Genomic DNA, 72,089 nt, shown 5'->3' with positions numbered 1-72,089 from the left:
TTGATTTACATCTGTTAAATAATGTTCGCATCCTTGAAAACTAATCAACTTAATTATATACATAATGTTTTTAATGTGTTCTTGAATTGATTTTCTAATAGTGTATTGAAAATTTTTTCATCTTTGTTTATCAAAGATATTGTTATAGAGTTTTCTTTCCTTGAACTGTCATTATCCAGTTTTAGTATCAGAGTGATATAGGCTTCATAGAATGAGTTTAGAACGATTATTTGCTTTCAATTTTATGGGATAATTTTAGGAGTGTTGGTATTAGTTAGTCTTCAAATATACAATAAAATTAAGTATGAATCAATCTGATCCTGAAATTTTCTTTACTGGAAAGATTTTTATTATTGCTTCAATCATTTGATATTAGTCTGTTTAGGTTTTCTAAATCTTCTAGGTTCAAGTGAGCCTAGATATAGATACATTTCTTCTAAATTTTCCAATTTATTTAAATGTATGTTTTCAAAACAATCCCTGGTGATCCTTTGCATTTCAGTTGTGTCTGCTGTAACATCTGCTGTAACAAAAATAATTATTTTATTCTTCAATTTTATTAGTTTGGAATTTCTTTGCCTTTCTTTTGATTAGTTTTATGAAGAGTTTATCAATCTCAACAACTTTTTTTGTTGGTCTTTGTATTATTCTTTACTCTCTATTTTGTTAATTTCAGTTCTACTGTTTATTATTTCTTTCTTTCTCCTGTTTTTAGAGTGAGCTTGTTCATATTTCTTAAGGGATTTGAGATGGGTCATTAAGTTTACCATTTGAGAAATCTGTTTCTTTTTTTTATGTAGACACTCATAGCTATATTCTTCCTTCTTAGCACTTCTTTAACTGTATCACAGATTCTAGTATATTTTGGCTCTATTTTCATTTAATTCTAAGAATTTTTAAGTTTAACCCTTAATTTCTTCAATGACCCACTCATTATTAAAAGTGTACTGTATAATTTTCATGTATTTGAACAGTTTGTATTGGTTTCTAATTTCATAACATTGTGAATGTATGGACTAAAATGTGATCTATTTTTGAGAAAGTTCCATGAGATGTCTAAACAAAAGTGTATTTGATTGTTGTTGGATAGATATTTGGTAGATTTCTGTTAAATTCAATTTATCTGGGGCTGAGGCTGTAGCTCAGTGGTAGAGCGTTTACCTTGCACACGTGAGGCCCTGTATTGGATCCCCAGCACCATATAAAAATAAATAAATAAATAAAAAGAAGATATTGTGTCCATGTACAACTAATTTTTTTTAAGTTCAGTTTATCTATAGTAAAGTGTAAATCCAATGTATCTTTCTTGATTTTTTTGTTTGGGTGATCTGTCAGTGAGTTAGATATATTGAAGTCCCCCATTTTTTTTTTCATGGTATGAGTTCATGTATTAATCACATAATTTCTTTAACATAAGATTATTTTTAAGACTCGTTTATATAACAACCTCTGGTTTAATTTGAAAGACGTGACTTGAAATCTAGTGAGATCGTTAGGTCAATGCACATGTATGTCATTTACCTGACTTAATTTTTACTGGCTGGGGAGAGTTAATTCCCACTGTCCACTGGATGAATGACTTAAATATTAATAAATACACTACAGTATTTACAAGCATTCTCACATACTCTGACACTGACTGGAAAGTCAAGCCACAGGAGGGAAGATTTCCTGACAACGTGACCCCATGGCAAATGGGACAAAAGGAAGCAGCACTCAGGGATGAGAGGAGGATGAGACGAGGGTGACCGTTCAGATGTGCACAGTGTTCAAAACTCGCTGGATGACACTGAGGCCAGCATGCTTCTTGTTGGCGTGGAAGTCAGAGGGGCCCACTGGGCAGTCAGGACAGAGGAAGGTGCAGAGGGAGGGCATGCCAGGAGACTAGGGGTAAGAGTCAGCCTGAGGAAGTTACCTCCTGCAGCCTGCAGGGGGCGGCACACATCCCAGGGCTAATTCAGAATCCTTCTTGGCAGCCCAGGCGATGCCTATTGGTTTTGGTGGTTTCAACCACATGCCATCCATCTGACCTCTGTGCACTTGGCCAAACCCATCCCTGCTGCTGAAGAATCTACACCCTCACAGCCTGCTAAGGGGTGACCGTGATGCCCAGTCATCCCATATGAGGAAGTGAAGGGACAAGGGGTTTAACCAGGTCACTGCTTTGTGAACACGAGTAAAATCCTCGTCCTGGGCTTTGTTTCTTGTGTTGCACACACAGTAACTAGTCACCGCCCTGCATGCGAGTGCACACCAAAGCAGGTGGCCTCACCTAACTGTCTGGGATGTGAAGTTCAGAGTCTCTTGGAAAATTGCATAAGCAAGCTTCCCTGGCGTGATTTCTAAAGCTCTTTAAAAAAAGACTTGAATATGGCTGAAGCAGCCAGCAGCATATTCTGGGGACCCGCTTTCACAAGCAGCACAGACCAACTGTTAACATGTATTATTTAGTCAACTGTTAAAGTTTATTTCATAAGTATCAGTAATTTAAAGCCATTTACTAAATTGTAAATTTCAATCCTTTAAAAACTACTACCAGAGCAGTTCTGAGGTATTACTGTTAACTTAATATGGAAATGTGGCTAGAAATGTGACTGCCGTGCCCGAAGCTCCCTAGGCTGTTGGGGTGTGACCACAGACACGATCTACAGCTTTCAGGAAATTACTGTGCACGTGCATTAAGTGACTTTCTGAACGTTAATGCTGATTTGGTTGGCTGGTCACTTCTAAGCATACCAAAATAATAAAGGCTGGCCCACAGAAGGGCCCCTGGAACTGGGAAACTGCCCTCCAGGCCTCCTTCATCTGAAACCCAGCTAACACTCAAGTTATCTACCAGGAAATCAGTGCAAAAAGCATCCAAAAATCTTGCCTATCAGCAGGTTAATTTTCATATAATTTTAAAAGAGCTAGACATTTTTCTTTCAAAATTCATTTATAAAAATAAATTTCAGTTTGAGACCTTAGTGCTGCGCCCCTCCCCTGACTCAGGCAATGGCAAGGCCCTACTGAGGTGGATGGCGCAAGGCGTCCATCCTCTGGAGGAGCGCAGTATGTTTCTGGGAATGGGCTGATTTGTTTTTATATTCCTTTAATAAGTATAGTTGTGATTTCTCATATGACCATTAAGTATGAAGGAAAAATCATGACTTTCCCAATTAATGCAACTACTTCTAAAGCATAGATCTGTTTGCTCTAAATGCAATGATTCAGCTGTGGAGTGTAAATTGTTAATGTCTAAAGAAAAACTCCCTGTATTCCTGTCAAGGAAGTTTTTGAGAAATTAAATTAAAATCTAGAGAAGAAAAATTAATGTTAAGAAGATAGATTAGTGCTTAGTACTGGGCAACTTGTTCTTGTTCCTGTGCACAATGGTTTGTGCTCTTACTTTTGTTTGATGAAAAGTAATAACAAATCAACCACTTGCTGTAACCATGGCACTGGTTCCAGTCAGTAAGTCAAGAAAAAATAGTCAAGGTATAGGCCAATAGTTTGGGACATTTGTAACTATTATTAAAAGTTAACTAAGCAGAAACAGCTCAAAACAAAACTCGAACTGAAAGTACAAATGCTTGCTTATGCATAAGCCAAGATACATTCTTCTATTCTAATTGTAGCTAGGTAATATTTTGTTTCTTTGAATAATGATTCCTGTTTTGTAACCACAATATACTGTGAGCCTGCCAAAATGAAAAGTATATATGATCAACTTCACAAGTAAAGATTGGGATCAACACCTTCACTTTGGTGTCTGTGTTGTTTCTCCACCCCCTCTTTCGCCGACTCCTCACCATCCGTTCGTCTCCTGAGACCCCCTGTTGGAGCTGGTCTCCGACACCTTAGGTACCAAATTGTAGCTTAATTTAGTCATGATGGCTGCACTATAAAGTCATGAAAAATGCAGCTGAAAATGCTGAGCCCCAGCTCCTCCTCCCGGCACCCTCTGTGGTCACAGCCACTCTAGGGCTGACCAAATACCCTCAGCTGCTTGAGAACAGTTTAGCCTTCCTCTGTCCTGAAACTCCCACAGAACTGTCATTCTCAGATCCTCATGATGACACCCAGTAACTGAAATACCCTCGTGATGGGGAAGGAGGCCTGTCACAGGCTCAGCAACACCGATGCAGGCACCAAGACAACATGGCCATCTCGAGGCCCCGCTCCCTCAGATGCTCTGCACTACAGTGCCGGCACAAACCTGAACCTTGGAACAATGACGATTTCAGTCAGCTGGTCGGCATCAGCAAGTCCCTCAGGTGTTGTGCTGAGACGATGGACAGCCTGGCCCGCCATCACCAGGCACCCTGGACAGGCACACTGTCAGGTGGAACTGCCAACGTGCCTTCCTGCGCACAGCCCTGCTGCCATCGACATCTCTGTTGGACTGACTACTTGCGGGAGCAGCTTCTGCCTCAGCCAGGATCACTGGAGGGGCGGCAAGGAACTGGACTCAGCAAGGTTCCAGCCACCACATCCACACACACAAAGCAAATTCCAGAGTACTGTCCTCTCAGGGCCAACGAGCAGGTGGCTGGCCTTTCCTATTACCAGTCGAGGAAACTCAGGGTAGAGCCTGTGGGACAAGGTGATGCAGCAGGATTCTGGTCCACTTCAAACTTAAGCCTGTTTAGTCAAACCACGGAAAGGAGCGGCCTGGTCAGCATCCTCGGACATGGCTGCCCCAACTCTGCACACTGAAGCCAGTGGAAGGCACGGCTCAGATCTCACTGATAGTCCTCTCTGAAGGACAGTACTCCGAGGGGCCAGGAGAGGACACATAGAAGGACTGTGTTTTCCTTTTTAACCGGGCTCTTTTGTTGGCCAGCACCAGGCTGCGCAGGCTGGAGCTGACGATTTCCGAGATGAACTTCTTGCAGTCCACGCACACCTCCATGGTGCTCCAGTCCTCCATGAGCTCCTTGGGAGACTTTGAGGAGAACCTGGCGATGCTGCGCAGTGGCCACTGGTGGCTTGCTGGGGGCTTTTCTGACCTGGTAGTACTGTCCCCTCTTTGTAAGGTGGAAGGTCCCAGAGAAAAGATGGGTAGAGTGGAGTATGGCTTGGAGGGCAGCCGCATCTTTTTGCAGCACTGTGAGCACACGGGCCTCTTACAGAACTGGCAGGTGTAAGACCAGGTGAAGAAGGAAAACCTCCGGGTTCGGCAACGTAAGCAGAGCTTTCCTTTCTTCAGGGCAGTGTAGATGTCCTTGTACTGCTGGTACTTCTCCAGCTCTGCCTTCACCAGCACCTGGTGGATGTGCATCACCTCTTCCACCGTCAGAGCGAGGCATTCCACGGGGAAGCAGAACTCCTCCAGGGAGCGGGAGCTCTGCCGGGTCAGGGGCAGGAACTGCCTCACATTGGTGGGCGTCTCCTTCTCGGTGGAGTGCCGTCGCTGGGGCGGCTGCCGCCGCTCGGGCTGAGGGGTGGACGACATGGGCAGGAACTCTTGGGGCTTCTTCCTCTCGCACGTGGCCTCCAGCGCTGGGTTCTCGAGGAAGGAGGGAGACGCGCTGCTGTCGCTGGACGACCTGGGCAGAGTCTCCTCCTCCGAATCAGAGCTGTCCAGCTCGGCCAGCATGGGGGCCTTGAGGAGCTTCTTGCGCTGTGCAGGTGCTTGCTGGGCAGCAGGGGTCCCCCCAATCTCTGTCTGCGATGTCAGGCCTCCATTCAGCATAGATGGCTCCCCAACATTCTTTGGAGATTCTGGGGTAGTCACATCCAATCGGCTCCGTCTAATCTCCTCTGGGGACACATTCGCAGCTTTCTTTCTCCTTTAATTTCTTCTAATATTCTTTCATGCAGGCTCCGAGGCCGTGGTGGGGTTGGTTTCAGTTTTCTGGCTGAAGCGGGGTTTAAAGGAGGTCTTGACCTGATGAAGTCCAGGATGATCTCATGAGCGCTCTTCTTTAACCGAGGAGGAATGTCACCATTCACCATCACTTTCCGCAGGGTGTACCTTCTGCACCGGATGTCATCCATCAGCATCTCATAGGGGGTCAGCTGGTACTCGATGGGCAGTGGGTTGTACTGCCGCTCCTGGACCTTCTTAAGTTTTACCCCATTTCGCAAATCCCTCATCACCTGGACCCAGAATCGGGCCCAGTCAGCGTTTTTCAGCTCATCTAGGTCTGTGCTGGAGTCATCACTCTTCTCCATTTCTTGAATCTTCTTAAGATTCTCCTTTGCACTCTTGATTTTAGTCAGGAACGTGTGGAGCTCCATGGTGTCTGCGAACAGTGCGCGACACACTGCCTCATAATGATTTGGTGCCTCTGACTCGGCTGGGAGAAGAGCAGCACACAGCTTCATGACGTCTCGGTAGGAGCGAATGGCAGAGAGGGCCCTCTTCTCATCTTCCTCCTCCTCCAGGCCCTCGTCTGCAGCCTCGTAGCCCGCGTCCTTGCTGCCATCGGCCTCCACCGTGTTGGCCATCCGGTCGATGAGCTGCTCCAGGGGAGGGCTTAGCTCCCGTTCCTCATTCTCCTTCCAGTGCTTTATAGATAATAATTCCCAAGGACTGGATAACCTCTGTTTCTGTACAACGTGAATTTCCCATTTTACCCGCGGCCGCCGGGCCCTCGTCTCCGGGCGCCAGCGTGACGACGGGGTCCCTGCAGACGCGGACCTGTGCGGCCTAGCGGCGCGGGCCGGCGGGGGGCCCGCAGCGAGCCGCAGCACTGGTAGCACACGGCCCACGCCTGCTCCTCGTTGATGGGTTGCCCGTAGAGCCGCAGGATCTCCTCCAGGCTCAGCGCCTCCGGCGGGCCCGCGGCGGCTGCGGGCTCGGCCGGGCCCTAGCAGCCAGCCGCCTGCGCCACCCCGTGGAGGGCGCCGCGCCGCTGCCGCGTCCGCTCAGCTCCGCGCGCCTCCGCCCGAGCCGCGCCCCACCGGCCGCGCGCGCCGCCTAGGCGCGGGACCCGAGGGCCGGGCGGCGTGGGCGAGCGAGGCGGCCCGCGCCGCTGCGGCTCCGAGAGGCGGGTCGGCCGCCCCCCAATTTTATTATAAAGAACTTTATCAGTACAATTGAGGTTAACTTTATATCATGTAACATTAGTTTTATAAAATGAGATGCACCAATATTTGTGCCAGTATTATTTATAATCCTACTATTTTCTTATTAAATTCTTCCCTTCATCTTCTTTGTCTCTTTGGACTAGTTTTGGTTTAGAGTGTGCTTTGACATGTGTTAGAGTGATTGTGCCTGCTTGTTTTTGGATTGTGTTTGCATCAAATATCATTTTTCATCCTTTCACTTTCAGTCTGTGAATGTCTTTGCCTGTGAGGCGTGTTGCTTGAAGACAATATAAAATTTATTTTTAAATACAGTAGGGCAGTCTGTATCTTTTAATTGAATAATTAAGATGATTTGCATTCTCTTTCATTATAAATATGTATAAATATGCATAGCTATATATTAACTTCTTCTTGTTCTTGTTTTTCATTTCTAAGTCTTGATTTATTTCTAATTCCCATTTGTCTGTGGACAATTCTAATGAGATTTCTTCTTTTCCATGCCCTCTTGGTTGTGTGTAGGATTTCTTTTATATCCTTCTGCAATGATAATTTAGTGGTCATGAATTCATTTTGTTCCCATTTATCATAGCAAGTTTTTATTCTCTAATCCTGAAGTATAGCTTTTCTGAATATAGGGACCTTGGTTGGCAGTTGTTTTCTTTCAGGACTTGAAATACAGTCTAAGCCCTCCTGACCCTTGATATTTTGCTTAGATATCTGCTGTTATTCTGATTTGACTTTATAATTGATTTATTATGTGTCTTTTGCAACTTGTATTCTTTGTACTTGACTTCTGACACTTTAACTGTAATACATTTTGGAGAGGTTCTTTTTTTAATCCTATCTTTTGGGGTTATAAATGCCTCTAGTCTATGAATGTCCATCTTCTTCCTGAGGTTTAGGGAATTTTATATTTACAGAATATCTTATGTCATTGACCTATACCTCTTATACTTCCTCAAGACCTACAATTCTTAAGTTAGTCTCTTATTGTTGTCCAAGGGTTCTTGTATATTCTAGTAAGAGCTTTGTATTTTTTTTATTTTATTGCTATGAATTTCCCAGTCTTGAAATTCTGTCTTCTATTTTTTAAAATTTATTGGTGAGACTTTAAAAAATACTTATTTTTTAGATATAGGTGAACATAATGTCTTTATTTTACTTTATACTGTGCTGAGGATCAAACCCAGTGCCTTGTGCATGCTAGGTGAGCGTTCTACCTCTGAGCCCTATTGGTGAGATGTTTAACTGGGTTTTGAAATGTGCTCCCCCCCCCCAGGATTTCTCTTTGATTCTTATTCAATATAGCTATCTCTTTATTGAATTTCTCATTCATATCCTGTACAGTCTTCCTTCATTCACTCAGTTGTCTGTTTGTGTCCTAGCACCCCTGGGACCCGGGTTCAATCCTCAGCACCACATAAAAATAAATGCATTGTATTGTGTCCATCTACACCTAAAATTAAATACATGTTTAAAAAGAAAAAAAAGAAAAAAAAGAAAGTGATGCAGCACAAGATAAGTGACATTTTGGACTTAGAGGTAATTAATACCAAAGGTTAGCATGTGTTTCCAATATATCTTTAATCTTTAAAACTACATAAGTTGAATAGGTCCAAGAACAAGACAAGACTTCTCAGCTGGTCCAGGTTATAAGGCATATCCTACCACTTGAGCCATATGAGCCAATACACAGATTCCCCTCTCATATTTCCCTATTATTTTATACAAAGTAAGTATTTATAGAATCTTTGTAGTTTAGTCTTACAATGTAGGGCATTAATGTGGTACTGAATGAGATAAAGAATTAGTGTTATCTCTAAGAAGCAGAAACTCCCATGGAAAAGAAAATGTGGACACACACAGCTAATGCTTTAGAATTTTAACACAAAATTAAACAAGAGAATATTTTTGGGGAAAGAAGCATCAAACACTCACAATCCTCTGAAATTTCATTATTCCTCAGAGAGACATGCTAAGCTGGATATAACCAGGATTCTAGTGAAAGGGACATCTCACTTTCATTGATGAACATATTTATAGAAACACAAATCAGGGAATTTTTTTTAATGTCTTCTGTAATCTTCTGCCAAAAGCAAATCAGAAAGAAAGATTTGAATAGAAATATTTTAATTTGTAAGTGATAAAAACAGTTACAGGAAAGATTGATTTAAAGTATATATTTTATGATCATTTTCAACTGTTGATATAGATTCATTAGCTTCTACCAGTTATTGGTTTTGAGGGGTTCCTAAGGTCACTAATTGCTTAACTTTTATAGTCTGCCATAGGTACAGGCTGATCTTGCTCTGACATCAACAAAAATCTGTTCAATGATGAACATGTGATTATAGTAGGAAAAAAATACTTGGTCTAAATAATGAAATACATGAAAAAGCAATGCAGATGGAAGCTCCAACAAGATCTTCTGAATTCTAGTCTACTGCTTACACAGTTTGGAACCACTCATTATGTTACTAATTTCCCACAGTCATGGATGGTCACAATGACTATAATGATACTTAAAAAAAGTAACGTTAAAAATTAAAGTCTACTAGACTATAACTTTTATCATTTATCTAAAGAAAATTTTCTGCACCTTCCATGGTCAAAGAGGAAAGCTGGAGAATTTACTTTCCATCAAGTTGCTGATCCGTTTCCTATTGAAATAATACCATCATGGAAACTCAAAGTTTGTCTCTGCTAATAGAAGAATTAGACCAACTTAATAGAAAGGAGAGTATTCACTTTGGCTCAGGAATATTCCACATACCTGAAACCATAACAACTTTGTTCATAGGACTATTCTATATGCACAGAGGTGACAAAGAATTCCACTCATGAATGAATCACTGTGTGTATGTGTGTGTAGTGATTTACTATCTCTTCTACAGAACCTGCTTTGCTGCTATGAGACACAAGAATTCTTATACTTGTGCTAAAGTCCATAGGTTCACAGTGTTTTCCAAGATTGTTCCAGTGATATTCCAATATCGCTACTTTGAGAACCAGACAAAAATTCAAGTCATTCATATGTGCCTCCAACCTTCCACATCATTCACATCTGCCTCTAACCATCCATTTTCAATATGCACACTATTTCATTGAGGGACTGTTAATGAAAACAAAAAATTTAACTTTAGTATCATTGAGCTGTCTAAACCTTGAATTTTGCTTTCTCTTTTCCATTTGTGTGTATATACAAACACACACACACACACACACACACACACACACACACACACACCTAATGAGGCAATAGAAATAGATGTGAGTTGAAGGACAGATGCCAACGCAAGAGATATGGTTGACATGGGCATCCTGGATTCTTTATTTGTAATATACTTGCACAATCTGAATGTACTGAGAGGTCAGCTTAGACTTAATGTAACACTGACATTAAGACAGCCCCATTTCTGATCTCATTCTAGGTTTTAACCACCTGTACTTTTTCTTAAAATTTCGTAAAAAAATAAACTTTAAAAAGATAAATTAGAGAAAGCAGTACTTTGTCTACTAAACTCTCTATATTAGCTATATAACATTAAAATTGACTCCAAATTCCTTAAAAGAGTCAACAATGGCGCTATCACAGTTGATTCCATCTTCTCTAATTTCCTACCTCCCTTATTTTAAATAGCTGCTGTCCAACCCTATTGCCTTATTTGCTGTTCTCTTGGGATATTTGAAGGGAAATTGTATTTTCATTTTAGACTGGCCTTGTAAATTTCATAAGCTGTTTTATGCCTAATTTCACAAAGATAGTTTAGAAGTATACTGTGAGGAATTTGAAAACCAGCTAGAAATGCGGAGAATGTGCAGATTGTACATGAACATTCTGTTGAATACATTTGCCTAAGTGTGAAATTTAACATTTATAATGATTTTTTTTCATGCTTGAAAATTCACAGATTTAACACCCATCTATAATTAGGAAATTGCTTTTTTTTCTTTTAAGTATTTTTTGTATCTCATTATAGTGTCCTATGATTTCATGTCACCTGATACCATGCATTCAACTTAAAATAGATACTGTGTAATGCATAATCAATAAAAATTTAGTATATACTCCAAGAACTTAGAAAACACCGAAGATAGGGCTCTTAGATCATGTTAATTTAGTTGTCAACTATTTGGTCAGTCTGCTATATAGATTATGTGTCAACAACAGGACCATCATGCAATATAGCAAATAACAAATTAGATATTTAAAAAATCAACCTAAAAATGCATGAGTTATAAATAATTCATTTTGTATTCTTATACTGGATTTATTACAAGCAACTTTTGGAGATCTAAAAATGTATGGAATGCTAAGTGTCTAGAAAAAATAATCAGGAGAAAAATTAATTTGCTAAAGTAGGGAAATGAATTAATTTGCTTTGCTTTGGAAATCCTGAGACAGTTGGAATAGTTCAGAAGGATTAAAAAAGAAAGTTAAAAAATGCTTATGAATTAACATATCTTTGACACTAATATGTTGTTTTTAATGATTCACTGGATAATAATAGCAAATTATAGTAAAATCTAATGAAAATAATGCCCTACTAGATAAGAAATGCCTCCTTTGAGCAGAGAGTCCAGATGTTTTTGAAAATATCTTACACTACTGTGTGAAGGGGTAGTGGGTAAAAGATGTTTTGTCATATAAATTAGTAAGAAATTCTTTTAGGCAATATCACAACAGATGTGTATTTGAGTTTTGATGGTAGCTACCAGCTGTGCTTCTCCACAATCACCAGAAATCATGTGCATGTATCATCCAGGGATAATATGGAATGAATGAAATTGGCAAAAAACTTCTTAGATATACCAGTAGAAACATTCCCTTTTTCTTTTCTTGGAAGATGCCAAGTCTCTTGCTCAAATGTGTGATATTTTTACATAAACAAATGTGATTACAATGATTTTGAGTTTATTGCATAAATTCAAAGCATATAAATATATTAATAAAATCAAGTTTTATCTATTGATCCATTTTTTTTGTTATTTAGCATGTTTATAAGCAGAAAAGTGTTTTAACATGTTAGAGGTTATTTCTCAGATGACATAAGGCATAATAAAAATTTCCTTCGGGAGTCCTCAGTGTACCTCGAAAAATCTGGCAATCTAGGAAACTCATTTTTCTAGGTATAAAATATGGGTCTAGATTACTTTTGTTCATGCAATATTTAGTACTTCCAGAAACATTTGTTGAAAAGAGTATATTTTTTGTTTAATTATCTTTGCTTATTTCCCATTTGCATGGGTCTATTTCTTATGGACCATTATGTATTTGTCTAGATCTGACAACATAAAAACATTAAGTCTTCCTATACATGAACATGAATATGTCTCTGCTTACACATTCTTTAATTTTTTCATCAGTTTTATAATTTTCCTAATATAGATTTTTATGTACTTTGTCAAATTTTTAACTAAGTATTTTAGTGCTAATGAAAGTGGTATTGTGTTTTAAATTTTGAATATGTATTTTTCATTGTTGATATGTAGAAAATCAATTGATTTTTATGTTAATAGCTTATGAAACTTTGCTGTTATAATTTCATACTAGCTCCAAGAGTTTTATTGTTGTCTTTGTTATTGATTCTTTGAAATTTTCCTCAGAAACGTATTATATTCAAAGGAGGATAATTCATTTTTTTCTTCAAATCAATATACATTTTCTTTTTGAATAGCACTAGATAGGACTTTCAGCATGATGAGGAAGTTTGTCTTGTTCTCAATCTTAGGGAGAAAGTATGTAATTTCTAATCATTAATATAATATGAACTATAGATTTTTGTTAAGTGTTCTTTAACAAGTTGAGAAAATTCATCCTTTAATTCTAGTTTCCGGATAGATTTTTCCATGAATATGTGTTGGATTCTATCAAATTATTGTGCATCCATTTGTATGGCCATATGTTTTTTTTGTTTTCCTTAGCCCATTGAAGATGCAACTTGCACCAATTGATGAATTTTCAAGGTTGCACTAGTTTTGTTTTAGCCAGTTTTTGTTGCCATCACATAGTACTATAAATTGATATCTAATAAAGAACAGGAATTTATTACTTACTGTTTTGGAGGCTTTAAAGTTGAATATCAAGGCACAAAGAGTGTCTAGTGAAGACACTGGTTCTGTTTAACAGATTATCCTTTCTAGCTATATCCTCAAATAGTGTAGGAGGCAGGACAGCTCTCTGGAAACTCTTTAATAGGGACACTGATATCATTCCCGAAGGTTCTGTCCTTGCGATCTAAATCCTCCTAACAGCCCCAACTTTTAATATAACAATGGTGCTTTCAAAATGAATTTAGGGAGTACATGAACGTTCTAATTATTAAATCTGAATGGATGGGATAGATTTTGCCTGATTATGATGTTCCATTATTTTTAAACAGTTTTGGATTCTTTTTGGCAGTATTTTTCAAGGGCTTTTGCATCTGTGTTCATGAGAGATACTGTTTTATATTTTTACTAAGACATCTATTTCTGACTTTGGATAATACTGGCTTCATAGAATTAGTTGAGATGAATGCAATCCGTTTCTAATTCTAGAAGAGATTATAAAAGCTTTATTTAATTTCTTGCCTAAGTGTCTAGTAGAACTAATTAATGAAATCAATTTGGGCTCAGTGATCTTGTTTTGAAGGATTACTATTAATTATTGATTCAATTTCTTTAATAGATAAAAACATGTTCTGATTTTCTATTTCTTCTTGACTATGTTTGAGAAAATTATCTCCTTCAAGAAATTGGTTCAATTCATCTAAATTAAAAACATTTGGCCATAGAGTTGTTCATAATATTCTTTTGTTGTTGTTGTTCTAATTTGTTATACAAAACAGTAGAATGCATTTTGATACATCATATGAAAATGGACCATAACTTCTCATTCTTCTGACTGTACATGATGTAGAATCATACCAATCATGTAGTCATATATCTACATAGGGTAATGATGTCCAATACATTTTGCTGTCCTTATTACACCTATACTACCTCCCCTACATTCACTCACCTCTGCCTAATCAAAGTACTTCTATTTTTCCCTAGTCCTCATATTGTGAATTAGCATTCCCATATCAGAGAAAACATTCATCTTTTTTTTGTTTTGTTTTGGGGGGATTATCTTATTTTTCTTTTAGCATATTCTCCAGCTCCATCCATTTACTGGAAAATGCCATAATTTTATTCTTCTGTAAGTCTTAGTAATATTTCATTGTGTATATATATATAACCTTTTCTTCATCCATTCATCTTGTTGAAGGACACCTAAATTGATTCCATAGTTTGGCTATTGTGAATTGAGAACTGCTATAAACATTGACGTAGCTGCATCAAGAAAGTATGCTGATTTTTAAGTCCTTTAGGTATAAACTCCAGAATGAGATAGCTGGGTCAAAAGTGGGTCCATTCCAAATTTTCTAAGGAATCTCCGTATTGCTTTCCATAGTGGTTGCACCAACTTGCAGTCCCACCAGCAATGTTTGAGTGTACCTTTTTTCCCCACATTCTTGTCAACAATTATTGTTGTTTGTAGTCTTCATAATTGCCATTCTGACAGTAGTGAGCTAAAATCTTTGAGTAGTTCTGATTTGCATTTCTCTAATTGCTAGAGATGCTAAATATTTTTTTCATATATATGGCAACAGATAGTATTTCTTCTTCTGTGAAGTGTCTGCTGAGTTCCTTAGCCCATTTCCATTGGATTATTGGTTGTTTTGGTGTTAAGTTTTTTTGAGTACTTTATATATCCTGAAGATTAATACTCTAGCTGAGGTGGAGGTGGTAAAGGTTTTCTCCCATTCTGTAGGCACTCTCTTCACAGTAATGATGATCTTCTTTGCTGTGAAGAAGCCTTTTAGTTTGGATCTATCCAATTTATTGATTCCTAATTTTACTTCTTGTGCTTTAGGAGTTTTGTTAAAAAAGTCATGTTCTAAGCTGACATGGTAAACTTTTGGGCCTATTTTTTCTTCAATTAGGTGCAAGGTCTTTAAGTCTATTGATGTGATTGCAAAAAAAAAATCCATAATTTTTGTATCTACCTTCATCAAGGATATTAGTTTAAAGTTTTCTTTCTTTGATGTGTCTTTGTCTGGTTTCATATCAAGGTGATTCTAGCCTCAAAGAATGAGTTTGGAAGGGATCCTTCCTTTCCTATTTCATGGAATAATTTGAGGAGTAGCAATATTCTTTTATTAGGTTTTTAATGTCCCTGGGAAAGAGGTGATGACCTCTTTATTTCTGATATTATTAGTTTGTTTCTTCCCTTTTTTCCTTAGGTTGGATAAAGGTTAATCAATTCAATGGATTTTTTAGAAGAGCCAAATGTTTGTTTCATTGATTTTCTCTATTGTTTACCTATTTTAATTTCATTAATTTTCACTTTAATTTTGACATTAAGCCAGCTGTTCCTAGGCAAAGAACCACAGAGTGGCACATGCAGGAATAAGGAATTTATAATTCCCAAAATAAAATCATGCTGAGAAAGAAAAATTTTCTCTGAGGTAACTTGGATTTGAAAATTTTTCAGTTAAGAAATTCATATAAGGGGCTGGAGTTGTGGCTCAGTGGTAGAACCCTCGCCTAGCACGTCCGAGGTGCTGGGTTCGATCCTCAGCATCATGTAACAATAAATAAAATAAAGATATTGTGTCCAACTACAACTAAAAAAATACTTTAAAAAAAGAAATTCATATAAGGGAAATTTTCATTTCATAGGTAATTTATCATAGATCCTAGAATAGAAAATGAGTTAACAAATGATGGGTTCAATCTCCTGCCTTAAGAAACTTGAGAAAGCACCGTTTACATGTTATTGTGGGGGTACAGGGATCAGACTACCTGTGCCAAGTGTGAAATCTTGGACAAATCACAACAAAACCCAATATTGTGTGTACTTATATTCTTTAAACATAAAAATATACTGTCTACCTGAAATGAAATCCTGGGAAGATTTTGTAAGATGACTTACAGAAAATGCTTTGAGTCATGCTTCTTCAATAAATGCTAGCTGTTTTTCTCTTCATTTTGCAAACAAGTCACTGGATGTCAGAACATCTAAGATATTTGTTCAAAGTTGCACAGCTGATAGATTGTGGAAAAGATCTAGCACCCAGAACTTCTGACTCTTGAAGCCTCGTGGATACAACTAAGCTTTTTGAAAGGATTGTTGCTGTTAAGCATATTTAATGACTACAGTAAACATTGGCAACAAGCAATGTGTTCTTACCATATCATTTCTTTTTCCTAAAGAAAAAGATACACATAAAGATGCATGAATAGAGCAGAAAGAAAACAGATAGTGGGTGTGCGGCAGAAGGAGTTTGAGAGTATGAATGAGTTTGTTTTCTTTGTGCTCATTATCTTTTCCATGCTATCAACACCCAGAAGTTAAGGCTTTATATTCAGAAGAAAAGTTATTAAAAGATGAAAGACAACATGGACAGCAGTACTGAAACTCCTATATCTCTTGAACGTGTGATTATGCCAAATCCTTATTTTACAGAACACTGATTTGCATTTTCCAAACAATTCTAAATTAGACTCCTTCTGAGCTCCCATAGAAGCTTGTCATTCTCCACCTTGCTGTCCTAAATCTTTGTTTAGGTTACACATCTATACAGCTTTCCTGGGTACCTTGTATGGTGGCACATAAAAATCTATTTGATGAATGGCATATCTACTGAGACCCTAACTTTAGAAATTGTATTCATTAAAGACCAGTCCAAATTAAAAATTACTAAATTGCTTTATAGTATCCAATTCCATATACTAGTGAATTATTGTTACATATTTTTGTATTCTATTTCTAATCAAAACTTTAGGCCTCTGAATGTTTTCCTTCTTATATTAAGCCTGTGTAAACCATACATTTAGTGTTCCTATTTTCTACCAAAATAATATTCCATATTAAGATGATTTTAATAATCATCCTCTGAAAAATGCCCTGAAGCTCTTTACACAAATTATTATTAAAGTAGTTTATACTCTAAGATTTAAGGCTTTGTCATAAAGTTTTGAGCCTGTTTTGCTAGCAGAATTATATACAGGTGTTTAAAAAACAATGGAAAATATGTGAACTGTTGAGCAACTTCTTTGTATTGCCATGCATAACATACCTGCAGACTTCTGGAGGATTCTGGTGAAATCCATGGGCCAGGCTTTGATCTTGCAGAGGCCAAAATAGTCTGTTGTCTTTCACCAACAGGCTCTAGATAGATAAATACCTACCAAATGCTTCCACACATGGTCAGATTGAGAGAGTGAGAATTAGTGGTGCAAAACAATGCATCTCACAAATTATCAATGAATTATTATATAAGCACAGAATCCAATCATCTTCTGATGAAAGACAGTTTTGGGCATCTGAACCAGAGAGATAGCATTTGGAACAGATGGCTAGAGGCCCCAGTGGACCCCTATCCTCTATATTCTTTTTTTATTTGATCACATGTCACTCTAAATAAGCATCAATGAAGTACATAAGACATTGCACAGTTTTAACCTTGTTGAAAGTGCCTAGGACTTCTGGGCCACTGCCAAAAAAATAATGACAATAATAAAAGCAGTAATAACAACTAACATTTATTGAGGATCCACTCTATCTTGGGCACTGTTATAAAAAAGTGCTTAAAATGTATTATTGTCTCTTATAAAATTCCTCATACAGTTTGCTATCAGAATTAAGGGAATTAACTCAGGCAAAGTTCTTAGCACTGGGCCTTACCACTATATTGACATACCAGTAAAAATTTGTTGTTACTGTGTTTGGTAATAATGTTCACAACAGAAACAATTGCTTTCGGCACCAAATAAAACACAGATAAAATCCCAAGGCGTTGTAACATCTCCAAATCACCTACGTCTGATGGAGATGAGCATCTGATGGAGATTAAGAGATCAACAAATATTTATGAAAACAGGTGAGAGCCCAAATTATATAGATGTGTTTGTGAGTAGATTTCTCATGGAAGAGAGCATGTGGTTTTGTTCAGACTCTAGATGTTTCATGATCTGAGAAGTAAAAGACCACTGCTATAATGGAGAATGTGTCACTGTATGAGTAAGGAAGACTAATGAGAATAATGAGGAAGTGGAGAGGAAAGATCTCAGCGGGCAGGCTCTCCACCATCAGAGGGTTAGAAAAGCCTTGTGCTGCCAGCCTCTGGGCTGGCTATTCAGGGCAGGCCCAGCTCCCTCCCAGCACCATGAAGCTCCCATTTACCCTCTGAACTATTTACATAAGACTATGAGGGATTAATGACAACATACACATCTAGCCTTGAATGGAGTAATTTAATGCTGGATAGTTTTGCTCTGGTTTTGTAGGAATCATAAAAGGCTAGCACTGGAAAGAACCTCATACATAATCTATTTCAGGGTTTTCAAATTTGTAGCAGATGTGTGGCCATTCCCCTTCCTGCACCCAGGGAAGATATCCCTAATTGGGGACAGCATTCTTTACTTCTGTGCCTTTTGAATTCTTCTTAATATAATATTCTATGCAACTGTTACTGATTGATTGAATTAGCATATTCAAAGAAACCAATTTTTCAGCCCTATCACATGCCCCAAATCTTCATATTATAGTTGGGAAAGAAAAAAGATGGCATTTGATTTGTCTGTGGATTACATATGAGCACCTTGAAGTGATATGACAATTTTGAGACAGGAAAGGATGCTGTCTTCAATCTATGAACTGTAACTACCAAATATCTTTGTTCTTGCTGTTTTTTTTTTCTTGATTTTTTTCCTCACAGAATAAAAAAAGGAAGCCCTTCTAAGTGATGATCATTGAACTCCTTCCCCCACAAAAATCTGCAAGGCAGCTAAAAGCCCTGAATGATGAAACAAAATTATAAATAAAAAGGATTTTAAGTTCTGTTCTATAAGTTGTTCTATTGTATTTAATTAAATAGGTAAGCAAAGGGTTCAGCCTCTAGTCACTTTCTCTTCTCTTTTGGTATCTCTGAGGAAGAACAGTCTAAGAAAGTCCTATACTTAAATCTAGGAGTCCTAGGGCTCTTAGAGCTAACTGAGTGGGGATCACTCAATTACCCTTTTGAGGCCTCAGTTTCCCCTACTGTAGTAGGAAGATATCGGAACTTCATAGAAATAGTTCAAAACTGGTCATAGAAACTGGTTTCCTCACATGAGAGAAAAATAAATGACTTTCTACTCAACAGATGAACAGGAACATTTATTTGTTTTCATGTGATTGTACGGATGTGTGCGTGACAGGGAGGGTTGGGGAGAGAAGCATATTTATGGTGATAGTGAGGATTGGCCAGAGGAAGATATGAAATAAAGTAAATTTTCATCTTTTAAAGCTGTTGATTAAATAACATAGACTCAGCTTTTAAATAATTAAGAATCTACTATGCTTCTAGCAAATTAAAATAAATGCTCCCTCTGCACGATAAGGGTAAATAAAGTATGAGCTTCTTTATGCATTATTCCAATTGAGTCTATGGGAGAAGTTGGAGAAAATGAGTTTTTTTTTTTTTTTTAGTGTCTCAAAATCAGTAAAACTTTATTCACTTCCATTCTTTCACCATTAACAGAAAACGGCAGAAAGCAAAATATTTTCTGTTTACAAAGATAAATGGCCTCTTTACCCAGAGATCAAAACCTCAAATGACAATGGGGAAGATAAAAGCGCCCTCCCCCATATCCTCTGAGCTGACCCTTGTCATCTTAGACAAAGCCTTCAGTCCACTGACCAGGGACCCTGAATATGGCCAATTTAAGATGAGGGCCAAGAAATCAGACCAATGCATTCCCGTGATATAAAGTTGAACAGAAGCTACACCAAGGGTCAAATGCCTGTATTCTACAGGACACAGGAACCAGGCGGCTACTTATTAAAAAAAAAAAAAAAAACAAGATTCATTTCAGGCACAACTTTTTTATTTATTAATTTTTTCTCATTTTGTTTTAAATCAGCAAAAGAAACTGGGTCCTAGAAGCTGCAGTGATCTAAGTAGCAGCAAGTTTGTGCATTCATCCTTTTTTGTTTGTTTAAATATGTTCAAATTACCACACTGCTGGCACACTTTAATTGTATGAAATTCTGCACCATATATACTAATTGTAGTAAAGTTATTTTCTCCCCATCTCAGGAAAAAAAAATACTCTGGAAGACAATTTTCACTGAAATCTAACCAAACTTTGTTAAGTGGATTGTGACAAGATTATAAATGATATGAAAAATAACATTTTAACATTTGTCCATCAACTTAAGAAAATGGTTTGCCTATACAAATTTTTGTAGTTTTTAAAAGGTAATATATCCTACCCTCATATGGTCCTCAGAATTAAAGCATAATGAACAGGAAAGAAAAGGAAAAGATTGAAACTGAGTGCTAAGGCAGAACATCTTGCCAGAAGTAATGAAGGTAGAGTATATACTAAATATCAAGTGCAGAATTTCATAGGGCCAACAAGATAACAGTCTGTATTTTTCACTTACACAGGCGAAGTGGATTTTGCAATTACCAGTTGTGTAAAATGCACCAAATAAAGCTCCTATAATTGATACTATAAGGTGCCACCTTAAGTTTTCCAAGCTGCAACTGTGCATAGTTTTAAAATGGTTTCTTAAATTTATTTATTTTTTTAAACATAACACAAGGAAGGTGTTAAAACTGGTGTAATAGCTCAATAGAATAAGTATTCCAGATTTTGGAAGGGATGAAGAGGGAGATATTCAGAACCCTTCACCAGAATCCCCCCAACTTGATCATAGTGGGTTAATGATGTGCTTTATGGATGTGGTTAGTCAATGGCACCAGCTTGACAAATCTTTCTTTCTGCACCAAATCCCGTTGAGTTATCTGGTCCCCTTGGCTGAAGAAGAACCTTTAGGCAAGGAGTACTAGCATCATCCAGGGTGATGTTCTTCAAGAGATTGACCAACCGGTCAGGTCGAGGAGCTGCAACAGCCTTGGGGCCCTCACAGACTCCCCAAACATTACAGGCACTGCACTTGCCAGTACGCTGATTAAGAATCACTGAGAACTCCACTTCATCTCCTGCTTATAGCTCAATGCCATCTTGAACTTCTTTCACATGGAAAAAGAGCTTCTTGCTATCTCCTACTATGTAGTTAATGAAGCCAAACTGATCTTTCACACACTCTACTGTGGCCCTGCACAGGAGCGTGATGTTATAGGCCATAGTCTGTGCATTTTGGCCCAGGAACTTGACACTCTCCCCTTTCTGCAGGCAATCCCCTTTATTGGCCATTCCAACTATGCCAAATGGATACACCTCACCTTTCATATCCCCCTCATCCATGATCTCAATCATTCCTTGAGACTCAATCTGTGTTGGATCAACACTTCTGAGGGGGCGAATGACTTTACCAGAATAGATAGTGGGATCAGCTTCTTCAGAAATGCCATTCACTGAGTGAGTTTTGTTTACTTTTTCAGCACTGACTTTGTTGCCTTTGCCTTTTGACAAGCTGTATTCCACCATGTCCCCCAGCTCCAGGCTATCGACATCACCAGAGAACTCACTGTAATGGAAAAAGATTTCCTTATTATGATTGGCTGTTTCAATAAACCCAAAATTATCTTTCAGAGTTTCCACATAACCCAAAAGCCTTTTGTTGGAATTACGACCTAAAAGTCACACACAAGTTGCAATCTGATGTCCACTGAGAGCTTTCCAATGACATGAAAGTTTCCTGCATGTTATACAAGTCCTCTTAATTCTTTTCTATTTATGGAATCAGAATCCCAGATACCAATATCAGGCATTCCTGCTTAAAACTGAGAGACTCTGAGTAAACTACATTGATTTTTTTTTAATAATTGGTCCCTGTGTCTTCTCTTATTGTAAGATGAAAGATATTTATCTTACATGTCAGAAAGCTCAATACAAAAATATATTATTCTTACACAATTGGAGAAAAAATGCCAGTTAATCCACTGACAGGGGTTAACAAACAGAAATAACCAACTCAAAAAAAAAAAAAAAAAACAACAACAACAACACCAAGCTGGGGTTGTAGCTCAACAGGAGAGCATTCACCTAGCACATGTGAGGCCCTAGGGTTGATCCATAGAACCACATAAAATAAATAAAATAAAGGTATTGTGTCCAGCTACAACAAAAATATAAATATTAAAAAACCCCACCAAACAAAGAAACAACAACAAAACGAAACAAACAAAAAACACCCATTCAATAACTGGGCAAAAGAACTAAACAGAAATTTCTTAAAAAAAACACAAATATCCAAAATATATATGAAAAACTCTTCTACATGTCTAGCAATTAGGTTAATGTGAATAAAAACTACACTAAAACTTTATCTTACTCCAGCCATAATGGTAATGATGAAGAACACAAACAGTGATACATACTGGTAAGAATGTATGGGAAAGGCACACTTGTACACTGCTGGTGGTACTACATACTAGTACAACAACTCTGGAAAACAGTTTGGAGATTTCCCAAAATCTAAGCAGGGAACCACAACAAGAACCAGCTATCTATGCATCAGTAAACAAGTACAATAAAATTCGCCTAGTATAGTAATTCAATCACATGAGTGTTTACAGTAGCACAATACACAATAGGTAAATTATGAAATCAACCCAGGTGCCTGTGATTAGATGAAAGGATTGAGAAATAGTGGTGCACATACATACAATAAAGTTTTACTCAGCCATAAAAATCAATTATGACATCATCTAAGTGAAATAAGTGAAACTAAGAAACTCAAAGGTCAAATGTTTCATATGTGGAAGCTAGAATTAAGTAAAGAAAAAGAAGGGAAGAACAGAATATCAAAAGATTTAGGGAATATCATTCAGTGTAGGAAAAGGAGATTGAGAGGCAGAGCGGGAATGGGAAAGGGAAAGGAATGAAGAAGGAATTCTTTAATATTAATGTTATATGCATATATAAATATACCACAGGGAATTGCAGCTTTATGTATAAGTAAAAAGAAACAATCAAATATAAATAAACAGACAAGTGAAAGGAAGTTCAGGAGAATAGGAGGAGGAGACTGGAGGAGGAGAAGTAGGACAGAATGGAAGAGAGGAAATCATAAATTCAACTGAAATTCCATGCATGTATGATTTTGTTGGGATGAACCCAACTACTATGTATAACTATAACCACTAATAAAAAATAATATTGAAAATGTATTCTCACTTGTAATGACAATCCTGTAACATAATGCTAATCTACTTTCCAAAATTCTTTTTACTTGCATTCCACGTTAATTGCTACTTAATGTTATTTATAATTTTAACCAAAATTCAGAAATTTTGTGATTCAACAAGATTCATGCTGATCTACACAGATTATTTTTAGCATCATGAAAGATACTAAATCATTTGCATTTTTAAGGAACAAAGCTGAATAGTAATACATAGTACAGCTCACAATATTCATGAGTTACTACTTCTAGCAATAATTTACTCAATTCTAGCAATGAGCGACCTAATCTGCCTTTCAAAAATTCCAATGAGAACATGATTTTTATAGGATATAGAAAGAAAATTACTTAAATATCAAATTCTCAATTCAAAAAATTAATCCCATTTGAAAGAGATTGATAATATATTATGTAGGCCATATTCTTGTATATCAGTAAAAATTACCATGAAAACTTTATCAAAATATATTATAAAATAGGAGCTATAACCTCATTTATACAGGAGAAGTAGGTGATCTGAGGGAATGCTGCAGTTGTCAATAGCAAACTAAAGAACATGTGTGCCCAGCATGTGGGAGGCAAACCCTGCACACCACACGACACGGTACTATGACTCAAGGAGGACCACATCAGGTTACTCACAGAAGCTTAAAATTCAGATTTCTACATGAGTCTCTTGAACTCTAGATGTGGACCCAATTCATGGAGGGATAACTCCTAAATATACACATGAGCTACAAAAGAAGGAGGAGGAATATGAGGAGACCTTCCAACATTTGTTACTATTCTAATCGAAAAATTACTGCTTATAATCAGTATTTGTTAACATAAATCACTGTTAATTTCAAAGAAACATTTCAAATATTTTGGAAATAATGATGATTGATGTTTATACCGTGTTTTGACTTCAATATCTGCGTTGATTGAAAGCAGTTTTGTTGTTACTGATGTGTTCCTATAAAAGATAGCATAGTGGAGAGGAGTTTCACACTTGTTGTGAACATTTGGATTGGCACCATGTTCTAGAAGAATAATTGCACATTCCTCTTCCTCATATTAAAAGGCCTGTTGGTTTTAACCAAAAAATAGATTATAAATTTGGAAAATCCAAGAAAAACATTTCACATGTTTTACTCATTAGTTATAACCAACTGGCATTAATCAATTTTTCTTCTAAGCATTGCATCAAATTAATTTTCTGCAAAACCATTGGCTACATCTGCCTTCATCAACGGTATGTTGTCATCACTGTCTCACAGGTCAACGTTGTATTTCATCTTCACTATAAAAGCCAGCACTGCTGGATTGCCACAGGCACAGGCATAATATAGAAGGGTTCTATGCAAGTAAGGAGGCTTTGTTAGGAATTCATAAGGCACCTTTTGAAATATCCAGCTATTAATGCAATTATAAACATTTAATAGTTCATAATTCCTCTATTTTCTTCTGAAGAAGGTACAATATTTACTAGCTGTCATTACTTAATAAACTAATGAATGATCGGCCTATGCCATTGACACTTTCTTTCATGTTTCTTGTTTCTGATATTGTTTGGGATTGTACCCTGGGGTACTCAACTACTGAGTCATATCCTAAGCACTTATTAATTTAGTTTTTAAAAAATTCTGATGCAGGGTTTCACTAAGTTGCCCACCCTGACCTTGTGCTTCCAATGCTCTAGCCTCAGCATCCTTACTCACTGGAATCATGGGTATGTTCCACTGTGCCTGGTTCCATTGATTTTACTTACTTTTGTCTCTTTATTTTCATAGTTCTGGGGATGGAACCCAGGACTGAAGCATTATGGGTAAAGAAGGGCTATACCATAGAACCACATCCCCAGAGCAGAGTGGCCCACTTGCCTAGAAAGAACATGGCCTTAAGATTTAGCTCATCTTCGGTTTGAGTTCTACTTTAGGCTCTGTGATGTACTAGTTATCCTACAGTCATACTCTCCCTCAGTTTCCTAAAAAACACAGGATTAAAATTAGTATCTCCCAGGGTCCTAATTTGATGCTTCATGGAGAATCTATTTAAAACATTTGAAGAGTTTCTAGAACAAGGAACAGCTCCATAATTGGTAGCTACTGGAATCAATACTATTGCTTTTATCAACTAAGAGTATTTCAATTATTAAATTAGTAGCATTATAGTGACTTTTGCAGATATCTTTTAAAAACTATGTATTTCAATGAGTCTTGGATGCTTTTTTCCCCTATCATTTTAATAACACTGACATTGGAATACCACTAAAAATTCAGGCTGCATTACAACTATAATTGGCAGCATTTAATTTTTTTCTTCTTACACAAAATAAAGAACCATCATAATCCATGGTGCCTTACCTTAACTGAAATGTAAGACAAACAATATATTTATGGCAGTTCTAATCACATGGATGACATTTAAATTAAATTCAGTTCTTAAAAAGTACTATAGGTAAAGTAGGCTGAATAACAAGAGCAAAAGACCAAACTAAAAGTAAATACTTTCTTATTTTTCCCCAAGTAACTTAATCCCAAGGGAAAAAGAATCCAAATGAATTAGTATGGTTAAATTAATTCAGTGTTTACATACACAGGATATATGTGAATCAGGTGTTTTCAATGATTAGTATTTAATACTGTCTTAATTTTCCACAAGGGGAGTTGACAATTTCTTACCTCCATAAATGCTTGATGGAAAAGGAGGAAGAACTGTTTTACTTGAAACTGAGTCCTATCACTTCAGTTTTAATTAACTGGTCACATAAAGAAAGTTTTTGTGTAAGAGTTCTGTGAGATACTAGAGTATGTCAAATACAAAATAAGTAGCTGTGCAGTTTTTGAGCATAAAAAAAAGTATTCAGTTTATGAGTACAAATGAATAGAATTAAAGAATAGATAAGTATAGTTGAGAACTTCAGTATTTTTAAGTGAAACTTTTATAAAGTAAAGCAATACTTTTGCAGTAGCAATAATATTTTATACTTGCTCTCTTCTATTTCCATCAGAATGCAACCAAAACAAAATTATTAACCTATAATTGCATATGTGAAATAAAATATGCATATATAAAAAGTGTATTGTAGTAATATCTACAATAGATGAAAGGCACTATAGGATGTTAATACAGAAATGTACTAGAAGAAAACAAATGCTTCTTCATGTTGGAAAAGGTGTTTAAGAAATAATAAATTGAAAAGAAGACTTCCTTTTTTTCTACCTCTCTTTTTAAAATCTATTATGTTGTTGATGATTACAATGTTGTTGTTGTTGCTGTTGTTGTGCTGAGGATTGAACCCTTACCCTTGATCTTGCTATGCAGGAGGTACTCTAACATTTGAGCTTCGTTTCCAACCCTGGAATTTAATTAAATCAAATAAAGTACTCTTTTACAGATGCTCAAGTTATGGTGATATATGAACATAGAAAATATATTTATTGTCCTTGGTAAGAGAAGAAATTTAAGTCTAACAAATGAGATAAATTTTTCAGCTACAATGATTTGAAGGTGAAGAGTAGTGCTATTGGGCTGTTGATTAAGGTTTGAGATGTTTAATGCTCCTCGAATAGATGATTGGATGGTAACTTCTATGCAGCATTTAAAACTGTGCATGCCACTACCTAAAAATTCCATTTCACTCTTTGTACATATATTTGAGTAATCTTTTTATCTTGTTCCAGTCACTTATCTTTTGGCAACTGGCAAACAAGTAATTTGTGAAAGTTAATAATGTATTTTGATACACAGAATGTCAAATTTTTGTTCATCGCAAACATTTTCTTAGTGTCATCATGACCCTAAAAGACTGCATGTAGAACTCAAAAATGTAATGATTTTTTTATTTGTTTCTTGTGAAATCAATAACCATAGGAAGAGCTCACATTTTGGGTCAGTGAATATTCCTATGCACAAACCACCAGCAGCACCTACCTTTGATACCATTAATCCCCTCAGAACAGGGTAGGGCAAGGTACTGTAGGACAGCTGCAGGTAGCTCTGTGCAGAATAGGCACCCTTGTGTGCTGCTCCCTTGGCACCAGTGACTGAGAGCCTATACTAACTGGATGCTCTCAACCAATGCCCTGCTATCCCTGCTTGAACAGATACAGAGTAATGCATAACTACAGGAAAGGGCAGTGGAATCAGCAATTATGGAATTTTGTGCAAAAAGCTTTTGGCAGATGCTTTTTTTAGTTTAGTCTGCCTAAAAATGGTGACAAAATTGAAAAAAAGCATGTTGTGTTTTGTGTTTTAGAAATTATGAGAGCTGCCTGTGAACTCTAGTGTCCTCTGTGGGGAGGTAACTAAAGTTAATAAAGCTATTTGCAGAAAATTCAGGGCTTGTCAACAACTGTTGTTATGAAGATGGTTGGATGATCAAGATGACAATGAGTTATCCTTAAGAATTTGATGAACTAGTGAGTAAAGCATGTGAGAAATAAGTAAAATCTTTATTTAGGGGTGGAAGACACATCCCTAAATATACCAGTGTGAAGCAGTTTTAAAAATTAAAAAAAAAAATAAGAAAGAACATGGAGCCATCTTCCAACTTCAGAGTTCTTGTGAGGCCCTCAGGATACAACAGATAATAGATTGTATCTGAAAACTTTTCAATTCTTTTGAAAATGTGTACATTAAAAGATGCTGTGTGTATTAATTTATTTTTTAAAAATCAGTCACCCTATAAGGAAATTATAATTACTTGGGAAACCAGTTGAAGTTTTGGGTTTATTTAGCTGCCAATTAGAAGTCCTGGGTACTGAACTTCCAAGGTTTGCAGGTCCTGGATATTGAGCACTCCATAGGATATTAAAGTCAAACATCCTGGTGAAAGGAGAACTGGTCTCCCTTCTGCTCTTCCCCCACCGGCACAGCCTGGATGGTGCAGTCTTCCATTCCATCAGGACACTCTTCTAACCTACATAACTGACTCGCACTTTGGCCTCCAGGATTCATTCAAATTTGTGAAATGAGTAAATAGGTGCATGGAGACACTCAGGACCTCTCTGTTTCTCTAGGGCTTTCAGGTCAGGACCTCCACAAATGGCCCACACCAGCCAGTATTCCTGCTCAATCTCCCTTGATAAGCTTCTTCATTGGCAATAATAATTTTGGTAAGTCATTTTTTTAAAGAGATGAGCACTATACCCAGGTTCTCATACATGCTAAATACTCTATAACTAATCCATATACCCAACACCTCTGTCAATGCTTTTAAACAAAATAAGATTACTATAAAATGGTTTGGTGTTGGTGGGGGTTTGAGGAGGTGACAATTGGAGGAAGCCATAGATGGAAGACAGAGTTTGTGGTAGCAGGTGAAAGGCCTTGTGAGAACCACACTCCATGCTCTTCACACTGCTGAGGTTTTGGGAGACCTTTCTGTACCATGCCCATCAAAAAAGGAAACACTGCCAGCCTAGCCTCTTCAGAACTAAATACATAACATTAATCAGATAGACTGCATAGACATATGTGGACTATTTAATCCATCAATAATGAATTCATTTGCTTCATCATGAAACAATGAACATTCGTTAAAATAGTTCATACTGCCAGGCATGGTGGAGCACTCCTGTAATCCCAGTGGTGCAGGAAGCTAAAAGAGAAGGATTGGGATGGGGATGTGGCTCAAGAGGTAGCGCGCTCGCCTGGCATGCGTGCGGCCCGGGTTCGATCCTCAGCACCACATACCAACAAAGATGTTGTGTCCGCCGAGAACTGGAAAATAAATATTAAAAATTCTCTCTCTCTCTCTCTCCTCTCTCACTCTCTCTTTAAAAAAAAAAAAAGAGAAGGATTGCAAGTTCAAAGCCAGCCTCAGCAATGGCAAGGTGCTAAGCAATTCAGTGAGAACCTGTATCTAAATAGGGCTGGGGATGTAGTTCAGTTGTCAAGTGCCACTGAGTTCAATCCCTGAAACCAAAAATCATATTTTTTGGTACAAGGTAAATACAAGAAATAGAGATAATTTTTTTGCACCCAATGAGATCCAAAAGAAAGAAATAGCAGGTTAATGATAAGATAAGAAACAGAAACCATTTAATGCCTGGAGGCTAAAATATACAACTATGGATTAGGATTGAATTACATATAAAATCAGGGGAGAAAAAATTTCAGAAATAAATGAGAATAGAGATATAATACATCAAAATTGATTGTGTAATTAACAGCCATAAATAAATTACATACCTATATATCAATGGCAGGTGAACTGAAAGAGAAATTATGAAAACTATACCATTCACAATAGCCTAAGAAAACAATAAAATACTTGGGATTATATAGAACAAATGATTTGAAATATTTCTACAATTAAAACTACATAACACTGAAGAAAGAAATTACAGAAGACCATAAAAGATAGAAAATCTCCCATGTCCTTGAAAGGCAGAATTAATATTGTCAAATTAACCATGTGACCAAAAGTGCTATACGGATTCAATGCAATTCCTATAAAAATACCAATGACTTTTTGTAGAACTAGAAAAATCACCCATAAAATTCATTTGCAAATATTAGAGAACCAGAATAGCCAAAGCAGTCATTAGCAAGAAAAGTGATGCAGGAGGCATCACAATCCACAGGCCTTAAACTACACCACCAAGCCATGGTAACAAAAACAGCATGGTACTGGCACCAAAACAGACTCACAGAACAATAGTAAAGAATAGAATAAACAGTAAAAAACCCACATAAATACAGTTAACTAATACTAGAAGATGGGGCCAAAATATACACTGGAGAAAAGATACCATCTTCAATATATTGTGCTGGGAAAACTAGAAATACACATGTAGCAAAATAAAATTAAACCCCTACTTTTCATCCTACACAAAACTCAAAGTGGGTCAAGGACTTAGGCACTAGAACCCTAGAGACCCTGCAACTAACTGAAGAAAATGTAGGCCCAAATCTCCATCATGTCAGCTTAGGAACTTACTTTCTTAGCAAGACCCATAAACCACAAGATGTAAAATCAAGAATAAATAAATGGGATAGAATCAAAGAAGCAGATTTTAAACTTCTTCTCAGCATAAGAAACAATAATATGAAGAGAAAGCCTACTGAATGGGAGAAAATCTTTACCACATGCACCTCAGATACAACATTAATCTCCAGAATATATGAAGAACTAAAAAACCTTACAACAACAACAATAATAATAATAACAACAACAACAACAATGACCCAATCAATAAATGGACTAAGGATCTGAACAGAAACTGAGAAGAAGAAAAAATACAATCAACAAATATATGAAAAAATATTCATCTCTAGTAACTACAAAAATGCAAGTCAAATCTTCATTGAGATTTCATCTCACTCCAGTCAGAATGGCAATTATCAAGGATACAATCAACAATAAATGTTGGTGAGGATGTAGGGAAAAAGGTACAATCATACCTTGCTGGTGGGGAGGCAAATTTCCAAATTATCAGTATGGAAAACAGTATAAAGATTCCTCAGAAAACTTGAAATTTACCCAGTTATCCCTCTTTTCAGTTTATACCCAAAGGATTTAAAATCAGCATACTACAGTGGTGCAGCCACATCAATGTTATAGCTAAACAATGAAACTTAACTAAGTGCATTTCAACAGATGAATTAATAAAGAAAACGTGATATACTTACACAACCAGATATTACCCAGCCTTAAAGAAGAATTAAATTATGGCATTTGGAAGTAAATGAATGGAGCTGGAGAATACCATGCTAAACAAAATTAGCTAAGCCCAAAGAACCGAAGGCCAAATGTTTTCACTGATTTTTAGATGCTAATTGATAATAAGGCTTGGAGTGGGTAGGGAAGAACAGATATACTATGGACCAGGCAGAGGGGAGTGAAGGGAGGGGAAGAGGAATGGAGGTCGGAAGAATCGCAGGATGGATCTGATATAATCACCCTATGTGCATATATGACTACATGACCAGTGTGATTCTACATCATGTACAACCAGAAGAATGAGAAGTTATACACCATTTATGTATGATGTGTCAAAGTGCATTCCACTGCCATGTATAACTAAATAGAATGAATAAAAATGCTTTAGGTGCTCAGGAAAAAAAAGCACATATCAAATAACTGGAAAAGATTAAATGGTGTATCAAATATGAAAGCAGCATTAGAAATCACCTGATGAAATTCACCTATTTCATTGGAAACTTTTAAAAATTCTAACATATTCCCAACCAGAAGAAATAGAAAGTCAAATAATTTATCAAAATTATACTACATATAGAATTATATTAAAAATACTGTGATGCAGACATTTTTCAGGCTTAAAATTGGCACCCATGCTTCTCAAGGATAAAAGTGATGGGCATGGAGTCAAACTAAGGGAGTTCCCTCTATAGCCATCTGTTTACTTCTCTGGCTTAGTATCCTTAATCCTTAGAGCAAGTTATACTACTCCACCACAAAGATGAAAGATCAACCACAAGAATCACGGCAGGCACATGGAAGGAACACCAGAATTGGAGGTGAATGAGAAAGGAGGGCTGCTATTACTATTATCAATATGATGGATTAAAATTAGCTTCCCTGTGTGCCTAACGCTAGGAATCCAAAGAGAGATGAGATAATATGAAAGTTTATTAAATCATAAAAATGAAATTATGTCATTTGCAGAAAAATGGGTGGAGACCATAATATTAAACAAAATAAGTCAAACTCAGAAGGTCAAGGATCATATGCTTTCTCTCATATGTGCAAGCAAGAGAGGAAAAAGAAAAAGAATGGTGTGGGGGATGATCTCTGAAAAATCAAAGGGAGATAACTAGAGAAAAAGACCAAGGGGTGGGAGGTACGCAGGGAGGGCAGAAGTGCTGGGAAGCAATATTGGCCAAATTATATTGTTAAATTGTGTGCATGTATAAATATGTAACAAAAAATCTTGCTATGTACAATTATAATGCACAAATTAAAAAATCTGTAAAGAAAAATAAAAGCCACTGGCACTGATTATGTTTCAGCTAAAAAATGTATAAATATCTATAATCACTTTATGTCCCTCTGTCTCTTGGAAGCCATATTCCATACATATACATGTATCTATAAGTATTTCTGCATATATGTATATTACTAAATATATACATAGATAGATAGATAACAACACTCAAGACTCACAAAAGAACTTAACCTATTCATAAGCAGGATAAGCCTCTGGCCTTCTAAACATACATCCACTTAATTAAAGACAGTATGATTCATGCCCTTTATATAATGGCTTGTGGTTTTCTAACTTAAGTGCTTTTGAGTTGGGTCATTTATTTATTTTAACCCCATTTTGAAATCTCTACACATACATTCATATTTGAAAACAGAAAGGGATAGACATCCTTTCCAATCTTGAAAGTAAAAAATAAAATACCAAATAAAAATGCTATTATATATTTTCCAGCTTCCAAAATAGTTCTAAATGCAAAGTAGGTGCTAAAGAAGAATTTTCTGAATAACAAAGGAATAAGAATCAAAAATAGAAAACCAAAAAAGTAACCTTACCCTTATGTTTTATAAAGTCAAAATAAAACTACTTACTTACATATCATAATATAGAGTTATGGTAGCTTATAGTTATAGGTATCTAATTTTATGAGCATTTACTCCCTGATGAAGAACATTTATGGTTTAAGGACAGATCATCCATTTCTACACCAATATCAATCATACTGCCAACCATATGAAAGTTCATTACTGAATTCTCACTCTGTGCCATATGTTAATGGAGGACAAGGGAATTCCACTCCACTTTAATTCATATGCTCATATAATTTTAAGAGCTGTATTAAAATCATGTCACTCTACTACAATCATTTTTAAAATAATGGTTTATAAGTATGACGAAGGAGTGATTCAAAATCTTATTTTATTACATCTACCATAGAAATGTACCTTGATATTTGTGATTCAACTACATGATCAAATGTTTATATTGCCCATTAGGTAGAGTTATTCAGTTTTCCATACAAATCCATGCAACACTTACTTACTTCACCCTGTCAGGAAATAGATTTAGAGGTAAAAATATCTGTTTATTTAAAAACTGTGTAGTGACTACGACTCTCAAAATATCAGTGAAAAACATACTTATGATTTATCTTGAGAAAAATGTCACTTAATATTAAAATGATAATTGGAAGATAATAATTGGAACAGCTCAGTGAAATTTCCCACAAATGGTTAACAAGTCACAACATATAACCACCATTATAGCTGAGGAGGATATAAGTTGGTTCCAAAATGCATTTATAACTTGAAGCTTTTAATTTAAATTTTCCTTCTCTTCAAATCAAGTAGCCTGGCCTGAAGAACTCTCCAAATCATTTGAGATAAGCTTATGCATATTAAATAATAATATTTCCTGGAGGATCTAATGGATCAAATTTATAATCTCATTCAATTTTTAAAAATTTTACTTTGAAGAGAAACTCACATTGAAGCAAACTGGTATAAATGAAAATGTAAATCTTAATATATAAAATTGAGAAACATTAAGTTACACTTCAAAATAGACTTAAAGCCTAGAAAAGAATAAACTGAAAGAAAACAAAAGCTGAAAATTTAATTAAAAGTATCTCCTTCCCTGTTAATAATTATCTATTAATATGACTAATATATGAGAAAACAATTTTAAGAAGGAAAGTCTATTTTTGCTCACATTTTCAAAACTTTCAGTACATGTTTGGGAAAACCATTGTTTTGGGCTCAAGGTCAAGTAGAAAATCTTGGCAAAAGGTGAAGAAGAACATAGAAATTCAGACTAATGAAATTAAATTTTTTGATCAAATAGCACTAGAAAAAAATTAAACATTAAAAATAAGATAGACATTTTTTTTTTATTGGTCGTTCATAACATTACATAGTTCTTAATACATCATATTACACGGTTGATTCACGTGGATAATGAACTCCCGCTTTTACCCCGTATACAAATTGCTGTATCACATCAGTTTCCCTTCCATTGATTGACATATTGCCTTTCTAGTGTCTGATGTATTCTGCTGTCTGTCCTATTCTCTACTATCCCCCCTCCCTTCCCCTCCCCTCCCCTTTTCTCTCTCTACCCCTTCTACTGTAAATCATTTCTTCCATTTGTATTATCTTGTCTTGCCCCTCCTTTCCTCTTATATGACATTTTGTATAACCCTGAGGATCGCCTTCCATTTCCATGCAATTTCCCTTCTCACTCCCTTTCCCTCCCACCTCTCATCCCTATTTAATGTAAATCTTCTTCTCAAGCTCTTCGTCCCTACCCTGTCCTTGTTTACTCCCCTTATATCAAAGGAGTCATTTGGTATTTGTTTTTTAAAGATTGACTAGCTTCACTTAGCATAATCTGCTCTAATGCCATCCATTTCCCTCCAAATTCTATGATTTTGTCATTTTTTAATGCAGAGTAATACTCCATAGTATATAAATGCCACATTTTTTTTTTATCCATTCATCTATTGAAGGGCATCTAGGCTGGTTCCACAGTCTTGCTATCGTGAATTGAGCTGCTATGAACATCGATGTAGCAGTGTCCCTGTAGCATGCTCTTGTTAGGGCTTTAGGGAATAGACGGAGATAAGATAGACATTTACACACACGATCCATACAGAATCCCAAAGCAAAAAAAAAAAAAAAGATTAAGATAAAAAGCAGCTCTGCAAGACATTATAATCAAAGGACCCAGCAATGAAAATAGGGAAAAATAGTAAAAGATACACAAGAAAAACATTAGGTCACATTTGTATAAATTTATATTTGTTTGTATAAATTTAATTATACTTATGTTTATAAGCCTCAGTTCAAACTTCTCATCTCAGACTCTAAAATCAAGGGGGGGGGGGTTGGAATGAAATATTCCAAGCTTCGAAAGGAAACACTTTCCAACCAAGACTGCTATATCCAGAAAAGTTATGAATGGAATAAGAAATGACATGATCAATGAAATAATCCAGACACAGAATGCAAAGTGTTGAATGTTTTATCTCCTATGCAAAAGCTAGAGAGAAAAATGAAGAACAAATAGGGGATCACATGTAAATAGAAGATCACACAGTGATGAGCCACCTGACTGGTTACAAAGATGTAAGAGGGTAAAGCAGTAGCTACAAGATGAAATGTACTTTGGAATAAATAAAAATGCCCTGAAGCTTCCGAGAATTCTCTCTCAATGATGTCCAAAATTAAAAACAAAAGTCTATGTCCTAAAAAACATCAGATGATTTAAGTGCCAGAGGAAAGGTACATTGCATATGTATCAACCGAGGCTATGGAGAGAGTTCATTCATAAGTCCCCAGAAGCAGTACAGAGTGCAGTGAGTGAGTGGAGGGCTGCTGGCACACTTCAGAAGAATCCCATAACTCCTTACTTTCTTCATTTCAGTCATGGTTTTCCCATATGTTGGTAGATTGTTGGGTTTTTACATTTCTATCCCAAGTACAATATCAATATCCATTTTGCTATCTTTGGTTTTGGTCTAATTCTGCAGTATGTCACAGCTTTTTTTTTTTCCTCAAATAACCTCAAGTCCATGGTCAAAGGCTGGTTCTCCAATACAGATGCAGGGACACAATCAGCTCTGATCAGCTACTGATGCACCAGGACAAACAACATCATGTCTTGACCAGCAAGCAGTGCTGCAAGAACTTCCACATCTCCAAACAGAGCTACCAAAACAGGCACAAATTGATAATGGCTCATGAGCAGAAAGCCGATGTCACCATCAGCACAGTTGATGCCACGATATGCAATACTCACACACACAGTGATTACCTACCAGGTAATCATCATAAGACCTGTTTCTGGAAAATGGGGTGCATGGTGTTAGCCAAAGACCAATCAACAAACAATTCTACTTTTCCAAAAATACAAAGACCCCATCCATTCACAGCTTCTACTTCCTTGGTGAGAACAACTTCCTGTTCTCTCAAACCCAAACCTCAATATGTGAGTAAGTCAGACTAGCACTATGCATCCGTTTCTTAACAACACTTATCTTTGATACTGGTCTTTCCTTTTTCTCCTTCTCCTGTGACTATGAGAAGGTACACTTCACGGTGCTGATCAATGCATCCACAACCTCACTTGCTTCAGACATACAGCTGAGCTCTCAGAGAAGCAACCTGTGAAAATTTAGGGAGGTTTTTCCACTGATGCGGGGCCTACGCTGCACAGACTGTTAGAAGGTCCAGACACTATTCCCGCTCATGAAGTATCTCGCCTCTCAATTTCTGGGCCTCCCTGATCCAAGCTCAGAAGCCTGCGGCCAGCATTGATGGCTTCTTCTTCCCCTCAAGCAAAAACAGGAAAGAGACTTTGCTCCTGGAGCTATAGGTCTCAACAAGGTATAATCCTCCATTTTGGCATGCTGTGGATGTCCAGGGATTGGGGGTACAAAGTTCAACATGCTGGTATTTACACAGGACACCTGCATATTCAACTTTTCAGTGGCAAGGTAGTTCTTAAGATGGGTGAGCCTTAAAACAAATTGAATGGAACAGACAGCAAAGTTACTGAGTATTCAGCTTGCACAAATTGATGCCAAATGTCAGTGGAAAGACACTGTTTACTGGCAAAGGTAAAATAAACTTCAAAGTACCAGAAGAGATACAAAAAGTGCTTTGGGAAAGGTAAGCTTGTTTTGAATTATAGGACTCATTTGTATACAAAACAATGACACCCTACCAACCAGCAAGAATCCATTGGGGAAAAAGTTACAAGTTTGAAGGAGACTCCGCATTGAGAAAAAAAAAAAAAAAGTGCCAAATGATTTTCAGAAGCTGGATTTCATATTTGCTATTTTGATATGTTTGATAAGAAAAGAAGTTCCTCTCTAACCAATGCCCACAAGCAGTCACCATGAAACACCTCCCCCACCCTTCAGTGACCCTACCTTACTCCCAGGTGCAGGGCCTACATCTTTAAGGACACACATCCCTACTGGGTATGTGTCCCCAAGCTTGGCATTCCCTAACCTCTGCAAAGATCACTCAGCCAATGCCCAGATTAAACTGCTACTCCTCAGCCAGTAGCCCCTGTGCTGCCTCCCACTGCTTCCCCTCCCTGCACTCCCAACCCACACCAGCCTAACCCCAACATGAACCCTGTCCTGACAGGGCCCTGCATTCTACCTCTTCCACTTTCTGAAAGCTCCACTGCCTCCCACTCTCCTGTTGATCACTAATACATAGGCACACATCCCAGGGCTTCCAGGCAGCCAATACCCTGTATTGCATGTAGAAGGCAGGTGGTCCTCCCAGTAGCAATTTTCAGGAGCACACTTCTCCATCATGTAGGCCACAACTAACCCCCAGTTTTCATCATTCCCCTGGAGTCAAGCATGATCCATATCTGGGGTCTCTCTTCCATCCTCAAGCATTGGTGGTGGTGTCTGCCAAGTTTATGTTGAACCAGAGCCCACACTGCCTTGCTGCTCAAATGCAAACCAGTGCCTCCTAGCTTGCAGCAGGACCTCCAAGGGTCTCCCATCCACTGACTCATGGCCAGCCTCAGAATCTCTCTTGAGGACCTGCAAGATCACACTTGGTTTGAGTGTGAGACCTGATGTTTCTAGGGGTCATTCCCTTAGCATTGGAGCACCATTCTTCCCATTATACTTGGTGTCCCATCCCATCAACACAACCTGTCATACACAAAAATGGAAATTAGAGTGAAACATTATCAGGAAATACTCTTCACAAGAAAACAGCTTACTGACTTGAGGCTTGGAAACATTCTCCTACTCAGCAAGCAAGTCCTGAAAACTACCAGGCCAAGGATTGTAGACAATAATGCTGCTATGTCCATACACCTCTAATACCAACCACAATGTTTTACTAAGCATTCAGAAAACAGGAATAAATTTATTAAAACTGAGCATGAACAGAATGACCTAAAATAACCCATGTTAATATTTAACTATTAAAAACATGTACAACTATGGTACATCTAAGTTTCTACTGCTCAAAATATAAACATTGTTTACAACAGAATGTCAGAAAAAACAAGAACTTCACTCCATAAATGACTTTTTTAAAGTTTATATACAGAAGGAAACTGGAAGCAAGAAAGACAGATAAGGAAAGGCAAGACAATGTCCTCCATTATTACTGTAGTAACAGATCAAAGGTAAACTAAAACAATTCCAGATTCTTCCACATAGGAAAGATACACACAAATCTCAATATATAGCTAATTTTTTTCTCAACATATAATGCTTTTCTGTTCAGAAATACCTTGAAGTATCATACTGAAGAATCCTTTTTTCTTCCTACTTGAGAATGTCATGGTCCCCCTGAGGCTCAAAATAATTTTGAATACTTAATTGCACACTTGTGAATTCTATTTGGACTCAAAGTCAACTCATCACACATTTCAAAAAGCATCTCCTGTGGTCTTTCTAGATGTCTGTATAGACACTGGGGACCATGTTGACTAATACCACTAGACAGAGCTTCTCTACTTATTGGGAAAGACCAAATAAAATAAACATCAAGGAAGAAGTACACAAAATGTTTCTGGCAACATTAAGTTGTGCATGGACATGGAAATCTTTAGCATAAAAAAGATTGGTTTGATACCATTCAGTTGAACTGGGATGAACGACCAGTGAATAAGAAAATAACCACTCCTGAGGAAAATCAGGTGAAATACAGACCTGCACTGAAAACCTACAAGTTCTTCTTCAGAGGAAACAGTACCACTGGCAACTCATGTTCTGAACCTTGACTTCAAATGACACTGCTTGCGGTCACTTATTAATGAAAGAAATCTCTCTTCCATTCCAGTCCAAGTATGCTTCCCACACCCTTAAAGCCCCAAAGATACCCACCCCTCCTGGTTCCTAAGCTTGGCATGCTATCACCTCTGCAAATCTGCTCCCACCAACAAACACCCAGACTCCACATCATCTGCTCTGCAAGGAACCCCTGAACAGGCTCCAATTCTCTCCCCTCCCTGGTTTTCTTCTTACCCCAACTTTCCTCAGAAACATTGTGCTGGTCCCCTGAAACTTCTTTTGACAGGGAATGAAATGCCTTCTCCTCCCCCTGGTCACCCTAGAGCCTTCCCTACCTGCTTCTGAGTTGGGATGGAATTGGCAGGTGATGTCTTCCAGGAAAGTACAGAAGTCTCCAGGTACAACAATCTAGCCTCTTGGGAATGCAACCCTGCTCACATGAAGCATTAAGTTTTTAATTCTTACTGAATCTGCTAAATCCCCACTCAGAATCTGCTAAAAGATCACCTCATGTTTTTCCATGAGCTCTTTTTGTCATTAACATTGTTCCTCTTCTATCCATAATAGAGTACATATTTATAAAGATTCATTTTCATGTAATTTCAAAAACTTTGTGGATTTTTTTAAAAAATTAAAAGTTCTTCTAATCTATATTGTACATTTCATCATATGCTGGCCTGCTCAAGAATTGCCCTTTCATATTCAGTACTTTAGAGGTAAGTTTTGAAACAGGGTGGGATGGTATTCCATGTACATATATTTTTGTCAGTGTTTGACTATTTTAATTAACAATACATTACAAATAAAATAAGGACTGCTTCTGTGTAACAGTGGCCACCCTTATCCAGGTGCTGTGGTGAACACTTTTCAACTCATCTACTCAGTAGGCTGAGACAGGATATCTATACTTTGAGGCCAGTTTCAACAACTTACTGAGAAGACTGGCACAAAAAAAATGTTTTTAAAATTAAAAATATGTAAGTACATTTGTATGGTAAAGTGCCTCTGGATTTATTAACAAAACAGTGAGGAGGACATCTCCATTGGGAGCTGTCCTGGGAAGTTACTTCAACTTTCCTCCCTGTGCACCCCCCCCAGTCACACCCTCTCTTCCACTCAGGTTTCTCAATTCTGGAGAAAAGCTGTGGCTAACTGATTAAGATGTGAACTGCTGTATAATGTTTCATTAGATTTACAAAACCCAGAACATCTGTTGGTCCTCAGATAAAATCAGAATGTGTCATGCCTCATCTTAATCTTTAGTTATATGTCAACACAAGGCAAGTAAATTTCTGTGACTTTTAACATACAGAAATAAATTTGTCTATTCAAAGAAAGTACAGGTACTAGACCCAGAAAGTCAATCTCCATTGTGATGGTCCATTTAGAAATGAAAAAAAGAAGACACACCCTGGATGACCAAAATCCTGCTAAGAGAAACATTCTCTCCCTCTGCCTCACAATCCCATCTTTCTCTCCCTATACAAACCTTTTGTGTCCCTGCGATTCCCAAGAGGGAACTATGAGAATGATATCACCCACACCCACACTGTGCTGGAACTTCAGTAAACCTAATTTCTTTCCCACTCATTCTCATTTTCTGACTACTGGTTTTCCATTGATGAGGAGCCTGGACCTGGGTCTGGTAACACCTGGAGTCTGCCAGTCTTCTCTATCACTGATGATGACTCCAAATTCTTAAAAAACAAAACAAAAAAACTCCCTTTTACATCATGGCTACAGGCTCCTGTTTCAACAAATGATTCTCTTGTATTTTCAGAGTAACCCTTTTTATACAGATAGTGCTTTGTGATGAAACACTGATTGTGGAGTGATTACACCCTGTAGCAACTCTTCAGGGTGATAGTGGTCAAAAGGTACACTAAGGCATGTTATTTACTTACAAAATGCTCACACACTATTTACTGAGTGTAAAGAATCATGAGCCCACATAGTTCTTGATGCACCACCTCCAGGGTGTAGAAGCAGACCATCTTTATCTTCTCCCAGAAGCAATAGATCATGATACCAACTAATCTGGAACCTCACACTTCAAAATGAACTCCCAAAATTCTTTATACTTCTATGAGGGTGCTATTTGCCAGCTGTTGGACAAAGGTCAGGTGCCTCCAGGACACAAGCTTTGTTTTCACCACATGATCTGAATGAAGGATGTTGGACAATTCAGATAATGGTATTTTAACCATCTCCTAAGCTCTTATCTTTTTATCTAGAATGCATGACATGTGCCTAAAACTTTTATTGACCTACCCCCTGATTGAGCTCAATTAAATTTAGTGATCATTTGGAAAGTTAATCAGCAGAGAAATTCACAGAAGGGACCTGTCTAGTTATAAACTTGTTACTTTGAAGCACAATAAAATCATTTCTAGATATAAGGTACAGGAACAAAGATCCTTTTTACTTACCTTTTCATATGCTTGTGGTCTTAGAATTTTGCTTCTCTTATACTGTTCCTGTGTCTTTTTATCCATTTTCTTATTTAATTCTTTCTTCTGAAGTAAAAATGTAAATACAAGGAGGAATAAAGTAAGCACAACAAATAGTCATTTGTATTAATACATTTACATATATATAAATTGAAATGAGAATACAGGCTTATTTCTCACTGAGTTCTTTGAGCTTCTTTCACTGATTGTTCTAACACCCTTCAGCAACATCTGTCAACTTTTGAATGAACTAATTTGTTTTTTTTTAATATGATCACAAGCAGAGCCTCTCCCTCTACCTCACCTACCACAAACATCTGCATTTAGAAAATCTGTGATGAATGCTAAACAATATTTTAAATTGTCAACATATAACACATGCTAAAAAATATTTTAAATTTTCAACATCTAACACTGGCAAAGAGGACATAATGTTAAATCATTATATTATCTGGGACAATGGGTTTTAATAAGAATGTCTTATATCTATTCAAACAAACTGAATTAATTAGATTGTTGGGCCTGTTACTGCAGCTTGGCTCAGGGAAAACACAGAAAACAGAGCAGAACTAGGTTTCTATCTATACTCTATGAATTACTGAAATGGGGATTTGGTTATAAAGCCTACATTTTGTGTACCTACATTTATGATTTTAAATAGGATTATCACTGCCTTTATGTCTTGAAAGTATTATGACTCTTTAAATGACCATGACACACATGTAAGTTTTATTTTGGTTTCCATGTATCATTTATCATTGAATTTCTTCAAGAGTTACATGAGTTGCCCATTTAGAAATATTTACAGCAAAGAAAACAATCAAGAGTGTGAAGAGAACCTACAATGGGAGAAAAATTGTTGCCACCTGCACATCAGGTTTAGCATTCATCTCCAGGATATATAAAGAAATAATAAAACTTAACACGGTAAAAACAAGTATTCCAATCACCAAATGGGCAAAGGAACTGAAGAGGAACATCAGAGAAGAAATGCAGATTACCAAAAATATATGAAATAATTGTTCAACATCACTACAAATTAGAGAATTGCAAATTAAAACTACACTGACATTCCGTTTCACTCCAGTTAAAATGGAAATTATCAAGAATACAAGTGATAATAAATGTTGGCAAAGATATGGGCAAAAGGTTCACTAATACATTGCTGGCGGGACTGCAAATTGGTGCAACCAATACTGGAAAGCATTATAAAGATTCCTCAGAAACCTTGTAATGGAACCACCATTTGACCAAGATATCCCACTTCTTAGTCTAAACCCAAAAGACATAAAATCAGCATAATAGACCCAATCTACCAAAGGCCAAATAATCTTTATGATATATGGGTACCTACAAATAATCAGGAGGGAGAGGGAAGAATACAAATTAATTGAATTAGACAAAGGGGAATAAAAGGAGGGTAGGGAAAATGGGAATATAAAAGACAGAATGTATCAAATATAACTTTCCTATGTTCATCTATAAATACACACACAGTGAAACCCCACATTATGTACAACCATAAGAATGGGATCCAAATTAGAAAAAGTTAAATGCTATACTCTATGTATATATAATATTTCCGAATTCACTCTGTCATTTATATAACTAAAAATAGTGAAGAAAAATAATTTAAAAATTCCATACTATAAACCTGCATAGGATGTTCAATGAAATTCTAGTACTATAAATTTAGAAGTGTAATATTATAACTTTGGGGATAATTGATGAGTAAATTTGAGCATTATTATTTTATGCATCTATTCCTGCTCTAAGATACTAAAAGAGGCAGCTACTAAAAGATATGAAGTCCTTTGTAGTACTCTGGGACCATTTCTGGGAAGCAGTCTCACGTCTACAGAGATGCAGGATGTACAGAACTATTCTTTCATGGGACAGGTGGACCCATACTACAGCTGCACTGTGACTACAACCTTGTGTGTTGCATGTACTTTTGGTGGGAGCACAACTTTACTGAGCTTCATATCCTAGTTTATTCAGTGTCAGTGATGCCTGTGTGTACCTTATAGTGCTGCCACAGGAAGTACAGGGAAGAGGGCATAGTAAGTGCTCAGTACATACTCTGAGTTGAATAGGCATGTCCTTCCCAGCACATCAACTTATTACCTCACCTGCAAATGAGGTTTTTGCATATGAAAATGTTATAAGAGGCTATAGTCAATAAGAGTAGGCTAAAATCTAATGACTCATGATCTTAGAAGAGTAAAATTTGGACAAGAATACCTGTACAGAGAGAACACCATGTAATAATGGTGATAGAAAAAGGACAGAAGAATCTACATGTCAAGGTATGCCAAGTATTTCCCACAACCACTGAAAGCTAGATGAGATAGGGAAAATTTCCCCACTAGACATTTCAGAGTAAGTACATTATTATATTCCAGTTTGGACTCCTAGACTTTGGTACAATAAATTTATTTTTAATATACCCAGCAAGTATTATTTTTCAGAATAGTCCTAGGAACCCAAATGGACACATATGTTTGGCTCCTCCTTGACAATAGAGGGGTTACTCCCAGACTGGTAGCTTCTTTTCGTCAAACGGGAAAAGAGGAATCCCAATGTGGTCAGCAACATCCTGTGTCCACAAAGTCCTGGATAAAATATCATGAAAACTCAGTTTGGAATTCTAAGAGCAAATCATAATCTGAAATTCACATGGAAATCAACAATCCAAAAGATGAGATTCTAAAAACTGATATGTAAACAGTGCTTGAAGTACAGATGTAGGGCTTGCAGTCTTCAGGTAAAAGATCTTCAAATGAGGAAGGCCCATGACACTGGAGGATCCTAAGTTCCCCATTTTAACATGGACATATGCAGGTGTAATCTAAGTAGGAGCTACAGATTTTTCTGTAGGGCAGGGAAAGAAGGTGAAGACTGGACCCAAGGAGGACCATATGTCACCTTCATTGCCCCTGAAATTTCTAGATGACTAGGAATATCAGTTGAAAGTTTTAGACCATGAACATTAGCAAACCCTGGAGGCTTGTAAGAAATACAGATGCTCAGGCCCATCCCTGGCACCTGAGTCAGACACTCTGAGTTGAGGACCAGAAGTCTGAGTTTGAGTGAGCTCTCCAAGTGACTTTGATGCACCCTATTTGGGAAGGAATGTTCTAGTCTTGAACAAATGGCCTGGGGTACAAGTGTCAATTTTATTCTCCATAAGGATACATGAGAATTGCAGAACCATGCCCATAGCTTTTCTTTTCCAATCTTCTGACCCTTCAACCTAGTCTCTCTTAAAATCATATATCCAAAATAATATGTGATTATATATACAAAATGGAACATGACTCATCCTTAAAGAAAAATAAAATTAAGGCATTTGCCAGTAAATTGATGGAATTAGAGACTATCAAGCTAAGTGAAATAAGTCAGTCCCCAAAACCAAAGGCTAAATATTTTCTTTTATATGTGGATGCTAATACACAATAAGGAGTGGGGAGGGAATAACAGAAGTTCACTGTAGTAGACAAAGGAGAATAAAGGTAAGGGAGCAGCATGAGAATAGGAAAGACATGAGAATGAACTGGACATAAAGTTATGTTTATATATAAATACATGACCAGTGAAATTCCACCCCATGTACAACAACATGAATGGGATCCTAATTAGGATAAGATATATTCTATCCATGTATAATATCTCCAAATGTACTCTACTGTCACATATATCTAAAAAGAAGAAACAAATAAGGAGTAAAAGGACATGGGGAGGGAAGAAAAAAGGAAATGGAGACACTAGGGAATGATATTGCTTATTTTTATATTAGATTAATATGTCAATGTGTAACAATAAATCCCATCATTCTATAATGCATTAACAAAAATGTGGAAAAAATTGAAAAGTGCATAATGGCATATGAACCTAATTTTCAAACTATGCCTTGGTTCAATTCCCAATACCAAAACAATTTTTTTAATTACATATATATGTATGTATACATATGTACACACACACACACACACACACACACACAATTTACTATATAAACAAATTTAAGTACAAAAATTCCATGAGATAATCAATAGATTCAGAAAGGCCTGTTCACAACACTCAGCACCCATTAAGGTTTAAAATACCAGAGGGAGGAGTGATGGAAGTTGATTTCTTCAAAATTATAGAAGCTGTGTGTGATAAGCCAAATGCCAAAAACAAATGAAATTTTAAAAATGAAAGATTTTTTCTAAAAACAAAAAAACAAAACAAAAAAGTAAACGTTCACCACTCATTGAATCTCGATCCAGAGCAAACAGGCAACAGAAGAAATCTAATGGCATACACATGAGAAAGAAAAAGTCATGTTGCCTCTGTTTACTTATGACATGAACATTTTACTTAGATGATTTAAAATGCTCCATCAGAAAATTTATAGTGCTGATAACAAATCTACTAAATGAGCTGATACAAGAACATAATACATAAATCAATTGCATTCCTATATTACAATAGCAAACCTGCTTCAAAACAATTGGGAAAAATGTCTTATTCAAAAAACCCTAAAAAATACTTGGAAAAATATCTAACCTAGGAGATGTAAAAACTCAACAATGAACATTATAAAATGGTGAAGAAAAACAAATTGAAGACAACCTTAAGAAGTGGAAATACTTCCAATGTTCTTGAATAAGAAAATCAGTATTATCAGAATAATCATACTACCTTAACCAGTGAACAGACTCAGTACAATCGGAATCAAAATATTAATGACATCCTTCACAACACAGACATTTTTTATGACACACAAAAATATATTTCTCAAATTCATTTTAACACAGAAGTGACATAGAAGAGCCAAATGTATCCTGAACCATAAGAGTGATGCTGCGAGTTTCACATTACCAGATATTCAATTATATCACACAGATTTAATTTAAAAAGCAACATTATATTGGCACAAAAACAGACCTGAATATGAATGGAATAGAAAACACAGACAAATTCAGAAAGATACAGTGACCTGATATGCAACAAAATGCCAAAAATATACGTTGGATAAAAGAGAGACTTTAACAAGTGGTGCTATGAAAACTGAATATCCATATGTAGAAAAACATAAAACTTGATCCCTCTCACCCTGCACAAAAGCCAACTCCAAGTGGATCAAAGACCTAGGAATTAAACCAGAAACTCTACACTTGCTTAAAGAAAATGTGGCCCAAAACTCCAACATATTGACAAAATTATCAACTTAACAAGACTTCTAAAGCACAAGAAATAAAACTAAGCATCAATAAGTGGGATAAATTCAAATTTCAAAACTTCTGCATAACAAAGGAAACAAGAATGTGAACAGAGAGCCTACAAATGTGAGAAAATATTTTTCATCTGATGCTCAGGAAATTAATATTCAGAATAAAAAAAAGACTAAAAAATGAAACCCTCAATTACTAAATGTACACAAAATCTAAATAAGATGTTCAACGTCTCTAGGAATCAGGTAAATTCAAATAAAAACTACAAGGAAGAGAGAGTCTGTATTATTGTGCCCTTGCTCTTTCCCTATACTGCAATAAAACTATTAGATTAAAAAAGAAATACATAAAGATTTTATCTCACTCCACTCAAAATATCAATTATCAAGAATATTGTGGGGGGTGCTGGGGATGTGGCTCAAGTGGTAGCACGCTTGCCTGGCATGCGTGCGGCCCAGGTTCGATTCTCAGCACCACATACAAACAAAGATGTTGTGCCCGCCGATAACTAAAAAATAAATATTAAAAAATTCTCTCTCTCTCTCTCTCAAAAAAAAAAGAATATTGTTTGTGGGGGGATCCACATATCAGAGAGAACATTTTTGGGGAAAGGAAGAATAAAGTTTATTGGATTAGACATAGGAGGATGAAGGGAAAGGAGGAAATGGGAATAGGAAAAACAGTAGAATAAAACAGTATAAGTTTTCTATGTTCTTATATGAATACACACCTGTGTAACTCCACAGTATATATAGCACAAGAATGGGAAGTTATTGTGCATGTATGTATAATATGTCAAAATAGACTTTATTGTACGTACACCTGAAAATAATTTTAAAAGAGAATATGTATTGGGAAATATACACTAATGCAGTGTTGGTAGGGCTGCAAATTAGTACAGCCATCCTGGAAAACTGTATGAATATCCCTTTCGAAACTTGGAATAGAACCACCATCTGACTCACTTGTCCCATTCCTTGGTATATATCCAGTATCTGGAATCAGCATACTATAGAAACACAGGGACATCAGTACTTATAGCAACACAACTCATAATAACCTATTTACAGAACCAGCCCACATGCCCATCTACAGACTAATAGATAAAGAATACATGGTATATATACACAATAAAAGTTTTACTTATTCATTAAGAAGAATTAAGTGATGGCACTAGGTGGAAAATTGATAAAATGAGAACACAATTCTTAGTGAAACAAGCCACACTCAGAAAGCAAAGGGTTGAATGTTTCCCCTCATATGTGAATACTTGACCATATATTGGAAAAAGGGAAATTAAAAAAAATAGCAGCAATATCTGTGGAGTACAGGAAGGGGTTACAGGGAAGGCAGGAAGGATGAACAGGGGGATGAACAATAGAATGAAAAAAACCAAATTCTTTCTGTACAAATATGAATAAAGCATGGTGAATTTTAATGTTGTGTATGTCTATAATGCACTAATTTAAAAATCTATAAATAAATAGAAAATAAACAAACAGAAGCCAGACTCATTGTTCTCTCTTTCACTCTTCCTCTTATTTTTCCTTTACCTCTATTTATTCTCTTCCCTCCTCGTAAACAATGCACCCTACGTTGTCTATGGATCAGCCCTATTTGAAAATTGCAAATCCATGTCTGCCTGATCTTTTCTTCTTAATTAGTTCTATTTTTAACTTCTCTTACCACTGCTTAGTTTGTAAAATGTCAAACCCCACCACTAATGCTATAGAAGAAGTTAAAACACTGGAAGTCATAGGTAATATCAATTGAGTTTATGATGGACATAATTCATGATTAACTACTATCTTTACTGATAGAAATTGCTGACACTACAATTTATGTTTATTTTGTCAATCAACATTGTAGATTTCATAATAGAAACTAAATACTTAATTTATTACTATATGTTATATGCATAGGTTTTTTTGCAGTTATTTGACTCCCCTTAATCTCTGAGGTACTGGAAACCTACAAGAAAACTAAAAGCTGGTAGAGTAGAAACCCCATGGATTCAGGTCCATTTTAATAGATGGGTAGACACTAAACAATATGAAAAAAAAAAACACAAGAGAAGAAAACATCCCAAACAAAACAGAATGATTCAAAATAGACTCCACTGACACTGCAGTAAGGAAATGTCAAGGAATGAATTTAGAAAGTTTGTAGATAAGATAATCTAAGAGGTAAAAAATGTTGTAAGGATTGGAATAAGAGAGAAAATATAAGAAGTGAAAGGTCATGTCAAGAATGAGATACATATTTTGAAGAAGAATCAATTGGAAATTCTTGAAATTGAAAATGATAAACCAGATTATAAATTCAATGGAAAGCATTACCAACAGACTAGATCATCTGAAAAATAGATATTGAGGTAACAAAAACAATATACATAATCTTGGCAAAGAAATTTGATCATGGAGAAAAGATGTTAAGAGAATATGAACAGAATTTTCAAGAAATGTGGAGTTATATATATAAGGTCAAATCTAGGATTTATAGGGGCTCTGAGATATAAATTAAAGGAATGCAAAACATTTTCCGTGAAACAAGAAAAGTTCCCAAATCTAAAAAAATAAAACAGAAAATAAAATACAGGAGGCATACAGGACTCCAAATGTAAAAAAAAAAAAAAATTACAACAAACCCATTCCAAGGCACATGATTATAAAAATGCCTAACCTTGGTGCTGGGGCTCTAACTCAGTGGTAGAGTGCCTGCCTCACACATTGGAGGACAAGGGTTCAATCTTCAGTACCACATAAAAATAAATAAATAAAGATACTATGTCTAGATAGATAGATAGATAGATAGATAAATAGATAGATAGATATTAATGCCTAATCTGAAAAATGACAGAATTTTAAAAGAGCTAAAAAATGACTGGTTATATTTAGAAGTAAACAAAAATGATTTCAGTTGATTTTTCAAGCCAGACCCTTAAAAACTGGGAGGGCATGAAATAATATATACAAAACTCTGAAAGATAATAAATGCTATCAAAGTTTTTTAAATAACTAAGAATTTTTGTTTTAGAAATGTTGTCTCACTATTCAACTAAGTGAATAAATTTTCTCAAACAAATCTGTTACTTACTTTCTATTTGCTTCACAACTAAAGAAGTTTTAGGAATTCAATGTAAACCAAGACAATGTCCAAACTTTCAGGAATATGCAGATGTGGGGAGCAAGTACTTTTTTGCCAAATCTGTAAATAATGTGTGATTGAATGGTAAAATTTGTTTTAATCTGAATTTTCCAAGAGCTGCACAAGATCAGTTGCCAGTTGGGAACTGGTAATTGCTACGTATAGTTTCACATACTCAAAAGAAAGTACTTATCATTTACCCTGATCCTAACTTCTGTATTACCCTAATCCTGACACTGAATTCTACTCCAATTTTTTTTTTTTTTTTTTTTTGCTGAGCAATAACATGTCTCCTAGAGAAATTTTGTAGTAAGTTTGTGTAGAACATATTTTTAACATGTTAAGATATATGCATAAACAAATTTAAATTTATGAATATAGGCTTCTGAATTAATCAACTTTTATTTAGCTGCATGATTTTTTTATACTTGCAAAAATAGTTAACACTAGCATCAGTATGTAAGAACATCCCTCAGCTAATTGTTGGTCATAGCTTCAATCATATAACAAAATCATATCTCTCCAGAATAAACTTCAGGGTGGGGCATGTGGGCTTAGGTGATAGAGCATTTACCAAACAAAAAGTCCATGTTCAATTCCCACCACCACATGTAGCAAACAAATAATAAAATTTAAAGCTAAATATTTTATATAGATATTGTAAATACTAGATAATTTTTAAAAAGACATAAAATATATATATATGATAGCAGGAATGCATCTATTAAACAAAATATGAAGTACACAAAACTCAAAGTAATATATGCAATTTAGGTATGTATTATATTGAAATAAAAATATATAATGTAAACATGCTTTTGAAATTTCTGATTGGAAAAATATTTATATTCCTAAATTTTGAAATATATTTCTGATTTTAGTGTTTTTTTACACAACTATAAAGAGTTTGTTTTCCTATGTGGGAAATATGTATTTTTACACTTAAAATCACGTATCATCAAGAAATTTAAAAGAACACAATTTGCTTATCAACACACTCCTATACATTTTAATGAAAAAAGACATTATATTTCATATTATCAATATTTATTTTGCAATTTTACTCCCTGAATAATTTTGATTTTTTTAGGAATTAGAAAACCAACTACTAACTTCATGGGGTTTAATAAACAAAAATTACTTGTTTTAGTATGGAATTAATCTTCAAATAAAATTCTTGTTGACATTAAAAATGATTATACTACTCCCTGGTTAGAACTTTTTCTACAATATTAGAATTTTTCCTCTCTGTTTATTGTAAAATATTTTGGAACTTTCTTGGTCCACATTTTCAGCAATATTGTTTGTGTATCTTCAATCTTTGGATACTATTATTATATTCTTTATGCAAATTATTTTCTTTTTTCCATCTAAAACAATTAATGAAACATGAATAAAATTTAAAATTTCTTAACTAAGGAAAAATGTCTTTTAAGATATTTTTTGAATTTTTCATTTTTTTGTTTTACTTTGTGCTTTCAATGTAAGATTGCTACATGAAGAAAATAAAGCTAACTCAAAACCCACTAAAAAAGGGATATCAGTATCATCATCATCATCATCATCATCATCATCATTATTCTTATCAGAGAGAAGAGATTGCTGGCCAAAAATGTTAATACTTCAGAAGATTCAGAGAATGAGTAGGGGTAAGAACATACATCTGCAAAATAATACTTCTAAAAATCCCAAATATTTGTGACATGAAACAACAGTACACAGTTATTTTTTCTCACAAAAATTCTCATTTTTTTAACCCATTCAGAGATACAAAACCACTTACCTCTTCCCAATAATTCTTTATTGCCAGATTTCTGAGTTTCTAAACATGTAGTCAAACCACTGGTCACACCTCACAAGTCAGAATGTAATCCTATGTCTGCCAAACTAGAAATTCATGCAGGATTTCTGTGTTACAGTACTGGGATAGAATTATTTTCCCAGGAAAACTTGTTATTATTGTTGAGGCTTTTAACTGATTTGATGAGACCCACACACATTAATACACTAATGTCCTTTATTAAAATAAACTGATTGTAGATATTAAGCATATCATAAAATCCCTTCACTTCAACATCTAAAACACTAAGTACCACACTTATGCAAGTTGACACACATAATTTAATTCTCACAATGTGTAGCATATTATCCATAGTTATCGCAATTCATGAGTAGAGAAAAAACATGGAGTAATCTTATAAAATCCTAGTTCAGTGGGCACCTGTCACTGGTTTGCAATCTTCTCAAGTTTCTCAACTCCCTCCCACTCCCACACCTGCCTGTTGATGTGAGAGAAGCTAGAATTCAACCATAAAATGTGTGTGTTATGTACATTGTACAATGAATGTGAAAACATTAAATGTAAAAGGAAGTGATTTATTTCATGAATTCACTAAAAGACCACTTCATAATATGTCAGTATGCTAGAAAAATAAAGATCAATATCTAAATTATATGACAGTTTTAGCTATGAAGAAGAAAAAAATAAGTGAGGAACTATAAATAATGGAGTTTCTATTAAATGGAAAGAATAGGTATAAAATGGCAAAGCTGGTAAGGGGAAAAATAAAAGGAACAAAATGTCAACAAAAGCATCAACAAAAACTTCACCTTTGATCTGATGTTTTGGGAATGTACTGTTATAGTTAAAGCTTCGTCCCAGGGTTTCATAAACTGACTTCCAGACCACTCACATATAATCGAATCAAGCCTTTACTGAAGCACACCAGTGGCGGCTGACCAGAACATAAAGCTGTTCCTGATCAGCCCCAAACAATTGCAAGGGCACTCCTTATAAGCCTGAAAACCCAAAAAGGGATGTTCAGGGGGTCTAGCCAATGCAAGCAAGCCAGGTTACAGAAGCGGGACAGTGCAGTCAAGCAGAGGGAAGCCTAACCAATCACAGTTAGCCCAGTCACCCCAGTTACAGAAAGAGAGCCCCATTACCCTAGTTACAGAAACAATGCCCCAATAGGTAGTTCCGTGTTCTTAAAGGTTTCTATAACAAAAGAAAAAGAACATCTTGCTCCAGTCATGACTCTTCTACTTGGCATGGTTGTTTTACAGGATGAAGTCATAAAACAAAATGGAGTCACATTTGCTCCTACTATCATAGTACCAGAAAGCTCTTCTTGTCCTGCCAAGATTCTCAACCTTTATCTTTCCCAAATTTTCATAATTCTATTGATTTCAGATTTGGTTTAGAATTTAACTCCTTAGAATATAAAAACCTTAAATGTACTCATCAGATTCCCTTATTTCAGGGCTCAGAAAAAATGCTATTTAACTAAACTTTTTTGAGAAAATTGGATTATAAATTTGGAGATTGCATATGACTTTAATTGGATATAATCAGCTATCCATCATTGAAAAATAATTTAAATGTTACATATTTTACAAGAATATTTCAACTTGAAAAACCCAACAGGTTTAGGATACTTAAACAATACCACAAATATCATGATGTTATTATTTATTGTAACTCAATGGGTTACAAGATAAAAGTGGCTGAATGTATTTAAACTTTCCCATAAAATGAATTTTATGCTACAATGTAGCTCACATTTAAGAAATTATACTTAAATTACAGTTACATTATAATATGAGTAACCTAATACTGACTTTTTTATTAAAATAAAATGTTTTCATGAGTGGTGTCTGGAATTTTGCAGAGTAGAAAGCCCCAGACCTCACTTCCTCACAAACATTGACATAGCAAGATTATGGTCCATTGATACTGTAAGAACATTTCAGAGCCAGTTATGAAACTGAGGTATTCCACAGAATACACAGTTTCATTTAAAGATGGGGGAAAAGCCACTTCCTTTCACCTGTTTTCAACTCCATGCCCAACCCAGCAGGACAAACATAATTCATGACTACTTTCTTAGGAGGAAGGGTGGATATGCTTCCAATATTCTGGGTGTTGTTTAGGGAGAGACAGGTGTCTGAGGAAATGATTTGTCTCACTTGTCTCAAAGCTCATATGAGAAAATCTCTTACTTTCAATACCTGAGTTGGGCTGAGAACCAGAGAGCGCTCAAAAGGATTGTCTAAGCATCAGACTCTACAGTACTACAGTGATACACCAAGGGGAGGAAGAGTGTACAAGACCTTCCTAAAGAAACCAGCAAACCTGTCTAATTCAGAAATCATATTTCAAGTCCAGAAAAGACACACTCCAATAAAATATTCAAGGGGCTTCCAAAATTTCTGATTAATTTATGAAACGTGTTCCCCAAATAAAACTGATTCACAAGGGCTGGAAGAGATAGCTGTCTTTTCAAATGCAAAAACAACAAAAAATTTATAACAGAAATAACAAGACACATGAAAAAACTCAAATAAATAAAATAAACAAAACAACTCTCCAAAGACCAATCCTAAGACATTGAAGGTCTATGGATAATTTCATGAAATGAAAAATAGTCCTCTTAAAAGTACCTACATGTGTTATGAGAGAATACACACATAAAACTACATAAAGGGGCTGGGATTCTGGCTCAGTGGTAGAGCACTCGCCTAGCACACACGAAGCCCTGGGTGCAATCCTCAGCACTACATAAAAATACATAAATAAAATAAAGATACTGTGTCCAACTACAAGTAAAAAATAAATATTAAAAAGAAAACTACATAAAATCAGGAAAATACATGGAAGATGTAAAAATGCCAACATGACAGTATAAAAAGCTAAATAAAACAATAAATGAAATAAAAAATTCACTAGAAGTGTTCAGTAACAGACTTAATCCAGCACAAGAGTGAGTCATTGAACTCAAATAAAGGCTTTTTGAAATTATTGATAGAAACAAAGAAAAGCAAAAAAAAAATTAAATGTGAAGAAACTCTAAGGGACTTATGAGACAACATCACAAAGACCAATATGTGTTTTGCATGTATCTCTAAAGAAGAGAAAGAGAAGGGGAAGCAGAACTCATTTGAAAAAAATAATAGACTTTTTTTCAATTCTGAGAAAGAAAATGGATACCCAAATTCAAGAAGCTCAAAGAACAATAATTAAGATGAATCCACAAAGGACCCACAGTAAGGCAAATTGTAAGTATCAAAATTTAAAAATCAAGATTGTTGATGGGCTGGGGCTGGGGCTGGGGCTCCGCAGTAGCACACTTGCCTGGTATGTATGAGGCAGTGGGTTTGATTCTCAGCACTTCATATAAATAAATAAATAAAGGCTGTTCGATTTATAGTACTGAATATAAATAAACAAATAAATAAATAAATAAATAAATAAATAAATAAATAAGTTCCTATCAGTGACTAAAATAAATTAAAATAAAAATACAAAATTCTGAACACAAGAACTGAACAGTGATTTATCTCCTATGATGTAGCTTCCAGAAAATCATCAGTGGATATTATGGAAAAAATTTAGGTCATATATGATATTTAATTTTTCAAAGAAAAACAATGCACACACACAAATTAAAAACAATTTAACAATCAAGAAGAGAGCACTAGCAATACTTTCCTTTAAAAATTAAGAAAAATTAACAACTTTCTAGGAAAAAAAAGTGAGTGAGTTAATTATCACTAGACCTAATTTATGGGAATTGCTATAGGGAGTCTTTCAAATGGAAACAAAAAGAATGCTAGGCAATAACAACAAAGCAAATGACCATATAAACATTCTGGGAAAGGAAACTATGCAAATACAGATTATTTTTATTTAACAGAAAACATTACTTTATTTCTCATCACTGACAGCATGGAATGGCATTTTGAATACAAAACCTATATAAAAGTATTTTTTTTCCTATTTTAAATTTGTTTTTCACATACACATGACCTTAGGGTGTATTTTAACATATTATGCATACATGGTGTGCAAGCCATTCCAATTTTTATTCCATTCTTGTGTGGGTACACTGGTCATGTGTTCATATGAACATAGAAAAAAATATGTGCAATTCATTCTACTGTTTTTCCTATTCCCATCCCCCATCCCCTTTTGTCCCTTTTGTCCAATTCAGTGAACTCCTATACTTCCCATACCCTTGTTATGGGTTAGCATCCACATCTCCGAGAGAACATTTGGCCTTTGGTTTTTTTGAGACTTGTTTATATCACTTAGCATGGTAACTTCAGTCCCATCAATAAACAAGCAAATGTCATATGTTCATTCTTCTTAAGGCTGAGTAATATTCCATTGTGTATATATACACCATAATTTCTTCATCGATTCATCTGTTAAAGGGTACCTTGGTTGTCCAAACAATGTGGATTGTTAATATTATTCTATTACACACTTAAAATGTCTGAGATATTATTTTAAAGGAATTATTATTTGATTTTTCTTAAATGTCATTTAAATTAATTCAATCTTACATGAAAATTATAGATTTAAAATGCCAGCATATTTTATACAAAATAACTGTGTATATATCTAACTTAAGAATGTTCAAATGGCATTACAAAATGGGGTACTTAATAGTGCTTGGGCTTGTGAAATAAAACATACAATAAACCTGTCATTCTTGTAAGTTGTTTATTTTAAATTATAATTTGAACAAAATTAATCTGTGAGTTTTAAAAAAAAATGGCCAAGATGGTAAAATCCAATAGGTTTATATCACACAGTAAAAATGAGGGAATTAATGTTGCCCCTTAACTAATATGCTTGAAGGACTATATATAATAAGATAATGGGAAGGGAGGGACCTGTGAGAACAGAAGCAGATTGGAATGATGCAGCTGCAAGCTGACAAAAATAAGGAGGATTAAGGGTTATCACCAAAGCTAGGAAGAGGAAAGGATGGAATTTATCCAGAGTCTCAGAAGGAGCACAGCCTTGCTTACACCTTGATTTCACATTCTGACTGCTAGAATTTTGAGAAATAAATTTCTGTTGTTAGCTACACAGTTTGTGGTATTTTGTTATGTAACTCCCAGGAAATTTACATAGTCCCATTCAGGGCTTCCCTCCCACATATCTCTTAACCTCATGTGGGCAGAAATAATAAATAAACCATAAGAGATTACAAATTGAAAACCTAATTTGGGTAATTAAAAACATTAACATTTACCTACTATTACTATTACTATTACTACTAGAAAAACTTCTAGTCATTTCCAGGAGTTACCATGGAATAGGGATAGAATAGTTATGTAATTAGTTATTGTGGAAATTTGGTCTCTTAGGTTGTGGATTTAGGTATTTTCATTGTTATTTTGGACTCATGTACAAAAATTAATAGAGCTAAAATATTTAAAAATATATACAGATTTTAATTTGTATTCTAATTTCAGGACCTCACTATCTTTTAACACAATAGGTAGTTGTTAAATTAATTTAAAAATCTTAATTTTCTTTATTTCTATTAGTTTATGTTGTATTGAGAGAAATATATCCATTCCAGCTTGCCAGTTTAGAATTTAGTGTAATGGAATCTGAAAGAATAATAAAAATATTCCAATTTTTATTATTCCAATACTTCTGTGCTAGAACATCAAAACACTGCATTATGTTGCATACATGTGCATATGTATATACTAAAATATTTACATATATGCTTAAATTTTTTTAATGTGTACATACTTCACAGTGTTCTTAGAAAATTGCATAATATACATTGTAGCTAATCAAAAAGTAATTTTAAATACTTTTCACAAAAATCTGCTTTTCTTATAGATGCACATCTGAAAATAAAATGGAAGTATCTATAAATATGCAATTTTTGTTTAAAATGCCATTTTTAGTAAAGAGTATAAACTAGACTGATCTCTATAATGAATTAACATAATATTTATAATAAATATTTTAAGGACTATACTAAATTTATTAAAGTTTTCACTGTGATGAGACAGGAATCATATTTCTGCAAAATAGTTGAAATACTAATATTATGTTTATTATAGGCAAATTATATATTAATTACATTTCTAAAGATGGTAGATGAAAAATTACATAAAAATTACTGGCAGCCTTCATTAATTGTGCATTGATTCTAAACTTTATTGAGATGCTTATGCAGTTCTACTAAAGATACAGGTGATAATGTCACTGAGAAGAATTTACCTACAACTTGTTCTTCTGCTTTAAATTGCTTAATGTCATGCCTGTAGGAACTTGAACACACAATATGTTCTACTGCTTAAATTATAATATATGTGCTCATTATAAAATATCACACTTTTTTAATGTAACTTCAGGCAAGATTTCTAGAAATGAACTTAATACTAAAAAATTTCAAGTTCTACAATTAATTTATCAAATTCATTTTCAAAAGAATTAGAAATTTTCTAGTTATCCAGTGTTATTCTCATATAATAGATCTGCTAGCTTGTGTCCACACTATAATTTTTTTTATACTATCATGATACAGTTTTACTATCATGATACAGTTAAATATTCGGTAGAACTACTCTTATTTTACAGGTATCTCTATTATGATTAGTTATGCTTGATCATACTTATGCATCCTATGCAAATTTTTTCATTAAATTTAATCTATTTAAGTATTATCCATTATAGCTTAACCATAAAAATTATTTTTAATTCACCATATCCTGATATTATGATTTCCTCAAAAACAATAACAGTGCTATTTATTTCAGTGAAGTGTTATAGCTTTTTTTCAAATACCTTAGATCATTTTTTCAAATTATTTCCAGAAATATTGATGCAAATATTAAAAAGATTTTTTTCTTATATCAGACTGCTGATACATAGGGTTTTTAATTATACTATTACCTTAATAAAGATGTAAAACATGACATTTTGATTGTTTTTAGTATTTGTTTTCAGTGCATAAAAGCATGTTAAGTTCTAAGTTTCAAGGAGCAGAAAATCACTGATAGATTCTTCATTAAGTCTCAATAAGAAAGAGAAGATCATGCTGTTAGAACATGATTCATTTTACTTCTAACAGTCTCCTCAGCACTTAAAATTGAGAAAACAATCACTTCTATTGCAGAATCACTGGAAGAACTAAATTAGGAAACTTCTATAGTATGTTTAGCTATTGACTAACAAAAGAAATTCATTATATTTATGTTAGTTTCTTATTTGTTTTTATTTTTATCTTAAAGGTACATCTGAAGTAATGTGACAAGAGTAAATTTATTTTTAGAAGGAAATTTCTGATGTAACTGAAAATAATAGTAAAAGCTTCACAAGATAGGTGTCATGGAGACAATTCGGGAGGCTGTTAGTAATAACATTTAAAATAACTGCAGCTGAATGCATTCTAAGAATGTCACCCAACAGTGTACGAACAATGAAAAAAATTTGTCAAACATCTGTGCAGGAAATGAACCATTCATCACCAACTGATTTATGACAAACCAGACTCAGAAAGATTATCTGTCACAATTTAGATCACAGAGAATCAATGATACTGTCAGGGATTAAATCTCTATGATCCTCCAGCACTGTTGTAATATGACAACAAAGGACCATGAGATGAATGACAGTGGCAAGAGTCACTGTTATTTTTCTGGGGCACTGTCTGCATATGTCTACAGCTGTCTCCACATCATTTATTTAAAACTATTGGAAAATATCATAAACAAGCTGCTATATTTATTGCTACCTTTGAGATAGAGAAACAGGAACAGAAAGAAAATAAGTAAATTTCCTCAGCTCCAAAATAGCAAATGGTTCAGATCTTGATGACATGACATGAAAGAAAACACATCACATCGGTAACACATCCATTATTTTACATACTGCCATACTAGTGTCTGTTGTATTCTGCTGCCTTTCCTATCCTCTACTATCCCCCCTCCTCTTCCCTCCCCTCCCATCTTCTCTCTATACCCCATCTACTGTAATTCATTTCTCTCTCTTGTTTTTTTCCCCTTTCCCCACACTTCCTCTTATATGTAATTTTGTATAACACTGAGTGTCTCCTTCCTTTACCATGCAATCTCCCTTCTCTCTCTTTCCCTCCCCCTTCTCATCCCTGTTTAATGGTGATCTTCTTCTCATGCTCTTCCCCCCTATTCTGTTCTTAGTTGCTCTCCTTATATCAAAGATGCCATGAGCTTTGTAATGTTTTGAACAACTAATAATAAAAAAATGAGAAAATAAATAAATAAATAAATAAATAAAACTTAAAAATATAGATTTTTTTTTTTTAAAAAAGAAAGAAAACACATCTTCTGGTGCTTCATAGAGGACAAGGGGACTGTTTCCTCTCTTGTCATATAAAAACCAATAATATCAAGTTGCCTTTTCAATATCCAATCAAATCTGTTTCTAAATAAATGAATAGACATATAGATAGATTCCCACATTAATCAGAGAAAGAGAGAGAAAAAAAAAACATTTTCCAAAGTCCTTGTTATTATTTTCATATTCAATATTTTCCACTCACACTCAAGCCTCAGTAAGCCTCCTAAGATTAGGATTCTTAAGCCATATTTATGATTAAATAATTGATATTATCAAAGAATGGTGCAGAACCAAGCCCACTATACACTAGATATAATTAGCTGGAAACTAGTTGTTATTATGATTAAATAATTGATATTGTCAAAGAATGGTGGCAGAACCATGCCCACTATACACTAGATATAACTAGCTGGCAACTAGTTATTAACACAGAGAAATATAAATAATTAAAGTAATATTCCAATTTTTCAATAATATAAAATTATCAAAATAAGTTTTATGAGTTTTATAATATTATCATTAGGACAAAATAACCTCATTCTTTTATTTGTTCCACCTAAATTAAAAAAAAAAAAAACAACCTTTAATAGGTTACCTCAGAGAATACATGTTTATTTCATGAAACTGTTATCAACTCATTCGTTCTTTTTTCATTTATTTTTATTCATTTCTTCTCTAACACTGGACACTGAACCCAGGGTAGCTATACCACTGGTTAGATCCACAACATTTTATTTCAGTGATACAGATGGAACAATTTTTGATAAAGGGTCTCACAGAGTTGCTGATGCTGCTCTTGAACTTGCAATCCTCCTGTTTAATTGTCATTATGTTCTATCTTTTCAAATTACTATTATTATTTGGTATGTATATAGCTCTGTATTACAACAAGTACTATGATTAAGACCTTTAAATTTTTCAACATTGAAATATAGAGATATTACCTCCCATTACATGTGTTCTAATTAAAAATGAAAAAATCACAGATATGTAAATAACATAAAAACAGTTGAAAACATTTTTCTCAAACGTTTAAGATCATGTAACCTATTGAAGAATATGAATTGTCTAAACAAATTATTTTGGCAGCTATACTAGATGAGAAAAGGAGGTTGTGATAGTTTTTACTTTGCAAAGAGTGAAAAAAACTAAGATTAAAAGAATAAAAGGAAAACACAGCTGATAATCTGAATTTCTTAAATACATTTCATAGTGATGGTCTTGCCACATCATCAGTCTCACTGTGTTACTGATATTATCTGATAAATATCTGATATTCAAAGTTCAGTTACAGAATAATTAGTGTAGCAGAAGACCATACATTCCCAACTTTCATTTTTTGGTTTATTTCATTTTTCTGTTTATTAACTATTTAATATCAGATACTTCATTTTTAAGTTCAAATTTTATAGCAAAAACACACCAGAGTACCCATACAAATACAAATTAATTTACCTAAGATAAAAATAGTCTTTCTGTACTTCTCTCTCTCTCTCTCTCTCTCTCTCTCTCTCTCTATATATATATATATATATATATATATATATATTATACATAATATATACATATATATGCACACACATAGTCATGCATGTATATGTATACAAACAGACACATAGAGAAATATTCAGAAAATTCCACTTTAGCTGGAAAACATTACAAATGATGAAGTGAAAAAAAAAACATTTTTTCTGACTATAACTGGTTGTATGAACAAAAATTGACATGAAATATGTTATTACAAAGACATATTATTATAAATGCATGTCTCAACAGAGCAAAATGTCATCAGAAGACATCAGAAAAATGCCTTAAAAAACTGACTATTTCAGGTACAGTTTATTTTCCATTTTAAGACAAAACCAACTGATAATCAAGTTTCCATGAGGCATGAGTAAGACACACTGGACAACATACACCTCAAAGCATTTCACCAAGCTCCTATCTGACTTAGCTCTGGTCCCCCAATGCCTCTCCAGCCAGGGCTTCACCCCTAGAGGCCTAAGCACAAGCATACACTCTAGGCATTACCTCACAGGGAAAGGCACAGTGTGCGCCTTCCTCATAAAGTACCCCCTCCAGCACCTGGTGCCCTGACACCTCTCCAGTGAGGGCTTTGCACCCCCAGGCCTCAGCAAGAGCATTCTCTCCAAGCATAGCCTCAGAGGTACAAGCACAGTGCGGCCCCTCCCCACAAACTACCCTACCCAGCTCCTACCCCACCTTGAATCTCCAGTCCCCTGAAGCCTATTCAGCCAGGTCAGTGCCCCCACAGCCTCAGCATGAGCACCCTCTCCAGGCACCACCTCACAGCAACTGCAAATTGTGCCCCCTCCTCACACACTCCCTCACCTAGCACCTACCCCATCAATTTCGGTTCCCCAACACATCTCCAACCAGGGTCATACATCACATACCACTGAGGATACTGAAGCCCTCCCTACCTGAGGCTCTCCTCCAGGGTCCAGCAGGAAGGATCTCCAGGACTTGAAGGAACATGCTTCTTCATGGTCTGCTGGCGACTTCTGCATACCTGGAAACACACACATGGCACAGAAGCAGTTTGTGATATGCCCACCCAGGCTTGTGTGAGTCATGCATGCACCTGTGCGTGAGGGCAGGGCTTTGCGCAGAGACATTAGGAGGCAATGCTTAGCAGCAACAGGCACAGTGCACCTCCTCCCAAGGCACTACCCCACCCAGCTCAGGTCCCCTAAAATCTCCAGCAAGGGCCCTTGCCCCACAAGCCTCAGCATGGTCACCCCTTCAGTCACTGCCTCCCAGGACAGGCACAGTATGTCCCCTCCCCTGCTCTACCCTACCAAGCTCCTACCCCATGGGGTTCCTACTTCAACCACTTCCTTCCCCACTGAGTCCCTACCCAACTCTACTCCTGGTTCCCTAAGAACTCTTCAGCCAGGGTCCCATCCCCCACAGGCCTAAGCAGGTCACCCCTCCATGAACGACCTTGCAGGGAGAGACACAGTTCGCCTCCTCCCCATGTACTACCCCAGCCAGATCTGGTCCCAGGATGCCACTGCAGCAGGGGTTGCACCCCACAAGCTGCTGAACACACTGGCACTCTCCCTACTTGAGGCTCTCCTCCCAGATTCACAATGGCCAACAGGAGTGCAGTGGTGAGCACCAGGCTGCCCTTATGGGAGGCCCCACATCCTCACTAGGAACTGGGATGTGGAAAGGATGGCAGGGACATTTTCTCAGATGGCGACAAAGTTGCATGGCCAGGAGCAGAGAAGCCCAAGCATCCTTCAGCAGGAAGGACCTCAACAAATTGAAGACATGTGCTTCTCCACCATCTGACAGACACTTCTAGGCTGCGGAAAACCCACTCTGCAGAAGCAGTTTGTGGTGCATCTCTGCATGCGTGCATCTGTGCTTGTGTCTGTGCGTGTGTGCTGCGTGCAACTGTGACTCGAGGGTGGGGCTGTGCTCAGCGATATTGGGGCTGGGCCACGTGGTGGGTAGTGGGGCAGAACAGAAAAGAGAGCACCCTGGAGATAGAAGGATGGCTCGTGTTGCAGGAGCTGCTTTCACTGCAGGGAGGTGCAGCAGAACTTGCCCAGGTGGCGGTCCTGTTGGAAGCATTCCCTGTCTAGGCCAGAGCACAGGAGGCAGCCCTGCAGTCCCCTGGAGGAAGCGGTTGGGGTTGATGCACACCTTTGTTTGGAGCCTAGAGAGTGCTCACAGTCCTCCTGGCTTCAACTCGTGGGAGGACTGCAGTTCTGGCCAATGCATTGCTGGGTACTAAATAACTCATGCCAAAAATGGCAGGGGCAAAGCTGCAGGCTTTGTCTTTTTAACTGGTTGTCATTTCTTATTTAGTTCCCTTACCTATTACTGGCATATTATATTTCTTCATACTTCAATATTGGTAAGTTGCATGTTTTTAAAAAATTGACATTTTCTTCTAGGTCATCTGTTTTATTGCGTAATTTTCCATAATCTGGTAGTGGCAATGTGATCATTTGCCTCCATGACTGATGAGGTCCCCTGCCATTTACAATTATAGGAATGAACTCTGAAGATATTGTGCTAAATAAAAGAAGCCATGTCACCACTTAGCAATTAAGTCCTTTTTTTATAATATTCTTTCAACAAACTTTGAGTACGGTCATATTTTTGACTGTCAAATAATGTTTCTTGTGGTGAAAATAATCATTCTATTTGCTCTTGTGATGAGGTTTAAAACACAAAATTCAAGAAACTTAATGTGGTATTAGTTTCAAGTTCGTTTCAATTCTTCCCATGCTTTAATTCTCACCCTGACCCTTAGAATATTGCAACCCTGGACAAGGTAGCCTATGGAAGGATGAGAACATGTGAAGCTCAAGCAGTCTAAATTGAAGTTATCCTCAAGAATAGTCTAAAAGTCTTAAGCAAAAAAAAATATGCTGGAGGAATTCAAATATTCATTTCAAATTACACTGAAGAGACATAAAACAACAACAATAAGAAGCATGGTAATTGCTAAAGTGTACACAGAAATCAATGGACTAGAATTCAAGACACAGAGAAAAACCAACATGTATATATTCATTTGATTCTTGACAAAGGGGCCAAAAGCATAGGTTGGAAAATAAAAGAGCTTGGCACATGTTTTAATTGAGTGGTTGTTATTCTTACTGTAGAATTTTTAAAATATATTTTAGATATTAATCCTTTATTGGGTATGTGTTTTGAAGTTATTTTCTTTAATTCTGCAATTTCATTTTCATTGTTTTGATTGTTTCCTCTGCTTTTTAGTTCCACGTCTCCATTTTAGTTTTTGTTGTCTGTGGTTTGGTTTTATAACCAAGAAATCATATCCAAGAAAAGTTACTGATAAAAAGCTCCTAATTTCTACAGTGGATCTGGGTGCTTGTCTCAAAAATTTTGAAGAAAAAAAATCTATTTAAGAAGAAATAGAATGACCACCATGTGGTATGAGGAATGATACCAGAAAACAAACAAACAAACTCATTTTTTGTGTACCATCTTAGAAGTTTACAGATGGTTTTGGGCAGAACATGGAACATAATGCATTTAGAACAGGCTTTGGAAAAGGCATCCTGACTACCATATGGATTCACTTTCATTCTTTCTGTGACCCATCCTTTTTTCTTCAAATCCAATCAGGAATAACCCCTGGGACAAAGGACGTTGTTGAATGTGTTCCCACAAGTCAGCTTCAAGGCCTTTTACATTTAAAATAGGCCTTAATGGTGCTCATTAACATCTTTCAGTTAGCCACCAGGTGTGTTTGAGTGAGGCCCATTATTCACATTACATGGTCATTATACTACCTATTCTATCTTCTACTTATTCTCTGTGTACAGAGAACCCTAGATTTGTGTCAGGGGCTAAAAGGAAATTCTCCTTCAAAGAATAGCCTGACATTTACAAGAAACAGCCCCCTGGGAGACATCCTGCATGGGAGACATCCCACAGCTACCTATCTTCCTGAAACATCCATTAGGATCATCAGAAATCCTGCAGCTGGCAGTTTTACCAACTGAGAAATTTTGGTTCATCTCAAAACTCCACTTTCAGCATTATTGATCATTATTTTCCCATGTTTTATTTCAAATGTATGCATCATTTATAATGTTTTTCTTCAAGAACTGGAGGGAATTTTTAAAAGATTTTAATTTATCATTCTGAAATTTTCACATGAGAAGAAAGCAGAATAAAATTAGGTGACATGAAAAAGAATAAATCTCTCCTAAATGAAGTTTATGTGTCTCAATTAAGGATTTTTTAAAAGTGTAATGGGTCATCAATTGAGGGTTTATTTATTTATTAATTTGTTTGTTTGTTTATTTATTTATGGTCAGACAATCTGGGGTTGTGGCTCAGTGATAGAGCACTCACCTAGCAGATGCAAGGTCCTACATCTACATCACAAAGTTGCTTAGCCTATGTTGATGTTGAAATTATTTTACCTTTTCTTTTTAAGTATATGGTCTTTTAGCATCATATACTACTAAATACAGTGTTTAAATACCTTATTAAAAACACTTTGGCATATCTTCTGTTTTTCATTCATATTAACATATTTGTTTACAGTGAATGGTTTATACATCATATCAGTAAAGGATACAATGACATTTTTTATTAGGCAGATACCCCACTGTTTCAGCAGTTTTTTAAAGCACTCTTTTATTCATTTTTAATACAGTGCAGTTTTCTTTCCTTTTTTTTTTCTTTTTTCATTGCCTAAATGACCAGATTCTTTTAGATCATTTTGTCTTTAGTTCCACAGTGCTAATTATTCATCACATTATGAGGTCTATATTCATTGCTATAATGTTGAATCCTATAGTCATATATGCAACAATGTTTTTTATTAATAATGGACTTTATGTACACTAATGTCTAAATTATAACCTAGGTATGACACCTAAGAATGTATCAGCATGCTGTATCACTTTTAAAATAACAGAATCACCTTATGATGCATTTTCCAGAATGTATCTGCATCATTAACTGAGGCATCATTATATATATACCTTACAAGTTACAATTATGTAATGCCTAAAATAATTTAAAATTTTTACTTTTGAATTTTATCAGAGCTCTTTTAATTTAATTTCTGTTCTAAATCCTACATCTGGTATTACTGATAATTTCTATGCTCTGTTTACTGTAAATGTTTTCAATTTTGCTCCTTTGGTTAGTATTTATTCTCTATTTATAAAAATTGCCTTTCCCAAAATATTGAGATTGATATTTAGCTAGCGAATCCTTACTTTTATTTATCATTTAATAGTGTATTTTATTTTTAATCTCAATTTAGACACAGTTTTTTTCAGGTTTATTGATATAATTATATACATTTTTGTCTCTGGTCCTGGGGATTGAACCCAGGGCCTTGTGTTATGTGAGTCAAGCACTTGACTGAGTAAGCTATATCCCAAGCTCTATTTAAGGTGTATATTTTTATTTTTCAACATATGAACACATCCAAATAACCAGATCAATAATCAGTTAATTTGGGCATTACACCCAAAGTATTATCTAGTACCATTTTTTTTAGTTGTAGATAAAACACAGTATCTTTATTTATTTTTATGTGGTGCTGAGGTTCAAACCCAGTGCCTCACATTTGCAAGGCAAGTGCTTTACCACTGAGGTACAGACCCAGTTTACTGAGCTACAGCCTCAGCCCTCTAGTACCCTTTTATAATCTCTGAGTTATGCTCTTCCCCATCACATTTCATGAAATAAATTTAATATTATTTAACAAGGCTAACACTAAATCAGAATTGAAATTATACAGATCAATGAAGTATTACAATGGGAACATAACACATAACTACTATTTCTATCAAGAAATAGAACATTAATGATGTTACAAAAAACCCATCAAGTCATCTTGATTTCTCCCTAGTGGAAACTTCAACTATTTTTTTCAACTCGCTTTTTAAAAGTATTATTAAAAAAATAAAATAATAAAAAAAACAGAACAGAGATCACTTATTTATTTAATTATATTTAAAATGGTAGCATTAGGTAGCCCACTGTGTAGGAAACCAGACCTAAAAACAATCATGCTTCATGCACTTTTGGTGGAGCAAATCTGAGGGTGATCCAGAAATCAGAAGACAGAGGTGCATCTCAAAATGCCAGGGATGGGGCATTAAAGTTTAGTTATGAGAAAATATCTAAGGATATAAATTGGTTGGATAGTTTGAAGAAAAAAAATGTGGTTACAAGTTACTGGAGAAAATCTGAGGGAGCTCAGATAGACCAGGTCAGGAAGTAGAGCAACAGCACATTTAAGCTGTATAAACTGTGTCTGGAGAGGAAGAATTTAGAAGTTTTGAGGGGAGAAAAGTGTGGCATCTCTGCTAGAGCTTGAGGAGCAGAGAGTCTTGTGTGTGGCATACTTGTTTGATTATATCATGAATTCCTTGTTTTTAGGAATTTCCAAAAATGAGGCCCCTTGCATAAGTATGATGCTGTCGTAATATTTCTTTTTTTCTCCCACATAGGATCCAACTTTTTCCCATCTCTGCATCTTATATATTCTCAACAGTTTCTTCTTACTTCTGAGATCTATTTTCCTACCCCCTCACTAATTTTTTCTGCTCTTTTTACTTTTTCTTTCCTTACCCTGTTTACTAATTAAGATCTTGAATCTCAACTATGTCACTTTATCTATGCTTTTCTCTAAAATTATTGTGGGACTGGGAATAGGCTCATTGGAATATGCAAGGGGAGACACCATGGAGAGCCGTGTGGAGGTTCCTTGTGAAAGGGTAAAGTTTCTAAGCTGGAAAGCTTGAATGTAAAAGATTAGGTATTATTAAGTTCCTCTGTTACACCCAGATTCCTGAGATAGTTAAAACAATGCCCTACTGGCCGTTTAGCCTAGGGCAGTTCCTCACAGGGCCCGAACCAATCAGTTTGAAAGTGTAACCCGCTTACGAATGACCAATCACCGCCGCCCAGCCGGTTCCCGCCAATGAATGTGCCAATCATATCTCAGAGTTGTTGTTCAATTTCCCCGCGCCTCATGATGATTTGTTCTGATGTATGCAAAGCCTCCCGCCCTCCCCAAAAAGTGTACTTAAGCTCTGTTTGAACCTCTGCTCAGGGCTCTGAGCTGCGCTCCCTTCTTGAGTGGGCACAGAGTCCCAGCGCGCTGGAATGGATCCCCAATAAATCCCCTTTTGCCAATTGCATGGAGTAAGTCTCTTGTGTGTGGTCTCTTCCTCCGACGTTCCGCCGGACCCCCCCTTACATTTGGTGCGTTGGCCGGGAACAGCGCATCGCCGGACAGGGAGACCCTAACAACGGACTACTTCGGGGGGTAAGTAAGGCACCTTATCTTCTTCTTCTCCTCCTCCTTCTTCTCCTTCTTGTTTTTCCTTTGCGATCGCTCAGAGTCTGGTCTGGTTTTGGGCTGGAGAGCATGAGCTCTCAGAGCCTTCTGGTTTTGGGCTGGAGAACGTAAGCTCTCAGAGCCTTCTGGTGCTCAATGGCGGGTGTGAACCCCCAGAGGGCGTGAGCCCTCAGAGCCTTTCTGGTTTTGGGTTGGTAGCGTATGGTTCCCAGTGGAAAACGTGAGTTTTCCCTGGCTGTGGCTGGCTGTGGCGGACAGACGTGTCTTTAGCCAGCCACGTTCCCCAGAGGGACGCCTTGGGGAACTCGGGGTAGGGGCGAAGGTCCCTCATCGGGGGGGGCGAAAACGCCCCCATCGGTGCTGCCAACCCGTCTGGTTTTGCCGGCAATTCTGTTTACTGTCTGGGTTGAGTTTATTGTCTGTCTTTAATCTTTGCCTCTGAACTCATGTTAAACGTTTATTGTGTGTGTGTCAGTTGTCTCCTCTCTCTGCTCGGTCCAGGCCGCGGGCTCCGCGGGTGGCGGTCTGAGAGGTTCCTTCGGTGGCACGGGCTTCGCTTTGCCCGGTCTGGGTCAGCTGCCGGTACTTCTGTCTTTTTCTCCGCTTCATTCCGTGTTTGTGTCACGTTTGTATTGTCTCTCTGCGCTTCAGAGCAGAGTGGCCCACCCTTGGAGTTGAATGGCCCCCAGGAGAGTCCCTCCATCTCTCTCTCTAATCTGCAAAGTCAGAGATATTGTCTTTCAGCTGGGGCCGCATGGCCATCCAGATCATGGCTTCTAACCTTTCAGGACCTCTGCGAATCTCTTCCTGCATGGGTGGGGTCCGCGCAGTTTGCTGGGAGGATTCCACCCGATGGTAGGGCGGATCTGTCCTGTCCTTGTTCCTCCTGGCCCCTCCACCCACCTGTCCTTTCCGCTCCTTCGCTGTTTCCCCTCCCCGGAAGTGGGGGGGTGCTCCAGCGGGCGGGGTCGAAGGTAAGGTCAGCTGGGGGACCGCCCCGCCCCCTCCTCTGCCTGCGACCGGTTGCCATCAGACGCATTTCCACCACAGTGGGGCGGGCGGGTCAGAGATGGGAGTCGGCGAGGGACTGCCCCCTCCCTCCGACCACCTGGCGAACGGAGGAAGGTGGCTAGGGGCACCCGGCCCTTTCCCTCCCTGGTGGAGGCAGAAGGGACCAGGTCCCCAGAGTCTGAGTTGTTGCTTAGGAATGCAGCCCCAAAGCGGGTGGTAAACTTTGCTCCCCTTTGTTAAGCAAAAATTAGGAAAACAATGTTTTCTTTCCCTCCCTTAGTCGGCTTGAGTGCAAATAGAGATGCCTGCCGATTAAATTGGTGTTAATTGGCTTTGGGGGATGGGAACCAAATTTTCAGTCACAAATTTTGACACTCCCAAGGGGGCTTTTAAGAAATCCCCACTTTGCTTTCTTGGGGAAGCCTAGCACTCAAAATAACTGCAAGCAGAGGATGAGCATTTTGGGAGCTGGCTACTAAAAAGTTAGGAAAAAAAAATGCCTAGTGTCAAACCAAACTGGAGGAGCTGATCCTGCGGGTGAGAGATAAGATTAAGGGACTCCCAGCAGCTGCCAGAGCCATTTAGCTCTGGGGAGTGTCCTCAGTCCTTATCTACATCTTAAGGATTAAGCCACCTCTGTTTACTTAAAAAGAAGGGACACTGAATGCAGTAAGTCAGTCACACTGAGAATTTGCTGTGACCTTGCATGTGTGTTTGAGAAAGGTGACCCTGCTCAATGACCAGGGTGGATCCAGGATTAGGGTGTATCCTGCAGGTTTTAGGAAGTATTTGGGTTTAAGATAATTTGAGTTTAGGGCGTTCCTGGTTTACAATAGGGGTTTTAGGAAAGTTGGAAGTTGAAGATTATTGCTGCGGGATTAGAGTGCTCCTGCCTGCTTGTTCCCGTTGAGTTCTCGTGAGATTAAAATGGGATCGGGGGAAAAAGCCTCATGGAGTAGGTGTGTGGTGGCTCGTGATTCTGTGCCAAGCCGAGACATTGGCAGCCCCTAAGTGAGGACATCTTGTCCACTCATGGGAAATCTAAGGTGCCACTCTTGTCATAATTAAATGGAAGTTCAAAACCTGGAGAGATTTTTTTTTCTTATCTGGCCTGTTTTAAAGGTTTTTATAGATTGTTTCTTAACATCTGGTATCTAGATGAGTTTGAAGCATTGTATAATCTTGCAGTTAATAGTTAGGGTTAGGTAATTGTTTAGTTTGTGGTTTCAGACAATTCATGCCAGAGAACTTATAGATACTTAGGATAGAAAATTAAAAGAACTCTACTTCCAAGTTGGCAAGTAACTCCCAATCATTCAGTTTTATTTTCTCATCAATTTTTGAACTGGGAAGCCTAAGGAGATTTCACTAGGTATACAGTGCATTGATTTGGGCAAGGATAGTAAATTACGATTTGGTATCTGTTTCTCTCAGTGTGTAAGATTTAACAAAAAGTGTTAAATTAAAACGTTGGTCTGGCTTATTGAAATGACATTAATTAGCAACAGTCTTGGGAATTTTCAAAGCTTAATTTTGGATATACATGGTAGTGTGTGGTTCTCTTTTAAAATTTTTCAGGCAATTTAGTACTACTTTAGGAACTTCAGAACAAAGAAAGTGGCTTAATGACCTTGAAGGAACTTCTTCTGATGATGGCTTTGTATTATCTAGAAAGATCCTATTTTCAGTTTTGTGTGAGCAAGTTTTTCTAGCATAGGAAGATAAAAATGTGACTTATGGTTAAAATGCCTTAGGCATAAAGTTTCTGTTCAGAATTCTGGTCTTCCCAGGTCCTTCCAGAATTCAGCCAGGACTTGAGTTGATATGAAAATAGAAGAAGCCTGAGGCTCAATAGGAGACAGATCTGAGGCCCAAGGGAAAAAAAAAAAAAAAGGAGTAAAGATGTCTTACCTGAACTCAAACTAGATTAAACCAAAAAGTAAATTGAATGGCATTTACTAATTACTGGCCGGTTAATTTTTTAGGACTTTTGCTTTTTTTCTTAGATTCTGTATCTTTATTTTTGAGCTCATGATTTTGTTCCTACAGACAAGTTAATGTTTTTCTGATAAGTTCTATTTTTGATCAACTGGAGTTTTTTGAAACATTGCAATGGAGATTTCATCTGCGAAAAGCTACAAGGCCTTCACTATTATGTGTGCACACTCTTCTTATGTGTTGTATGTCGGTATGTCTGTATGTGTGTATGTCCATATATCCTGCAGTGATATGACAAATGACAGATGAGGAGCGCTCATGAAAAATTAAAAATGGATCCAAATATCTTTAATTCACGTGATTCAAATGGTTCAATTTAAATTGGGTAAACAGATAAAAATAAAGATGTCTTTAAAATTAAGCTTATACGTTT

At 36.3% G+C, this 72,089-nt stretch overlaps 2 pseudogenes; both read right to left on the bottom strand.

The window, feature by feature from the left end:
* Nucleotides 1-4,627: 4,627 nt before the first annotated feature.
* On the bottom strand, nucleotides 4,628-6,574 carry LOC144252133 (protein spire homolog 1 pseudogene; annotated as a pseudogene).
* Nucleotides 6,575-20,744: 14,170 nt separating this feature from the next.
* On the bottom strand, nucleotides 20,745-69,062 carry LOC144252194 (cold shock domain-containing protein E1-like; annotated as a pseudogene).
* Nucleotides 69,063-72,089: the final 3,027 nt, after the last annotated feature.

This window comes from Urocitellus parryii, unplaced genomic scaffold (genome assembly GCF_045843805.1).
Source record: "Urocitellus parryii isolate mUroPar1 unplaced genomic scaffold, mUroPar1.hap1 Scaffold_37, whole genome shotgun sequence".
Taxonomy (NCBI): domain Eukaryota; kingdom Metazoa; phylum Chordata; class Mammalia; order Rodentia; family Sciuridae; genus Urocitellus; species Urocitellus parryii.
The sequence above is the reverse complement of the archived record's forward strand: the minus strand, read 5'-3'. Positions and strand labels throughout refer to the sequence as shown.